A 72,089-nucleotide genomic window follows, 5' to 3' on the forward strand; every position below is an offset into this window, starting at 1 on the left:
TGAGAAGAAAAAAGTCAATATTAGAAGACCTAAAAAATCTTTCTGTAGTTTTGTTGGCCATTTTTGCCAATGGATGTAACTGGTGATTCTTGATATGCCTTCCAAAGGAATAATTGATGGTTTTGCAAAAGTGTTGGAAGCATAATGAGCCTCTCCATTATGGGAAAGGCAAAGAAGAGTGCCATTATAGGTAGTGATACGAAGGGGGTTTGCAGCTACTTCTAGGTGAATCCCTAAGGAGTTTCATCCCACCCCTAGAGAACCACTCACTCAAGTTTCATCCCATTGTTAAGAAGCATGTCCATTGGCCAAGGACAATGAATTGACCCAAGGAGTAGTGGCACATGTATAGGGAAACCCAATGCTTGAAGCTCTCATTGGCTTCTTCGTGACCCCTAGAGAATCACTCATGCTTGACTTTGGGAAGTACTTGATCATCCCATTGTTAAGAAGAATGTATGTTCACCAAGGCCAATGAATTGAACCCAAGGAAGAGTGGCACATGTATAGGGAAACTTAGTGCGTGAAGATCTCACTTCTCTAGGATGTGCTAAATGCCAAAGGCCAATAGTGGCACATGAAAGTTATATATAGGGTGGTTTCTTCAAGCTCTCACTTCTTGAGGATGTGCTAACTTGCAGTTCATGAGGATTGCTAAACCTACAATGCCACTTCTATATGAAAACCCTAACAATCACTCACACTTAGATTTTAGGAAGTACTAGTTGATTATCCCATTGCTAAGAAGCATATCCCCTTAACATGTTAAGGCTAATGAATTGAGCCAAGGAGTAGTGGCACATGAATGTCATATAGGGAAACTCTAAGCCTCACTTAAGGATGTTCTAAAGCTACTGGATTGACTATCTTAGGTAAAAACATCTAAGTGCTTGAAGCTCTCACTCCTAACTCGGTGCTTGAAGCTCTTCCTTTTCTCATCAAGTGTGTGCTTAAGGCTAGATGTAGACGCAGTTTGGTTCCTTTTCTCATCAAGTGTGTGCTTAAGGCTAGATGTAGACTTGAGAAGTGATCTAGGGTTGTCCCTAAGAATCTTATGCTAAAAAGATGGAACTTGGAACCCTAGGACTGACAACATCAGCCTAATGTAATCACGAATAGATTGTTTCGCGACTCCATTTGATGAGTAGAATAGTCTCATAGTTCGATGTGACACTTGTGCAATAAGTGCGGAGTCGTATGATCTTGTGATTGGATCACAAGGGAATGGCCAATTCTCGCAATGAGGTTGGCAGGTCCTTACGCAAGTTATCTTGGAAGAGGATGAATAATCATCCTAATATAGTATCTTTCTTGAGTAAAGATAATTGCTTGGAAGCAAAAGACCAGCCGATAAATTGGAATAATCTATGAACTTAAGGTTTGACCAAGTCGGGTTAATAGGGTACGCCCTAACCCAGGATATAGGGGATCTTGCCAAGTCGCAAGTCATCCCGGATCGAGTGCTAGACGCATTCGAAAGGAAGGATTCATTCCTTAGCAGTTGGCCAACAATAAACGACCAATGGAAATGTTTGTGCTTGTTACAGATTTAAGAGCATTGTTTTGCTTTGTTTGACCAATGAATTCAAGTTAAATGGATATCTAATGCTTAAGGTTGAAATCCTGAAGGGAGAGGCAGCTTCAATTACCCCCGACTGCCTGCTTGACCCTAACCAAGGGAGTTGTTAACCGCACCGGGAAGGTGGACCGAATCCACCGCGAGAGGTCTCTCCGTTGAGCACTACTTGGAGCAGGAGGATGCTTGGGTGCAAGGGGGGCTCTGGCCATAAATCCCTCGCCTTCCGGGCCCTACATAAGAGGCTAACGTGACTTGGGATTGGATCTCGAGGCCCGCATACTAGTCTACGGGTGGAAACTTGGATTGGTAATCCCTGTGGATTGCTGGATAGCCTTCGGGCGGATTGTGGATAAGTCTACGGGCTGGAATTTATGTATTTCTAAGATAAATATGATAACTTGTTAACAAGGAACTTGTTTGACATTGCTTTTCTATGTCAAGTGATATGATTGCGTGAAGGAACCAGTGCCTAATGGGCTAATTAAGGAAGCTGATTGATACATGTCCAACTAAATGTGTTAGGTAATTAAATAAACTAAAACAACCCGAGGAAAGTGCGGTGGATGCGGTCATAGGTCCGTCCTATGGATGGGTGGTCCCGGTTGGCCGGGAACATTTATTAAATCACGATGGACAGCAGGAACATCGTCAAAGAACACGAACAACAAAAGCATTAACATAGAGTTATGATTGATCCCGATTTACGTTGTTTTAGGGAAATGGAATGGGACTATGCCTTATGGCAGAGAGGTTGAGCTTCGCATCCCTCTCATTTCCCATTATCCTTGAACCAAGTGCAGCGTGAATCCACTTCGGACTTGGTGTTTCTGCGTAAAGTAGTTTGCTTGGATTCGACGTTAGTTGCCGTTAGGAAATGACCAATAGGAAAACCCTAATTCAGGTCGGTCCTAAGTGGGAACGGTCGGAATACTTCCGCTATGTGGCAGACGCAGAGAGTCCCAGATTGCAAACACCGTAACATTTCATGGGAGTGCGGGCCAGAGCCTTCTAGATATACTTTCCAATGAACTGCTAAGACATGTCCTGAAGATAATAGGTGGACACGTTACAATTGGTATCAGAGCGAACCAACAACGGAATTGTTTTTATGAAATCTTAATAAGATAAAGTAAAGCAAATGTTGCTATCCAAACATTTCCTTACTTTCAATGCTGTCTTGTAGAAGCATGGAAGAAGTTCTTAGTGTTCCGAGTCATATTTATGGCTGTGTTGCATTCCCCTGATTATCGACAAAGGGTTGAGATGATGAACATCCTAGAGCGAATCTATAAGTCATCGCCTTTGTACATGGAATGAAGATGGATGGGTGCCTCAGGAATCTACTATATAGCTACCCACCGGTTTGCTTATCTACAAACCAACCTAAAGAGGATCAAGTGGTTGGAAGACCTAAAAGTCGTGAAGCTGTTCATTTTTGTCAAAGCTCACGTAAACTCAACTTTACATATTCAAGGTCGGAGGGTTGAACTGAACTCATATGTATATGAGGAAGTAACTCGTGTAATCCCTGTCAATAGGATTAAAGTGTTGGGGCGCCGTGAGAAGAATGGGTTTCAAAGGAAAGGAAGGATACCCTGAACTTCCAATGACTTACCGATTCCTGAAGATCCATGACCCGAAACCATACTATTATACAGTTCCTGTAGATAAATGTAATACAACATTATTATCCCCAAACTAAATGTAACAGTTGGCTTATCATCGCAAGAAATGTTGTATTCCGAAAGGGCTATGCCCATATAAATACAAATAAGACTTTTTTTTTATCAATGTCTGATTGTGCATGAGAATTGATAAAAAGTTAAGTGGTTAGATTGCTTGGGTGATAGCGGAATTGAAGATGTAATATAAATCAATAACGATTATCGTGTAATAACATTAAGAAACCTTTATCCAGGTGCAACCCCAGGTACAGGTTCCTAGTTTATGTCCTACATCAAGTACTGTTGTAATCCAAGAGAAGAAGTTTCTTCTCAAGCAGATTAAGCCGCCCGAATTTGACAGGAGAGATAGGTCCGTCCAAGCAGATGTTGAAATTTGGATTGAATCCATGGAGGATTACTTCGAAGTAGCCGGTACTACACCCGTCAATCAGGCTATGCTTGCCAAGCTAAAGCTCACCTGTGAAGCCAGGCTTTGGTGGAAGCAATCGTGCAAGGATCAAGGGATCGCAGAAGGATCCGTTATCTGGGAGAAGCTGAAGAAAGCCGTGCATGGAAGATATCTACCACCTGCATATCGCATGTAGAAAAATGAATGAGTTCTACGAGCTAAAACAGCTGGGACTAACCCTTGATGCATACTATTCTAAATTTGTCTCACTTCTTAAGTATGCGCCACAGATGAACATGACACAGCAGGTGTCCAAATTTTCTGCTGGTTTAAATCCACCAGTAAATACCCATCTCGAATCTATGCATCCATCAGATCTTCAGGACGCACTCATTCGAGCTACCCCTATAATTCAGGAGGTGCAAGCTAGACCAAGGGGCAACAAAGCTTGGTCTTATAATGACCCGAATAGAGGAGCATTCAGGCCTCAGATGAAGAGAATTCAAGGTCAGAATCAGGGACAAAGAAAGAAATCAAGAACTAATAACGTCAACAACTTTGTTCCTACTCAAAGCAATTGCTGAAACCTCCGATGTTTCCACTGCAACGAGCTTGGTCATTTCAAGAGGCAATGTCCCAAGCTTGGAGGAGGACATCGCCAAGCACCTTTCCAAGGAACGGGCCATGGTCAAGGAGCTGCTACCTGAGGCAGAGGAAGAACCGCCTGCGTTGCCAATAGGCAAATGTGTAAAGAAGAAGAAGATCCGACCATAGAAGCAAAGTTTGAAAGGGCGATAGTCCATGCCGCTCTACACAAGAAATGCCCGAATCACCAGTTCTCGGTGATTCAGACACCGTCGGACTATCAAGGTAAAAATTTCAAGATCTTGATTGATTGTAGCAATACACATTCCTTTATCTCACCAGCTCATGAAAAAAGACTAGGAATAGCCACAGTAGAAGCACCTACCTTGCTTGTGGAATTGGCAAATGGTCGTGAGGATACTTGTACCAGGCAAACTGCTAAGGTGGAATTCTTTCTAGGAGGAAAAAAGACTTCGATCAAATTTAGAGTCATGAATTTAGGTATCCATGAGTTCCTACTCGGAATGGATTGGCTTAAGCCTAATGACGCTCACATTCATTGTGGAAAGGGCCAAATTTCCTTTTGAAACTGTGAAAGGGATTTGGTCACAACTCAAGGTGAGACTGGAGTTCCAAAAATCCAATTGGCCAAAGCATCTCGGATCATAAAAGGAGTGAGGAAAGGATTACCTGTCTACTTGATTAAGCTCAACAAGTTAGATAAGAAGCAAGAGTCTAGTGAAGGACCTTCTTGGCTAAAGGAATACGCGGACGTATTCCCTGAAGAGTTGACAGAACTCCCACCTCAAAGAGAAGTGGATCATGAGATTAAGCTAGTACCAGGAGCTGCACCAATTGCAAAAAGACCTTATAGAATGTCCATACCAGAAGCAATTGAGCTGAAGGAACAACTCAAGCAAGTGCTAGATTAGGGCTACATTCATCCTAGCAGTTCACCATGGGGAGCTCCAGTACTGTTCCAGAAAGAGAAAGGTGGAAGGCTTCGACTATGTATTGATTACAGAGGGCTGAATCAATCAACTATCAAGAACAAGTACCCTATTCCTAGAATAGATGAGCTTCTTGATCATCTTCAGAGTGCAAAGATCTTCTCCAAGATTGATCACAGGTCAGGTTACTATCAAATAAGGATCAAGGAAGAAGATATCCCAAAGACAGCCTTCAACACAAGATATTAACACTTGGAGTTCCTAGTTATATCATTTGGACTTACGAATGCACCTGCCATCTTCAATAGGTTAATGCCGGACATTTTTAGGCCATATCTTGATGACTTCGTGCTCGTCTTCTTCGACGACACTTTAGTCTATTCTAAACAGAAAGAAGATCATGAACCCCAACTTCGGATTGTCCTTGAGACAATGAGGACACATAAGTTGTATGCTAAAATGAAAAAGTGTGCATTCTTCAAACGTCAGATTGAATATCTGGGATTCATAGTATCAGCGGAAGGAATCTCAATGGACCCAGCCAAGGTAAGAGATGTGCTCGAATGGCCAATACCAACAACTGTCAAAGAAATACGCAACTTTCACTACAACAAAAAGGCTCCATAGACGCGCTTGTAGACGCAATATTTGAATTGTGTTTAAAAATATCGGGCGCGTTTATGATCGAATGGCATATGAACATAACGGATATGATCTAATATATCAATTATTCTCTTGTAATTGTCTCTGTTATTTATTTTCCATGATTGAATGGCATATGGATGCAATGGATATGATCTAATATATAAATTATATTCTCTTAATATGATCTAATACATCACTTATGGATATGATTTAATATATAAATTATATTCTCTTAATTTGTGATGATTGAATGGCATATGAATGTAAGGGATATGATCTAATAATATATCAATTATTGTCTCTTAACTATAGTTAAGTCGATTTAAAATACCGCTTGTCAGAATCATGGTTAGATTCAAATCTACATCTTATGTAGTACTATTAGTTTTCTCTGAATATTCTATCCTTGTTGGGTACCTCGACCTACATTTGACAATAGTTTGCGCGTCCTTAGTGTATTTGTGTTCGAGTACTTAAATTGAAAAATTTGAAGTACTGGTTGTATAGATACTGTGTGATCGAATGTAGAACTGGACCTAATATATATTGCTACTAGACCTACATTTGACAATAGTTTTCGCATCCTTAAGTGTATTTGTCTTCCGAGTACTTAAATTGAAAGATTTGAAGTACTGGTTGTATAGATATTGTGTGATCGAATGTAGATCTGGACCTAATATATATTGCTACTAAACATGTCCGCTAGCTTGAATCGAACTGTGTAATTGTTCGAAATAATATTACTGTTATATTGTCAGTCAGCTTGAATTGAACTGTATGATCGAATGCAGTTTAACCTAATATATATTGAATGCAAGTCTAACCTAATATATATCTTGCTACTAAATATAATGCAAGTATAACCTAATATATATTGAATGCAAGTCTAACCTAATATATATCTTGCTACTAAATATAATGCAAGTATAACCTAATATATATTAAATGCAAGTCGAATGTAATATATATATTGTTACCGTGGTTGTATATATATTGTGTGATCGAGTGTAGATTTGGACCTAATATAATATTATTGTTATATTGTCAGCTAGTTTGTTATATATCTTTGTGATTGCTACACTCAAGTATGTTGGATTACTGATTCTTAAGGCACTGCTTGTATTTGTTTGCAGAAGTGCTGGTGGACGATTCTTATTAGAGGTAGAGAGAAAGTGGGCTACCTTTGTCGCAACATGCACAACTAGGATTGTTGCCGCTACTCAATGCTCTCCCATCGATCAGTGGTGGGTGTGCCATCCGAGACGAATAAACACCCCATGTAGGGAGTACTTTGTCCGATAGAAAAAATGTATGGATGAAGAGGGGTTTGTGTGTATATAGGTTTCACCAAATAGGTGTAAATATACAAAGGTTTTTGCTAAAAGGTTTTTATCAACAGTTTCTTTAATCTGCAACTTCTATCTTTATAATATAAAGTTGTATCAATCCTGATTGTGTTTAGTAATATTGTCGAAATTTGTATGAGCGACCAACCATTGAATGTGTGCGAGATAGTCTCCCTCTCTTTCTCTCTTTCAATGTTTCCCTCTCCCTCTCCCTCTCTCATTTTCCTATTATGTTTAATGTCCCTCTCCCTCTCCCTCTCCCTCTCTCATTTCCTCTCCCTCCCTCCCTCCCCCTCTCTTTCTCTCTCCCTCCCTCTCCCTCCCCCTTCCTTTCAATCTCCTTCCATCTTCCTCTCCCTCTTCCTCTCTCATTTCCTCTCTCTCCCTCTCCAATTTTCTCCCTCTCTCATTTCATCTCCCTCCCTTTCCCTCTCCCTCTCTTTCTCTCTCATTTCCTCTCTCTCTCTCAATACACATGAATTATACCAAAAACAAGTAATAGAGAGAGAGAACTCCCTCTCCCTCTCTTTCTCTCTCATTTCCTCCCCCTCTCTCAATACACAGGAATTGTACCTCATTTCCTCTCCCTCTCTCAATACACATGAATTATACCAAAAACAAGTAAAAGAGAGAGAGAACTCCCTCTCTGTCTCTCATTTTCTCTCCCTCCCCATCCCCCTCTCCCTCTCTTTCTCTCTCCCTCCCTCTCCTTCTCCCTCCCTCTCCCATTTCCTCCCTCTCCCTCTCCCTCTCTCATGTCCTCTCCTTCCCTCTCCCTCTCCCTCTCTTTCTCTCTCATTTCGTCTCCCTCACTCAATACACACGAATTATACCAAAAACAAGTAAAAGAGAGAGAGAAAACACAAAAGCAAAGCAAGAATGGACAATGCACTCACCGTAAAGACTCAAAGAACAGTTTGGCGGCTTCTCTTCGCAATGGCGACTCCTCTTTGCCCTTTGTACAGCTCCTCCTCTTCTTCGTGAATGGCGGTGGCAGTGAGAAGCCTTCTTTCTCTTTCTTTCTCTTTTTCTCTCCCTCTCAGCAAGATGCTCGCTCTCCCTATCGCTCTCCCTTTCACTCTCTCTTTTGTGAATGTACGAAAAATGAGGCACTCGGGTTTCGGCGCGTGTTTTTTTCCTCTAGGTACCGTCGCTATTTGCATCGTATTTGCAACGCTAATAGCGACGCCGCTATTTCTCGTCGCTAATGGGCATCGCTATACTCTCATATCCTTGTAGTGATACAATGACCAATAATGAATATTTAAATTGTGCACCTATACACATACAAAATAATAATTATATATCAAGCACTTTAATAAATAAGCACGTCAAAATAAATATTGATCCCATGCCCATAAAAAATGATAATTTTTTCTAAATAACTTGAATACACGCTATCGCCCAATGGTTCCCAATGCCACCGCCGCTTGCTCTATACATCAACTGAAGCATTCACAATTGTTAGAAAATAATAAAATTAAACCGACAAAAGTGAACACCTAGCAGTCTTCAGCTACAAAATAAATAAATAGGTTGGAATTCTATCCTAACCTTAATTTAATACGAGTGTGCACTCTAAACTCATAAACTTCCATTAATTTAAATATGTATTTTGCAGAATCACCCGCTATGGAATCACCCACTTGCACATTAAATTAACGTGACGCCCGAAAAGGATAGGCATCCCCATTGAATTTTCGCACAATGAATCCACCTTGTGTACGAGCCCTGGCAAATAAATATAATTTTACGAAATCCACCCCAAAACCTCACGAAATCCACTGTGGAATATGCCTCCTGGCATCAACATCTCAACATGATGACTCTCAACATCACTCAATACTTTACCAAATCCCAAAGAAACACCATGATCCTCCTTGCAAACCAAAGAGTGCAAGGCAATAAAATCACACATAAAAAAGGGTCCAAGAATATAAGACTTGATAATAAGCACCTCATGGAGTCCCTCATCAAGTAACTCCTAGCATGCCCTCAAGTGTTTGAAGAGGCCCACCATCACAATCCACTTCGACAAACATAAATTGTTGCCCACATTCATCCATAGATGTAGTCTTCAACATAGTAGGAATTCCAATGATGTTGACTTATACTCAAATGATATTCTATTATCACACATCAGTTTCATTTGTTTTCAAATGCTCAAATGCTTGAAACATGCAAATTTTAGCGAATGAAACTTCTTCAAGGATGATGTGATCAATCGGCTCTATCGATTTGCACCTTAATCAAGCCTTACATCCAATGTAGTCTTCTCGAAAACGTAGTACACTGAACACTTTGAAAATCTACTCCACGATCAGATTGTATTTTTAAGATTTATCCAATTCGCCCTCAAATCAGAACTCAGCCTCATACTTACTCCTCAAGCTTTATTTTTTTCATTCAGTATATCTTATCAACCCCAACTTTCTATTGACCTCCAAATTGCCGAATAGCCACCTTCTACGCGATCATGAAGACCATCGTTAATATTTAAAAATTAAAAAATATTGAGCTTAAGTGATCGAGCTATGAAACAAGGTCCTTGCAAATGCTACCACCCTTGTTGGACTCTTCTAATCATTCATCTTTGAAAATTAGAAAATATTGAGATTAAGCCATCGAGCTATCAAAAAAGGTCTTTGCAAACATTGCCACCCTTGCCGAACTCTTCTAAACCAGCACTTCCATGTTGATGACCACCATAGCACTTAACCTTGATGATTTTCCTTGATAATGAACCTTCAATACTTCCCAAAATTCTATAGTTCTTAAGGTTTGAGTATACATCCATCTTGGTCACCTTCAACATATCCAAGTATGTCCTTATCTTGAAAATAATAAGGACCAAGTAATACCACCAAATTATAGAATCAATGTCAAAAGTGCTAAAATTATTCAATCAAGCTGAAAAAATCCTTCACCTCCAAAAAGTTGAAAAAAATGAGTTCCTTGTGTGTCTGACTTACAAGCTAAATGGTGCTTGCCTCATCTCATTGAGATAACATTTCAAACTTGTTTGAGGTAGATCCAGTTTTCACAAAAATGCCCAAAAATGTACTTAAGACCTCTAAAATATAAACCATAACTCTAATTATAAAGAAATTTATCAAAATATGAAATCTCAATCAATGAAAGGTAAAAAGAAAATAAAATTGACTTGTCATGTTTTCTATAGCAAACCAGTAATTATACTAAATAAAATTTTCTATAATTAACAATGTTAACTAGCATACTTGATGGATGCTCGATGGAGATATCGATGTTCAATGTTTTCTACTTTGGTTGCCTCTACACATGAGAAGCTTACTTCTACTTGTATATGACTTACTAGATAATTTATATCTAGGTTTAAAAGACCCCACACTTGTCTCTTTATTAATATTTTTCTATCTCCCTTGATTTATTCTCTATTTAATCTTTTTTTGCCCTAATCTCCTTATCTCTGTCTCTTTCTCTTCTAAAGAAAAAAATAAGCCAAGAAAGTGATCAAACTATAAGCTTTCATCTCTTTCTCGCTTTTTCTAAAGCAACCAAACCATAATATTATATGTCTTTCTCTTTCTATCTCTTGCTTACGTACAAATTTCATGATTAAGGAACTAAAATTGACAATAACAAAGTACATTGTTATTTTATTTATTTCTCTTGAGTTCACATACACATTTAAACTCTCTCACACTGCTAGTTTGTAAAGGTCTCAAATCTATCACAACAAAGCTTAAAATCTGGGTTTTTCATGTATATATATATGCAAAAAACAACAAACTTCATCTTGAATCCATGGCTTTTCTCAATGATATTGTGGAGAAGAGAAAGTGCTTAGAAATGAAGCAAATAAAGAAACACAAAAATTGAGAATTATGGAGGGGATGAGCTCTTACCATTGTGTTTTTGGTCACCTTCGCTCTAGCTCGCACTTGGTACATGTATCCTTGTAAATTATACAGAGATGGTATCCTTAATTGGAACATGTGTCAGAATATTCAACCATGTATTATTGATGCATATACCGAGACAATTATTACAGTAATTTTAACATGGGAAATACTGACTGTATCGAGTGAAGTCTTTTTTTTTGTAATTTCGTCAAAAACTCTTGTCGGTATACTTGCGATTTGATGTAGTCCAATAGTTTGCTAGAGTCTCCCAATCCTCTTCTCAATGTTTGGAGAGTCGTGATGTGCTTGCATTTCATTAATTGTAGAGATAAAAGATGTTGTCATAACCCACTCCTCGATTTGTTGGATTCTTATTATTCTTAAGGTTGGATCTCATTAACTAGAGCCTTTTTAGGAGATTATCATTGTGGTCCTTTAACTTAAGCTAGATGGATTTCCAATCTCCCTGCACTCTCTCTCTCTCTGTGACATATCGAACTTCCAACAGCGCGTGAACCCTCTTTATAGTCGTAAGGATAATTTCTTTATAAAGGCAAATTTTTCTAAATTATTCCCCTCTCCTCCAACCGACAGTCGAGTTGGAGGAAGAGGGGAATAGCATGTGTAGGTAAGCTCCTTGCTGGAGCTTGCCTAGACTATGGATCATGCGCCTCGACGCGTGGGGGAGGGAGGATCTTATCCCCTCCCCTATTTAAACCAATGGGGTGCAAGCGGAAGGAGGAACGGAGCGCTGCCGTGAATGCCTAAAGGGGGGGACGCCGTCAACTTTCAGAGAGGGAGAGAGTGACGTCTCTCTGAGGGAGAGGGAGATTGAAGACGCCCTCATGCTCGTGCTGCCGAGAGCAACTACTCACCCCGCCTAGTCCCAGCAACTACCATTCCACCTGCCAGTCGTCACGTTGCCGCTGCCATCACATAGATAAGCCCCCCCCCCCCCCCCCCCACGTGATCTCTAGAAGCGTTTAAAGCTTCTAAGGGGGGGCCCTATAAGCCCCCTTTCCCCCCTTAAGAAAGCCTTACCTTAAAAGGGCCTTCACACGACCCTTAAGCCCTTCTCCCCTCCCCCCGCCCCCTTTATTAATTCTTTCTTAGTCCATTGTTTATACCTTTGTCTTCCCCCACAAAAAAAGAAAAAAAATCCCTTTCATGTGGCCCGTAAGCTTTTTTTTCCCCATACAAAAAGTCATTTTTAAAGCCTTCATACCCTTTGTCCCCCACACGAAAATCCACTCTTAAGAATCTTCTACACCAATTTTTCCCCTTTCCGAGGTTCTTTTGGAAACCCTAGCCGAGGGTTGGTATTCTCTCCCCCCCCCTCTGGATTGAAGAAAAAGTCTTCTTTCCGTGGCCTTAAAGAAGCCTTACCTTCGAAAGACCATTTAAAACCCTCCCGAAGTTTAAGCACCCCCTTTTTTTTCGTGAAATCCCTACTTCAAGGAGGAAGCCTTCTAAAACCGCTTCCGACGGACGGTGCAAGTTATCACAAAGGAAGCTATGGTGGAATTTCAAAAGGAGTTGCAAAGCTGCATCCACGACGGAAAGGCTGCATTCACAATGCCTCCTAAGAAAGCCCAAGGTGCAACTGCAGGAGGATCGTCTCCTAGCATCCACGTGGACATCTCAACCCAAGTCCAGGTTTTTCTTCCTAATTTTTATTTTACGTCGTTATAATTCAATTGGGCGTAGATGATTTTTGAAAATAGGATGCATTTTCATCTTAAACGCTTTAGAAACAAATTAACTCACGACGGAGGAATTCAGTCATTAGTATTTCTAATAAAATGAACAAAATAAAGTGGGCAGAAAAGATTGATATGCATTTCTAGCAAGTAGTTTGATGCATTGCAATAAACTGAATTTAGATTAATGTCCACATTTACAAAACGGAATTAAGATAACGCACTCCGTTTAAGCATGGAAATATAACACACTCCGTTTAAGATCCAATCTCGAGGCCCGCATACTAGTCTACGGGCGGAAACTTGGATTGGTAATCCCTGTGGATTGTTGGATAGCCTTCAGGCTGGACTTTATGTATTTCCAAGAAAAATATGATAACTTGTTAACAAGGAACTTGTTTGGGATTGCTTTTCTATATCAAGTGATATGATTACGTGAAGGAACCAGTGCCTAACGGGCTAATTAAGGAAGCTGATTGATACATGTCCAACTAAATGTGTTAGGTAATTAAATAAACTAAAAAAACCCGAGGAAAGTGCGGTGGATGTGGCCATAGGTCCATCCTACGGATGGGTGGTCCCAGTTGGCCGGGAACTTTTCTTAAATCATGATGGACAGTAGGAAGATTGTCAAAGAACACGAACAACAAAAGCGTCGACCTAGAGTTATGATTGATCCCGACTTACGCTATTTTAGGGGAACGGAATGGGGCTATGCCTTATGGCAGAGAGGTTGAGCTTCACATTCCTCTCGTTTCCCATTCTCCTTGAACCAAGTGCAGCGTGAATCCACTTCGGACCTGGCGTTTCTGCGTAAAGTAGTTCGCTTGGATTCGACGTTAGTTGTCGTTAGGAAATGATAAATAAGAAAACCCTAATTCAGGTCGGTCCTAAGTGGGAATGGCCGAAATACTTCCGCTACATGGTAGACGCGGAGAGTCCCAGATCGCAAACCCCATAACATTCCATAGGAGTGCCGGGCAGAGCCTTCTAGATATACTTTCCGATGGACTGCTAAGACGTGTCCTGATGATAACAGGTGGACATGTTACACTCTCTACTCTCTCCACTCTCTTTGTCTCCTCGGAAAAGTTACTATATGTATATCCTCTACATCACGTGCATTTAAGGCCTATTTATAAATATCCTTATCTGTGAATTTTTCTTGAATAAAACATAATCCTTTTCTATTCAATCTGTAAATAACCCCTTTATATTACACCCTTTTGTGTGAAAAAGTATATAAAAATAGTATTTTAAAAATGTCTTATTTTGAACCCACATGATGCACACATATATTCATGAGTAACTTACCTGAGTTTGTCTCTCACTCTTTTGACTTTTTTCTCTTTCCCCTCTCTACTCTCTACTCTAGCTTTCTACTCTCTCGTTCTCTCTTTCTCCAAATCACTTTATAATTGATTTACTAGTTTTATAACTAATTAATTTTATAATGTTTATTTCATAATTAATCACTATTTTAAACCAAATTATAAATCAATTTTTAAACTATTGAGGTATCAATTTTCAAGCACATGCTTGTACCTAGCACATGTTGAATGAAGATTGACCATATTGGCTAATTGCAACACAATCACCCTTATTCCAATGATATTACTAAATTATATGCCCTACACATGCATCCCTCTACCCACCCACACATCCACCGAGCCCATAAGGACACACAAAAAAGAGAATTATCTACAATATACAATGCACTTAGGTGAGTCAATCTATCTTAAATGACACAAAGAAGAGGAAAACTAAAACAAAAAATGCAATAGGGTTTATGGACTTACCTTTAAGCTAGATTGTATCATCAAAATGAAGAAAGGAAACCCATGGTTGTAAGTACTTTCTACTAGTGTTGGAATATGTTTTGTCATTTTGGTTAGGCAATATTTTAAATGGGATTAGTATAAGCACTTGTATTTACATGTGGAAATATTGGCGATTATAATGTGCACACATTTTTCAAAGCTCATATTGGTGCTTATAGCCACATCCCTTTTTTGTTTTTGGAAATGCTTGAGAAACTAGTGTTAAATTTCTCCTCATCTCTTATAGTGTTCATTGTCACTAAAAACATTGAATGATATGCAAAACTTGGTCTCATAAGTGATACTTGTAGTTACACTCTTGTTCATTGCTTAAATGATGTTGCAATTTTGAATTTTAAATTCATAACAAAATCTACGTCAAACATCATGCGAACAACTCCCACACATTTTTTCCCAAATTTCAGATGTTGCAATGTGCTCTACAACCTTGTGGTGGACAACTAGATTATTATTGCTAAGCATTCGTATCTTAAATACTTTTGTTTAATTGTTTCGAGACAATGGGAACACTTTTTTAAATAGCTTTGTCCTAGTGTGCATATGAAAGATATCGGGTGTTTATGTGAGAGCATTGCAAGACTAGGAAGTAGCACCCTAACAACTACTTTCCATGTTTGGTTGAGTAATGGATGGAGTTTTCACTAATCATTAGCGATGAAGACTTGCATATGTTTGTGGCCTTTTAAACAAGAGTGCAAGATAGTTGTGTCAAATATTTAGCTAGAATATTTAAATACGTATTCTAAGCCCCTTGACTAGGATAGAGGCAAACATAGGACTTGACTAACTATGATATTCATGACTCTTTCTTATTGCCCTAAGAAGTTCTGCCCTGCGTGGTTCTTCACCCGTTTAGATTGTATTTACTCGAGTGTAGAAGACCATCTTTTAGTAACATTGTCGGATGGGATTGAGCCAATATGGAAGGTGGTGTCAATGACTCTTCTCTATTCACCTCAGAGATTGTCTGGTGTTCTCAAATTTCCACCTGACTACGCTATATTTATTCGTTGAAAGAAGCTCATCTTTTAGTAAGATTGGCTGATGGGATCGGGCCAATATGGAAAGTGCCAATATGGAACGTGCATGGAAGGAGAGTGGCATGCTTATCCAGAGGGAACATCGCCCTCGAGGATACTGGGAGACGCGGCGGCAGCGCCGAGTGGAAACGAGAATATCACGCGCGGTCACGTCGAGGCCAGGGCAGGGGCCGCTCGCCTATAAGTATGGTAGAGGCCTCAGGCATTTTGCCAGCTTACCGGCTAGTGCGAGGCCTCCCGTACAATAGCTCCTGTTTGCTTGTGTGTAGTTTGGTGGTGATAATCAATATGGCGGCTCGTGTGTTTTTGTTGGGAGCACTGTTGGTGCTGTTGGTGATAGTGAGTGAAGTGTCGGCGACGTCCCGCGGTCGAGAGGAGGAGCGACGTCGGGAGGAAGAGAGGGAGAGGGAGGAGAGGAGAGGAGAAGGGTCGAGGGAGGAGTGGCACGCGAGGCTGCGGGCGTGCGACAATTTCTTCAGGCAGCAAAGGCGAGAGGTGGAGGAAAGAGAGTCGTCGCCGTATTACAATTCCTATTTGTCATGGAGGTCGGTTGAGGGGAGGGGGGTGACGCAGCAGCAGCCGTCCCGGGCGTGCTGCGAGGCCGTGGAGCGCATCCCCTCGCAGGACCGCTGCTACGCCCTCCAGCAGGCTTACGGAGGCGGCGAGCGCCGCCGTCATTATGAAGAGGAGGGCGTCTGGGCGCAGCGACGAGAAGAGGAGTCGGAGCAGCAGCAGAGAACCATGACCGCCCAGATGTCCTCTCGCCTCCTTCAGCAGTGCAACCTTCGCCCTCGCGAATGCCGTGCAAGGTCGTCCCGAGGTATGTTGTCTAAATGATGCATTGCCCGTCATTTTATTTTATATATCAGTCTATTATAATCTATATCTATTTTAGATGCATTGCCCGTCATTTTATATATGAACCTAGTGGATTCCGTAATTTTAATATATATGAAACCTAACATGATCTAAACCTATTTCATCTGTGCCAAAAGTTCGTTTATAATTGTCTATTGTCTCTCTTATAATTGTCTGCGTTATTTGCGATGGTCGAATGTGGCATATGAACATAATGGATATGATCTAATTGACATGCGTTATTTGCAAATATCGAATGGCATATGAACATAATGGATATGATCTAATATATCAATTATTCTCTTGTAATTGTCTCTGCTATTTATTTGCCATGATTGAATGGCATATGGATGCAATGGATATGATCTAATATATAAATTATATTCTCTTAATATAATCTAATACATCACTTATGGATATGATTTAATATATAAACTATATTCTCTTAATTTGTGATGATTGAATGGCATATGAATGTAAGGGATATGATCTAATAATATATCAATTATTGTCTCTTAACTATAGTTAAGTCGATTTAAAATACCGCTTGTCAGAATCATGGTTAGATTCAAATCTACATCTTATGTAGTACTATTAGTTTTCTCTGAATATTCTATCCTTGTTGGGTACCTCGACCTACATTTGACAATAGTTTGCACGTCCTTAGTGTATTTGTGTTCGAGTACTTAAATTGAAAGATTTGAAGTACTGGTTGTATAGATACTGTGTGATCGAATGTAGAACTGGACCTAATATATATTGCTACTAGACCTACATTTGACAATAGTTTGCGCGTCCTTAAGTGTATTTGTCTTCCGAGTACTTAAATTGAAAGATTTGAAGTACTGGTTGTATAGATATTGTGTGATCGAATGTAGATCTGGACCTAATATATATTGCTACTAAACATGTCCGCTAGCTTGAATCGTACTGTGTAATTGTTCGAAATAATATTACTATTATATTGTCAGCCAGCTTGAATTGAACTGTATGATCGAATGCAGTTTAACCTAATATATATTGAATGCAAGTCTAACCTAATATATATCTTGCTACTAAATATAATGCAAGTATAACCTAATATATATTGAATGCAAGTCGAATGTAATATATATATTGCTACCGTGGTTGTATATATATTGTGTGATCGAGTGTAGATCTGGACCTAATATAATATTATTGTTATATTGTCAGCTAGTTTGTTATATATCTTTGCGATTGCTACACTCAAATATGTTGGATTACTGATTCTTAAGGCACTGCTTGTATTTGTTTGCAGAAGTGCTGATGGACGATTCTTATTGGAGGTAGAGAGAAAGTGGGCTACCTTTGTCGCAACATGCACAACTAGGATTGTTGTCGCTACTCAATGCTCTCCCATCGATCGGTGGGTGTGCCATCCGAGACGAATAAACACCCCATGTAGGGGGTACTTTGTCCGATAGAAAAAATGTATGGATGAAGAGGGGTTTGTGTGTATATAGGTTTCACCAAATAGGTGTAAATATACAAAGGTTTTTGCTAAAAGGTTTTTATCAACAGTTTCTTTAATCTGCAACTTCTATCTTTATAATATAAAGTTATATCAATCCTGTTTGTGTTTAGTAATATTGTCGAAATTTGTATGAGCGACCAACCATCGAATGTGTGCGAGATAGTTGCATATGCAACTAACCTGCATATGACTTACCATCGAATTTTCATGGGATGATTGATGTTGCATGCATGAAGATAACCACATGGTTGGCTCTCCTAACTATAGTTCAATGCATGAAAGTAACGAGGACGAGCTCTAATTGCAATGACCAAGATTTTGTTACATCCAAGACTCATTACATTAAGCCAACTCGAGTTGCATGACCCTATGTGCTTTTTAAGGGTGTCTTGAAGGGTTGATATTGTAGGTGATTTGTGCAAATCTTTTAAGGTGCTATGATAGTCTAAAATCATTTGCACTTGGTCATTTTTGGATTGACAATGGTTGTGTCATTGTGTTTGTTGTATTATTCAAAGCCTATATGCATTTTGTGTGTGATTATGACCAACTCAACAAATTTTCATAATCGTGTTGTGAGTTAGAAATTTTCTTAACTGCGTGAGGATGTTGACTCAACAAATTCAAAACCCCATGATTGAGACTGTTGTATACCATCATGACAAAGGATACTACCCATCACAAACCCCCAAAAATGCTTGAATAAACTAAGCTTTCGGTGCAACATGGACCTGATTGCTTGCCACCTAGAAATTAATTGATTGATTCAAGAGTGATCGTTTGATTTGTGGAGTGTTTTAAATTGTTGGGATCTATGGATTGAGACCTATCGAACCCTCCACCTATGTTTTAATCGAGAGTGGAGGGGTTCGATCACTTGATTTACTCTAGTTGAGGGAGTTGAAATATTTAGAGAACTTAAGGGGGTGTGTGAATCTTCTGAAGCATAGAAGACAAGAGTTGATCTTTCCATTAGTTAGAAGAAAAAATTCAATATTAGGTCTTGAAGACCTAAAAGATCTTTCTGTAGTTTTGTTGGCCATTTTTGCCAATGGATGTAACTGGTGATTCTTGATATGCCTTCCAAAGGAATAATTGGTGGTTTTGCAAAAGTGTGACCTAAAAAATCTTTCTGTAGTTTTGTTGGCCATTTTTGCCAATGGATGTAACTGGTGATTCTTGATATGCCTTCCAAAGGAATAATTGGTGGTTTTGCAAAAGTGTTGGAAGCATAATGAGCCTCTCCATTATGGGAAAGGCAAAGAAGAGTGCCATTATAGGTAGTGATACGAAGCGGGTTTGCAGCTACTTCGAGGTGAATCCCTAAGGAGTTTCATCCCACCCCTAGAGAACCACTCACGCTTAAGTTTCATCCCATTGTTAAGAAGCATGTCCATTGGCCAAGGACAATGAATTGACCCAAGGAGTAGTGGCACATGTATAGGGAAACCCAATGCTTGAAGCTCTCATTGGCTTCTTCGTGACCCCTAGAGAATCACTCATGCTTGACTTTGGGAAGTACGTGATCATCCCATTGTTAAGAATGTATGTTCACCAAGGCCAATGAATTGAACCCAAGGAAGAGTGGCACATGTATAGGGAAACTTAGTGTGTGAAGATCTCACTTCTCTAGGATGTGCTAAATGCCAAAGGCCAATAGTGGCACATGAAAGTTATATATAGGGTGGTTTCTTCAAGCTCTCACTTATTGAGGATGTGCTAACTTGCAATTCATGAGGATTGCTAAACCTACAATGCCACTTTTATATGAAAACCCTAACAATCACTCACACTCAGATTTTAGGAAGTACTAGTTGATTATCCCATTGCTAAGAAGCATATCCCCTTAACATGTTAAGGCCAATGAATTGAGCCAAGGAGTAGTGGCACATGAATGTCATATAGGGAAACTCAAAGCCTCACTTAAGGATGTTCTAAAGCTACTGAATTGACTATCTTAGGTAAAACATCTAAGTGCTTGAAGCTCTCACTCCTAACTCGGTGCTTGAAGCTCTTCCTTTTCTCATCAAGTGTGTGCTTAAGGCTAGATGTAGACGAAGTTTGGTTCAATTTTGGTGATTTGATAACACCTCATTGTAATGTGTGCCAAATATGATTGTCAAGTCTTTCTCTTGAACTGTCGAAGTTGTTATGGTGAAGTCACATCTAGGGGGAAGTGGGTGGAGTGGAATATCACACTAGATGTAGATGGACTTTGATAAACAATGCATTCTAATGTGTGCCAAGGATGATTGTTAGTCAACAACTCTCTAGAGTTGTAAAAGTTGTTACGGTAAAGTCACATTTAGAAGTGGGTGGAGTGGAACCATTCAACTCCATTGGTACTCACAAGATCCTATTTAGGGTTGGGTCACACCAACATGAGTGGGTGGGAAGGTAGACTTGTAGTTCGATCACACACCAGCAGCAGAGGTTTAGGGAAAGGATAATCAAAATAAATATTTAATGTCTTATGTGTGAGCATGTTAAAGCTTTGTCAAAATATATAATGTCTTTTGTGTGAGCCATGTTTGATCCTGCTAAAACAATCTTAGAAACTCCTTTTGAAGAGTTGCGTGTAGGGGTTTTTGAGGATTTATGATGCCCCTACTCAATCCACCCCTTGTAGTGCAACCATGCACTTATAGGGTGAGAGGGGCGATCTTTCTCCCACTAGTGCCAAGCAAGCACAACCCGGCCCATATTGTAGGGATAGTAGGGGATAGCGAAAATTTCGATCTCCACTAGGCCCCCCCCTAGGTGGACCCCTCGGCGGTGGGCACTCCCTCATTTTCCTTGTTTTCGTGGATCAATTCAATGGTGGGCATTGGTGCACACAAATCTCAAATGACCTCTCCCTCCACTTGAAACATGTACTTTCACTATCTTATGGTGCTCCTAACTCATGCCCCTTGCCCTTGGTTCAAGCTATATAATTTGCAAGGTTCGAAGAGCATGAAATATTTTTCCATGTGTTTTTCATACGAGTATGAATGCAACAACTTTGTACAATATTATATTGTTTGCAATTCCAATCATATGAATATGAATGCAACTTATTGTACTATACAATATATTATCATACGTGTTTGCCATGACAACTATGATTTGAACCAAATACTAATCGAAGAATAATAGAAAGTTTTGAGATTGCAATAATGCTAAACAATAACATCCCCATCAGAAGAGGACTTCTTTTATCACAAAAGATTTAGCCTTACAAAAGATCTTCCACTACAAAAGTGTGGACACATAGAGCTTTACATATTTTCTTTACTAATGGACAATAAAGAACTTTACAAACTTCTTTGTTGTTACAAATAGTGTACTATCATCAGCAAAAAGTGTAATTTATGTCATCAACAAAAAAGTGTATTCTCAATTGAGAAACCACCGTTTTTGTTTCAAAATTCTTTCAGCTAAATCTGTATTCTCTAATCAACTTCACCACATTACTTCTGTGTCCCTAAACCTACTAAATATTTTTCATGTGCTAATATACTCCGTGTATATATTGTTCATATGCTGATATACCTACATCATAAGGAAACTGTGCTAATTTACTTTGCGAAGCATGTTTGTGCTCCATACGTTGTCATGCTGCTATGCGGACATCGTGTGAAAAAATCTAGAGTACATTTTCATCCAGCTTTCTTATTGATCTAGAGAGTCAATGTCATATTAGTCATTAAAATAAAGTTAGTGTCCATAGTATGGATGGTTCAAAAATACTAGATTTTTGGATAAGTTTAGCCTATTTTTTTGATATTTTGTAAATTATTTCTTGTAAATATCCTAAAAAGATGTAAAAAACTTCTAGAATAGGGTGGCATGCAAAAAGCAAATTGCTTTTCAACTAGTTTTGGAGATTTCATACAAAAATAAGGATTGGAAAAATTGCACAAGTCACGATTGCAGTTTATAGGTAGCAAAAAGGTTAAACCAATTGCTTTGCCACTTCCACGAGGAAGTGAGGGTCTATATGAAAATGTGTCAAGGCAACCAAGTTTACGGGATCCTAAAGATATAGGTCATTAATTTACATATGAAACATTATAGGAATTAAAAGTTGGTGTAGAAGGGTTTCTTTTGCCTACTGAAAGAGACTTTTTTATGCAAATGTTGGCTAGGCATGGAAAAGCATTTGCAATTCAGCCAACTGAAATAGGTTGTGTGGATCCAAATGTTGTCTCTCCTCTGGTAATATTTACTGTGCCACATTTACCATGGAACTTGAGGCATATTCCAGTGCTTAAAGATTACTTGCCAAAGCTAATGGATTAGCTAAATCAAAAGATTTGCATGAAGATCTTGGAGCCCTCTTCAGCCTCGTACTCAAATCGTTGGTTTACTATGCCCAAAAAGAATGGGGCTTTGAGATTTATTCAAGACATGCAGCCGGTCCATAAAGTGACCATAAGAAATGTGGTGTGTAGGTCCTGTGGTTGATGAATTTGCAAAGGCTTTTGTAGGTAGAGGGATCTATTGTTTGGGTGATCTTTACTCAAGGTATGATTAGTTTTAGCTTGCAAAATTGAGAGCACGGATATCACAACCATGAAGAATCTCTTGGGGTTAGTACGGATGTGTACTCTCTCATAGGGTGAAACAAACTCAGTAGCACACATGACAAATTCATTGAATAGGGTAGTCATGAATTTTACACCACAATTGACAATGCCCTTCTTGGATGATATTCCAATCAAAGGGTGTGCAATGGATGAAAATAATGAAGAGATGGATGCTCATGGGTATCGACAGTTTGTTGTAGACCATATTGTGAATTGCAAAAGGATTTTGACGCGTCTACAAGAGGTGATTTAACTCTTTTTGGACAAAATTTGTCTTTTGAGTTGAAGAGGTTTTGATTGTTGGGCATATGTGTGGGCCCTATGGGCAAAGACCATCACTAGCAAAAATAGATGGGATTGACAGAATGCAAGATGTATGCACGAATGTATCAAAGGTGAGTAGATTATTGGGTGCATGTGTGTTCTATTTGATATGGATTTCTCACTTTGCACATGTAGCTGATGATCTATATCAACTCTTGAGGAAAGGTCAGAGATTTCATGGGGACAGGAAGCAATGAAGAAATTGAGGCACATCTTGAAATCTGCTCCTACATTGAAAAAGGTTGATTATTCACACGGAAAACCTATCATTATTACTATTAATATGAACCCAATCGGGATTGGATGGGCAATTGGGCAAGATGATGAAGAAGGGAAAACATATGCAATTCGCTTTGGTGCTAAAGTATTGACTGAATGTCAGAGAAGGTATCCACAGGTAAAAAGAGAATTATGGGGAATCGTGATAGCCCTTAAATGTGATAAGGAGTATTTTATGGGTGCTTATGTAGTCATTGAGACTAATTGTTTGCCGTTACTAGGTATGATTACTAGTTGTGCTACCCCAAACATTGCTATGCTCCGGTGCATTGCATACATCAAATCTTTAAACCCTGAATTTCAGCATATTGCAAGAATAGATAACCCAATGGAAGGCATGTTATTTGGGCGCACTATGAGAATGAAGATAGGATGATGGATGAGGAGGAAGAAGATGACTTTCTTGTAGCTGAAAATGATGTTGCAAGAGTGAATTTAGAAATGCAAGGAGTTGGTATAGCACTAACAGAAGCTTGGATAACAAATAGAAGACACTTTAGATGTTATGTATCTTGTATAGCATTGTTTTTGGAAGTCAAATATGCAGGAGAGTGGTTGAGAATTGGTCAATACCTCAGTACACATTAACAAAGAGAGATGAATGGTCGGATGAGGAGTTTAAGACAATCAAGAGGAAAGCCTATGGGTTTTTCTTAAAAGATGGATACTTGTGGAAACATGCTAAGAAGAAATAGGGTATGCCATTGCGAGTTTTGGGTGATAGAGCTTCACAAGTAAATGTTATGCAAGAATTTCATGAAAGCTTATGTGTTAGCCATAGAGGTGTTTGGGATACTTTTGCAAGATCAAAGAAATATATTGGTGGCATGGCATGTATAAGGATGTTTCTCACTTTTTGGAAACATGTACGACATTTAAAATGTATTCATCTATGAGACATTGGGATGAATTGCAGCCCACATATCCTCTGTCTCTTCATTTTAAGTGGGTAGTGGATTTAGTCATGATACCTATAGGTCTTTGGCAAATGAGATATCTTGTACTTGCATGAGAAGACAAGTAATCAAGTGGAAGGGAGAGCTCTATGTACTAAGACAACAAATGTAGTTTATAGTTTTCTCTTGAAAGAGATCTTTTGTCGGTATGGCTGTGTGGGAAAAATTATAGAAGATAGGGGTGAATTAGATGCAGATGAAGCCCATGATTTCTTTGCACGGCTCAGGATAAATCTTTCTTTAACTTCAACTTATAACCCTGAAGGAAATGACAAAAGTGAAAGAGGTCATCCACCTATTGTGAAGGCATTGGCAAAAGCATATGGAGAGAAGGTAAAAGAGTGGCCATGATTGCTCCCTTATGCTTTGTGGGTCGACAAAATAACTCATAGTGCTCTTAAAAAATATATGCATGCTGAACTGATGTATGGTAAAAAATCTATCATGCCAATAGAGGAGATGATAGTCACATGGAGTGTGCTACTTAGGAAGAGGAGTTGAATCGAGTGGAGTTGTTGGCCTAACATGTTAGCGAGTTGGAAAAAAAGTCAGAAGACATAGAGGTAGTAGTTACAAATTTAAGAGATGCAAGGATACATAATAAGAAACGGTTTGACAAAAGACATAGATTGGGGCCAAGAACCATACAAGATGGGGATTGGGTACTGGTTCATGATAGTAGTTTAGACAACTATCATAGTGCCATGTGTAAAGTCTCCAAAAGATGGTTTGGACCGTATGTGGTAAGACATGTGTTTGATAATGCTACTTATGCATTAAATGAGCTGGATGGGACACTCATAAAACTTCCAAAAGTAGGGAAAAGAATCAAATTATTCAAGAGGCGGGAATCTGCTACCTCTGAGTTACCACAATTCGAAGAAAATAGTGGCCATGATATAGGGGCTAGCCAAGAAGATATGAAAGATGAAGAAGCAAAGGATATGGTTGTAGAGGATGAGGAGGACTTAGAATCTGGTGACAACTAGGACCCTGGCACATACCTGAGGATGTGCAGATTCAAAGGGGTTGAAATTCGTGCCCCTATGCAGACACAATATGAAAAACTCTAAAGTATATTGTCATCTAGCTTTCTTATTGATCTAGAGAGTCAATGCCATACTAGTCATTCGTGTTAGTGTCCATAGTATGGACGGTTCAAAAATACTAGATTTTTGGACAAGTTTAGCCTATTTTTTAAATATTCTGGATATTATTTTTTGTAAATATCCTAGAAAGATGTAGAAAACTTCTAGAATAGGGTGGCATGCAAAAAGCAAGTTGCTTTCTCAACCAGTTTTGGAGATTTCATACAAAAAGAAGGATTAGAAAAATCATGCGCATTGTGATCACAATTTACAAGCAGCAAACAACACTCTGAACTGGGAGAAGAAGAAGGAGTGATCGGGAAGAATTCTGATCAGATGTCCTAGAACTTGGCTCAATGAATCCCATTTCAAGAAGTTCCTTGATTTGCTTGGCTACTTCCCTTCATACAGAGTGTATTAGGGCTCTTAGATCCTGTCCAAGCATCCATAGAGATAGAATAATTAGTGGCAGCAAGCGACTCATCACAAGTTCCACCTAGGTCAGACGGAACACTTCCACCTAGATCAAAAATAAAAGAGTCGGCTGGATCATAAAAATACTCCTGCCAACTTCCTCCTTAAGATCTTCATTTTCAACATTAAGTACCATTGCATTAGCTTCATCTATGTCATCTTCAAAATCCTCAAAAACCAACATACTCTGAAGCTTGGGTTTGACATTTTTGTATACACACTTTGAAGCATGATCAGGTGTATACTTTTCTCCACACTTGAAACATAAGCCTTTGTTATTCCTTTCTTTATAAAGATCCATAGGAATAGATTTAGGATTTGTATTGGCTGAGATGGACTTAGGCTTGTTGTCCCCCTGTTTGAAATCAACTCTTGGACTGTTTGTTGTCTTGAAATTACTTTGAGGCCTAGAAGCGTTGTATGGAGGATAAGTTGGTACCCATAAGCTTACATTTGGCACATGATTACTGCCATAAGTATTACCAACTTGCCCCTGCTTTAAAACAATCCTTGGCTGTCCAAAACCAGGCTGAAATGAAGATTCTTTTCTATACCTTCTTCCATAGTGCTCCGCAAGCTCAATAGCCTTAAAGAGTGAAGTAGGATTTTGTGCCATAACATCAGTTGATAAAGATGGCTCCAAGCCATACATAAACTTGTGAAGCTTAGTCTCATCACTGATGCTTTCCACATACATGGTCAGGTTGAGGAATTGGTTAGTGTACCCTCTTAAACTTAGGCCCCTTTGTTCCAAACCATACCATCTCCATGCTAATTTCTCTTTCTCAAGAGGAGAAACAAAAACTTCAGCCACCATAAGTGCCTTGAAAGCTTCTCAATTCTCTACAAGTATGTTTTCTTTCTTAATATACCTCCACCAAGTATGGGAAAATCCCTCCGAATGCAAGGAAGCAAAGTGAAATTTCATGTCATCAATTTTAGAGAATATGTCAAAGTAGGACTCCATCTTAGAGGTCCAATCCTCTAAATCAGATGGTGAAGATGACTGACCATTACATTTGGCTAAAACAATTTTGTCCTTAAACTCCCTTTCATGAAAGGGTTGCTGTCCCAAAATTGGCTGATCAGGATTACCAAGTACAGAACCTCCACATTGAGATGGAAATCTTCAAACAGGTGGTTGAGAATTACTATGCAATCTTCCTATTGGTAGAGCACCCCTAGAATTTTGAGTATGCAGTCCAAAAGCTTGAGTATTGGCTCCATTCAAACTACCAAAATAGTCATCATGCCTTTGTGAAGCCTCTCCTACTTCATACTGACTATTTGGAATGTCTCTTCTTCCAATAATCCCATATCCATGACCATTTTGGTTAGATGGTTGAAATGGGATTGAAGGGCTACTATTTGAACAAGCCTTCTCATTAGCTTCTCTTGATCCCATTTGCAACTGCATGAATTGAGAAATTTGTGCCATAAGTTGTTCATTAGATTCCACCAACTTATTAATAGAAGCCTTGGTTTAAGTAGTTGAATCCACCAACTTATCAATGGAAGACTTTGTTTAGTAGATAGAATCATCTGCTCCATTCTTGACAAAATGGCCTCATGTCGTTTTCTATGTCTTTGTTCATGGGCACACAAAGTATTATTGAGTATACTGACTTCTCCTTGTCGTTGAAGCTCTTCAGGGCTCTCTTAAAGTGTATTATCCAGCATGGAATCCCTGATTTGCTAAGCATAATCTTCATGGACTTATTTTTGCCTTTATGTCCTGCCATAATAGTGCAGTCCTGCAGTACCCCCTGTCAGAAAAATGGCTATAACTTTTGCTAGGGAACTCTGATTTCAGGACTTTTAAGTTTAAATTGAAGCTAAGAATGCCCTCTTCGAGATGAGCTATAGCACGCTATAACAGATTTAGGACAGAAAATTCTGTACCTGGATTTCTGAGTCTGAACTGTCCAGTCCTGCATCCTGTCTAGACCTGTAAGTGCCATGTTTTGACCCTCTAGTGCAAGATAGTGACCCCAAATGGTTACCAAACCTTGTAAAAGGGTGTATTGGACCTGTGTGTACCTTGTAATACATGTACCTGTACTTCAGTAATGAAGGGTATACCTGTAACCACCTGTAAGTATCCTGTAAGTGCCCTGTAAATTCCCTGTTTTATCCTGTTTTGAACTTGTAGGTACTTGAGCCTTTGGAAAGTCTTCAATCTTCAATTCTCCACTCGTTGTACCTTTGTGAGGGATAAAATGGCATGACAGGCTCCCTACACAGGCTCTGAATCACTGGGAGGTGGGCAAAGTTCCCCCCGGGTCTGTTGGTTGCACCCCTTCGGGATCTTTGATAGTGAGGGAGGGTCACCTCTCTTTTGTCCCACTATCTCCCCCGGCATCCACCTTTTTCCTCGGTGGGAATATCAACATGGCAGAGGCTAGTATTCTAATCAATCAGTATGAGATGCATTTCTGAAATATTCATTCAGGCTTTCATGAAATGCAATTGAATGAAATTTTGAAATTTGGATAGGAGAAGGGTCTTACCAATGCAAGTAAGTGACTCACTGATTGCTAGTACTTACCCTTTTACAATATTTGAGCTTGTGTAAAAGAAATTCAGCTAATCAATTGGATTAGAGTAAAAAAGTTCGTCAATCCATAGATTCAATCAATGGGATTCAATTGCTATGCTGAAATTTCAGATTGAAGCCTCTAATTCACTGATTGGAACTAGTATGCATAAAGCAAGCATTGCATTTATGAATGGATTGATTCAAGAAAAGGTTGGCTGAAAATTTGATGCACATTATTCAATTCTTTAATCTCTCAATCAAATGGATTAAGCTCAGCAATTGGATTAATGAGAGAGATTAAGAATTGAAAGAGAGTACATTTGACATGGCTGATGATGACTTGATCAATCTTTATATGCTTGATAGAGCCTCCAGTTGTCCAATGTTGGTAAAAAAATCCCCAATGCTTGTTTATTTAGTACTTAGGAATAATCTTGAAGCTTCAAATGCTTGAAATTGAAGCATTAGACCCGTTTCCCCCAAATTTCTGCTCCATAGAAGCTCTTCAGCTTCAATCTTTAACCATTCCGTGCTTAATCCTTGCAATTTGTTAAAGAATCCTTGCTGAGATGATCCCACGGGCTAAAAGGATGAAGAATCTTCAAGAAATTATTGAAAATTGGAAGGTCAGGCTGAAGCTTTCATGGTTGCTATGGACTGTTCACCTAGGGTTTAGGAAGAAGCTGAAGAACCTTGAATAGGGCTGAGAATCTCCATCTTGCTGAAGTTTAATGCTTGCAAAAGACCAGGAAGAGTGCCAGGGCTAAAGGGAAGAGCAGGCTGGAATCAGCCCGAAAATTGTGCCGCTATTTTGGGGGCGGCTCCTGGCTACTTGGCTGAGCCAAGGTTGAGCAACCTTGTGCTCATTCTGAAGCTTATAACACAATATTAGTGAGTTTGGGAATCTCCAAATTTCCATTTTTTGAATACTAAAAGGGTGGCACCCGGATAACATGCCCATAAGTTTCTCAAAACCATATGATGTGACCTATCACTGAAAAGCGCTTGAAAAATGGAATCTATTGAGCTATAGAGCTCTTGATTTGTAATTATAGTGTTCAAGTTATGACAAATCCAAAAATTTGACCACGTGTCCCAAACTTATGGGAAATTCCCATATTCCCCAATATGGTGTTTTATGATAAGGGGAAGCTACTCCAGGTGATTCTTGGCCAAGAAGATCAGGGGTTTGAGAGGAATGAACTGATCTTGGTGCTGAACTTCCATGAAACCTGCAGGAAACTCCAGGAAAGGGGAAAGAGAACTCCCTCTTTTTAAAGTAACCACAGTTTGTTCCAAAACTAAGCTCGGTTAACCATCATTTACCCTAATTACCTCCAATTTTGCATAAAATTTGATGACGTCCTGTCATTTAAGCCATTCTCCGCCATATCTGACCTTGGATATCTCCAGATGTAGTCTCTTACTAACTGTAGATGATCTGCAACACTCCACTAGTCACTGTCTTGTACCATTTTTGCCAGAAATTGATTTTGATAGAGGAAAATAGGACTGAAAATAGAAGAAAAGAATGGATCAAAGACCAATGCTTTGATACCACTTTTCATAGAGAACGAATACCCTCTTCGAGATGAGCTATAGCACGCTATAACAGGTTTAGGATAGAAGATTCTGTAGTTGGATTTTTGAGTCTGAACTGTCCAGTCCTGTACCCTGTCTAGACCTATAAGTGCCCTGTTTTGACCCTGTAGTGCAAGATAGTAACCCCAAATGGCTACCAAACCCTGTAAAAGGGTGTATAGGACCTGTGCGTACCCTGTAATACCTGCACCTATACTTCAGTAATGAAGGGTGTACCTGTAACCACCTGTAAGTACCCTGTAAGTGTCCTGTAAATTTCCTATTTTACCTTGTTTTGAACCTGTAGGTACTTGAGCCTTTGGAAAGTCTTCAATCTTCAATTCTCCACTCGTTGTACCTGTGTGAGGGATAAAATGGGATGACAGGCTCCCTACACAGGCTCTGAATCACTGGGAGGTGGGCAAAGTTCCCCCCGAGTCAGTTGGTTGCACCCCTTCGGGATCTTTGATAGTGAGGGAGGGTCACCTCTCTTTTGTCCCACTATCTCCCCTGGCATCCACCTTTTTCCTTCGTAGGAATATCAACATGGCAAAGGCTAGTATTCTAATCAATCAGCATGAGATGCATTTCTGAAATATTCATTCAGCCTTTCATGAAATACAATTGAATGAAATTTTGAAAGTTTGGATAGGAGAAGGGTCTTACCAATGCAATTAAGTGACTTAGTGATTGCTAGTACTTACCCTTTTACAATATTTCAGGTTGGGTAAAATAAATTCACCCAATCAATTGGATTAGAGTAAAAAGGTTCATCAATCAATAGATTCAAACAATGGGATTCAATTGTTATGCTGAAATTTCAGATTGAGGCCTCTAATTGACTAATTGGAACTAGTATACATAAAGCAAGCATTGCATTCATGAATGGATTGATTCAAGCAAAGGTTGGTTGAAAATTTGATGCATATTATTCAATTCTTTAATCTCATCAAATGGATTAAGCTTAGCAATTTGATTAATGAGAGAGATTAAGAATTGAAGGAGAGTACCTTTGACATGGCTGATGATGACTTGATCAATCTTTATATGCTTGATAGAGCCTCCGGTTGTCCAATGTTGGTAAAACAATCCCCAATGCTTCTTTATTTAGTACTTAGGAATAATCTTGAAGCTTCAAATGCTTGAAATTGAAGCATTAGACCTGTTTCCCCCAAATTTCTTCTCCATAGAAGCTCTCCAGCTTCAATCTTTAACCATTCCGTGCTTAATCCTTGCAATTTGTTGAAGAATCCTTGCTGAGATGATCCCACGGGCTAAAAGGATGAAGAATCTTCAAGAAATTATTGAAAATTGGAAGGTCAGGCTGAAGCTTTCATGGCTGCCATGGACTGTTCACCTAGGGTTTAGGAAGAAGCTGAAGAACCTTGAATAGGGCTGAGAATCTCCATCTTGCTGAAGTTTAATGCTTGCAAAAGGCCAGGAAGAGTGCCAGGGCTGAAGGGAAGAGCAAGCTGGAATCAGCCTGAAAATTGCGCCGCTATTTTGGGGGCAGCTCCTAGCTACCTGGCTGAGCCAAGGTTGAGCAACCTTGTGCTCATTCTGAAGCTTAATATGATAAGGGGAAGCTACTCCAAGTGATTCTTGGCCAAGAAGATCAGGGGTTTGAGAGGAATGAACTGATCTTGGTGCTGAACTTCCATGAAACCTGTAGGAAACTCCAGGAAAGGGGAAAGAGAGCTCCGTGTTTTCAAAGTAACCACAGTTTGTTCCCAAACTAAGCCCGGTTAACCATCCTTTACCCTAATTACCTCCAATTTTGCATAAAATTTGATGACATCCTATCATTTAAGCCATTCTCCGTCATATCTGACCTTGGATATCTCCAGATGTAGTCTCTTACTAACTGTAGATGATCTGCAGCACTCCACTAGTCACTGTCTTGTACCATTTTTGTCTGAAATTGATTTTGATAGAGGAAAATAGGACTGAAAATAGAAGAAAAGAATGGATTAAAGACCAATGCTCTAATACCACTTTTCAGAGAGAGAAATAGGGAGAGAGAAAGAGGAAAGAGAAGATTGCAGAAGAGAGAGAAAGACTACAGTAAGAGAGAGAAGGAGAGTGACGAGGAGAGAGAAATACTGGATTTAGAGAGAGAAAGACATGAAAGAAGGGGAAGCCAAAGAAGCTGTGAGAAAGATGGGAGAGAAAGACTGAAATTGTATTAATATGTCAAAAAGATGTGAAAAATTACATCTCCTCTCCTTTTATACCAATGTCAGTGTGACGTGGCATAATATCAATGTTATTTACACTAATTTGTTATTTCCGGCTTCTTACATCATGGGCCAAGGAAATCGCATCCTCGAGAGTCATTGGCTTGAACATGTTCACTTCCGCATAGAAGTGACCAAGCAAACCAAACATAAACTTGCACTTATGGGTTACCTCAGGTACATCTTCGAGCATTTGAAGTTGCAATAAAGCATTCTAAAAACACTCGGTATATTGTGAAATAGACTCACGATCTCTTTGTTTGCAAAAGATCCCACTGTTTGATTGCTTCTTCATGGAATTGGGGTGGAATAAAATTCTGTAAAATTTTCTTTTGTAAGGTCTCCCAAGTAGGACAACAATCAATGCTTTTGCGGACAACATTCCACCATAGGGATGCTCTGTCCACTAAATGATTAGTGACACACTTAATTTTGTCTTTTTTGGCATAGTATTCTTCATGGAAATAATCATCAAACTCACTGATAAAAGCAAGTACAATTTTTCCATTGCATGACCCATTGAAAGTACGAAATTTAAAATTTCTTTTACTTATCTTGGTTTCTTTTCGAATAGATTGTGCTTCAAGTGTCGTATTGATTGTTTGTCGTATAATATCTTCAGATTGTGGTTCATCTTGATCAGCAGTAGATCATTGAAGACTGGCGAATTGAGCTTGCAAAGTTTGATGCGCTCTTCGTTCCTCTTGAAGCTGCATTATAATTAGGTCCAATTTTTGTTCCATTGTTGGTTCTGATAGATCACCTTTGGCCATAAAATCTTCCATATTTTGATCGGTCATCCTGCAAAATTTCAAAAAACCTTACACACTCGAAATCCTGTTAGGGAGATGAGCGTAGCTCAAGGTCGAGTTTATAGGGCTTGCTTTTTTTTTAGTGGCTTTTTAGCAATATTTCTTCTTCACGGTTAAAAGTTGATGTCAGCCTTCTTCCAAGCGGATATTCTTCCGTATAATCTGCGTGTGATTCTCTGCTTGCTGAAATTTGTCTTTGTCACATCGCAGGTGTGAACATGGACTTGCAGGGAGGTTGAAAACCAGTTCGGGATAAGACAAGTGTGAATGGCCGCTATGGAAGAGATTGAAGCTTTGTAATTTTAAACCTTAGTATGCTTTAAAAAAACTTAAGCTTAATAAAAGCTTAGTAGCTTTTTTGTTTTTTGAAATCTAGGACATCGAGAGCTATTTGAGGCCATTGTCAAACTGTAGTATGTCCTTCCGCCATGCTGTTGTCAATTTTCAAAGCTTAAGCTCTTATAAGCTCTTAAGGTTATCCTTAATGAGATTGAAACTTTCTAATCTCTGAGATAAAAAATAACTTTCAAAGAGACTTTTCCGGCGGTCCTTCGCTTCTTGAGAGTGGTCCCTCGTGATTCTAGTGTGTAGTAGGGGGTTCTTCACCACCAAGAATGCGCTGGTATTGACAAATTGTCGCAAGACTGACTGTAGAGCTTGTTCGTTCCATGAGCTTTGCCTTTACATAAAATGGTAAGTGATTGGAAGCCCTCGATCTCAGCTTTGCTCTGATACGACTAATGCGCAAATCACATGGCGTATGCGTACATAGCGAGCGCTACATGGTTCCCAAGAACAAAGAACTCTACTTTTGCTCAAAATCCAGGAGAATAGACTTACACGACATGAAGCAAGAAGAGTAATTGGGTACAATCTCTTCCCATGCCTTATGTGAGCACTCCATAAAGCATATATTTAATATATTATTCATCTCCAAGCTCACAAATAGCCCAAATTTACAATTAGCATGCTTAAGCTTTTGTGTTTGCTTTTGTCCAAATCAACAATAAAGCAGTTGGGTGCCCCAAGAGTTGGGCTGTGCCCAAATATACTACAAGATATAGGTCTTATATCGACGCTAAAAGCGACAAAAATGTAAATAACAAAATTTAACCTCGTCATCCCAAAAAGCATCGTTATTGGCGACACCATAGAATAGTCGGTATTAGTATCGTTATCAACGTCACTATTTCGTAAATAACGATGCTGATAACGACGCTCTACAATACTAATAACGACGCAAATAACGATGCGTGCAGGTAAATTTGCGACATTAATAGCGACGATAACAAGGAAAAAATATTTTTGTGGCAGAACAGCTATAGCATTGTGTGCTTTATTTGGGTCATAGAAAATAGTTTATGCACTATGTACAATGCTCGTGTAAACAAAAACAAAGTGTACTTAAATCATAACACTGATACGTACAGAAATAAATACATGATTGCATAATAAAAGCAACTCGTACAATCATGACAAGATATCACTACTACATAGAAAATGTCTACACAGATCAAGCGACCAAAAAAGAAGGGTGCGTGAGCTCCAGGGATCTAAGGGCGAGCTACATATCCTCGCCATCCGAAAGCTCGTTCCACCGCAAAAAGGAGCATCGAACGGACTTTGCAAAAAAAGAAACAACTACACATCAGTCCACCATAAAATAATGCATTCTAATTAAACATGGTAACTACGGACAAGAAAGATGAGTGACTTACAGGGCCGCCGCGTCTATACAATCGATCGATCAATGCACTGAGACCGTGCCTCTCTGCATATTGAGTCTCAAGGCCAGTCGGATCGCGATTTGTAATGGAGTGCTGCAACGAAAATAAAATACTAACTGTTAGAAACATGATTGTCAGTACAAAGGATATTGCAAAAACAAAAGCAAGAAAAACAAAAGAAAAACTTACAAAGTCCTCCAGATATGTTCTATGGCTGCCATTCCCAAGATGATGGACCACTCCGGCCTCTAGTCGTGCCCTCGCCGCCTCGCATTGCTGACTCCAACGTCTTGGAGAATCTGTAGCCTCCTCCCTCAGTCGACACTAGTTGTCCACGTCTAGCCACTCGGGCTTTGCAGCCCCACTCTTGAGTGCCTTGCGTGCATCCGATCATCTGTGCGACATATATGCACGCATGCAGTTCATCATCTAGCCCGTAGAAAATCTATCTGCTGCGTTGGCTGGAACTGGAAACTCCTCATGCAAGGATGCTACTATATAATCCTTGCTCCCCTTCGATATGTTTTTTCAATGATCTAAGATGTTGTGACGAAAAACTTGTTGGCACAACTCTCTCATGCAAGCCATCACACTTCTCCCCTCATCATTCATGATGATGGCTCCTGACCTATCATCGACAAGATAGACATATCTCTTTGGGGTATGCCTAAGATGGATCCTCTCCCACCTGCGTCCACGCTCCTAGGCATATCCAGGAGACCGCTGTATATCTAGTATACAGACCGCGGTAGTATCTATCGGTGAAGCATCCATAGGGGTGCCACCTGCTGCAGACGGCCTAGCGGAGTAACTGGAGTAGATGTTCCCACAAGTGTGACAAATCCTGGAGGTGAAACAACTCCAGCAGAACAAAGAGATGGAGACATCGCGTCCATGCCTCCACAGCAACCATCTAAGCCATGCTCCCTGGAACCGCCACGAGAGCGAGGAGTTACACCTGTATCCCGTGCCGACCGCGGACTCATTGCCTCCGTATCTCTACAACATCCCCCGACCGTGAAGTACTCCCTCCTTCTGTCCTAAGTCTAGAGAGTTGACCTCGTCAGCTCGAAGCTGAAGCATTTGATCGTGCGAAAGTAGATCTAATAGAGCGGCCTAACGATGTCCGAGATAGCTCCTAGTCCGCCATGTCTCTAAATCTCGCCATCTGATCTAGAGACATGCGTGTGAAGATATCTTGCAACTCGTCATCGCTCATTTCTCGACTCATTCTAAAAAGGTCACCTGTACAGACAAAAAATGATATTAGCATAATCAATTTAAATCATACAAAGCTCGGTAATATAAATCCTAACAAAATGATCTCACTTAAAATGCATATCTTATGTACCCTTATAAGCGATTAGTTAATGAATTGAGTAAGTGGATGCTCCAAGTATGAAGTATCTTATGGTCCCATGTCAATCTCCTGACACAACTCCACATACACTGGAAGGTCGATAGATATGTCACCACAAAAGGATGAGTCCACCTCGTTCTCAAAGAATTCTTGTACTCCTGTATTTCCATCATTGTGAGCCGATGCTGGCTCCTCTACATGCTCCAAGCTTTCGGTGGCCTCCACCCCTTGCAATATCGACCCCTCTATTTGCATATTGTCCTCATCTATGCTCGGAACATCGCTTTGATCATATACTCTCGCACTTCAGGGAGCTGAAGGTATAACATACCACCATCCAGGTTGTCAGGGGTTTGGATAGAAGATTACCTGTTCACAAACACGTACGTCAAGAGAGATTAAACTATTATGACATAACAGCTGGCCAAAGAAAAGGGAGACGATGTATTTGGTGCGATAGTACAGAGCACCAACACTGCAGAGATTGTGATACTTTTCAAGAAGCGCATAAGAAGAACGTAGTGTTTTGGGGACAAGATGGGAAGATATGGCTGACAAAGACTGGTGGTCCTCTTGACACGAACTTTGGTAAGGGAGGCATGAAGAAGCTCGTTGATGATATGGCTACGCGATTAGCTTATGTGAGTGTTAGAGGAGATGCTTCAGCTTATGGAGTACATCTTGAGCAGAAATCAGATGGATACTCAGTATGTACATTGTGGTACTTTCATATTAGTCTTTTATCATGTTGTAGACTTATTCCTTTGTGTGGAAGAAGAGAAAGAAGAAGAAGATAATGTCAACCCTATCTCTCTATGTGCTTAAGTTTCCATTGTTGTGTGTGTATGCGCTCTTGGTTTATTCACCTCTCTTTTCTCTTATCTATTTTCATGGTATGAGAGCTATGCCTTGGTTATATGGAGACTAATTGAAGGCTAAGGTGAAAGCATTGGAGCACAAAAGTAAGCAAACAAGCAAGAGTAAGAAGCTCTTTCAACTTGGTTGATTTGCCTTGGGCCGGCAACACAAAGGTGTCACTCAAATCCATCCATTTTTTTTTGGAATCTATTTCAAGAAATCTAGATGGACCTCATCGAACTGTTGCTCCAGCTCCTTCAAGTACCACTTTGAACCACTACACATCAAATAGTATCATGGAGAAGCTACGGTAATCCACCGTAACAATACTTTGCAAGTTTCCAAAATACTCCATCTCATCTATAACCGTGTTTGGATCCATTTCTCGTCGTCGGCTTTCCTACTCGAATCTTGTCATGATACTAGAGTCCATTGTGGAGTGCATTTTGTCAATACGCTCCATGCGAAAATGTCGTTTGCGCAACCACGCTGCACTATAAATTTTGTACTGTACATTGGAATAGTCAAATTAGTTTTCGCATATAAAATATAGATACGACAAATCCCAAACACATCATCATCTTTGGAATAAATCCCCTCGAGAATTTCCACTCCTCAATTGAGACCTCCACCCCTTCGCGTGACGCTGCGATCAAAGCTCCATGCAACCATCGCGTTGACATGAACCACAACATCTCTTCCATGCCCTCGGGATATCGAATCGGTCGATGGTGTGTACTACATCAAAATTCAGATCACGCTTCCTCTCGATCTTGCCTAGCGATCTGGCACCTGGCAAGCCACGTCTCCATAGAGGCATGGTGCAATATACAAAAGCGATTCACCTTCTCCTCCATTGCAGCATCCATTCTTTTTTCTACCCCATTTCCAACCACCATATTTTCGGTGAGTCTATCATTGTCCTTCAGCGACCATAGCATTTTGTTATCTGGATCCACCGTTGGTAGCCATTGTGAAATATGCACTAGCACCTCAGACACCAACCAACCTTTAGCCATGCTACCTTCTGGCCAAGCTCGTTGTCACACAAAACCTTTCAGGGTTTTCATGAAACGCTCCAAGAAGAACATCCATCGCGTATGGACAGGTCCAGAAATCTCCACTTCATATACAAGATGCACAAGAAGGTGGATTTGTATCGTGAGCATGCTGGTAGGCAGGTATTTCTCAAAAAGACAGACCGTCTCCATTGCTCCACACCTTGCAGATTCAATAGAGGACGTCTTAATCTCCTTCTGTGAGATCCATTGCACCAAAGTCGACAACCTGCAAATGGTCCCGCGTATTTCTAGAGTAAGGCATCCTGCGATTGCGATTGGTAGTACAAACTGCCACAAATGAGAAAGCATTATGAACAATGGCTACACTCCAAATAGCAAAATATGCATGCGAATTACAATCCATTCGTAGTATAAACTTGACATATATTATGCCAGTCATGGGATTTTAGCCCTGATAATTGGTCGTCTTTAGAAAATGCAGACCTGAGAGAATGCATCATACCCGTCGGAGTGCGGATAGACTTGACTACTTGCTTCACAATGCGCTCTTCTTTAGTGGACAAAACCCAAGGAGTGTGAGGTAGTTGCACGCGACCATTAGCACTCGACTGCAGCCAAAGCACCTCCATCTTGCCTACCTCCTTCAAATCCATTCGTGCTCCTATAGTGTCTCTCTTTCCTGTGATGTGGTCCCATAGCAAGCTACCCATATTTTTGAAAATATGCATGGGATCCAACAAGTGGTTGATGTGTAAGTGGGTGCAATATGGTAACTCGTAGAAAACTGAGAACCGTCGCATTCCGTTTGGATGTGACTCCATGTGGACCATTTTCAGCTCGTACCAGCTTGCGACATTCATAGGTGTTGGAGGTCGTCTAAGAAAACCTTCTCTGAGTTCATGACCCTCTGGCAAGAAAGCGGCGTGTCCTTGATATACCATCTTCTTCATGGTTCATGACCTTCGGGAGTCTAACTGTGGTCCACACAATGGACATGCATGATAACCTGAGGTAACCAGACCTGTTCCAACACCTCTATCCAGTGAATAGAAACTTGAACGAGATAAAATATAGATATTACCAATGAGAACGAGAGCCTATTTACCTGAGTACTCTGTGAATCCCGAAAAATCATGCATTGTCTACATGAGAATGGCTCGAATATTGGCAGACCGTCGATCATCGTACTTGCTTCTATCTTGCACGGTGACCCCCTTCTCCCACAAAATCTTAAGCTCATCGACTAATGGATAAAGATACACGTCCATATTTTTGACTTTGTAGTGGCCGAGGATGAGTCCTTTCTTCGTACAAAGATACATGTCCTTTCTTCGTAGAAAGCCATGGAGGGATATTGTAGTTGACAAGGACTATAGGCCACACACTGTAAAAGTTGAGCGCAAACCGAATGGGTTCACGCCATCCATTGCAAGACCAAGCCGAAGATTCCTTGGCTCTTGGGTAAAGCTTGGGAATGTAGAGTCAATGTGGCTCCATGCGTGTGAATCCGTTGATATTCGTTGAACTCCATCTGTGGACCTATTCTGCGCATGCCACGTTGTCAAGCTCGCCATGCCAGACGTACGAAACATGTGGTTGATGTGGGTGATAAGTGAACAGTGTCCAAGAACTTTTTGAGGGATGGTTTGCCCTTGCAAGTCCTGTCGATACCTATGAGCACCACACTTTGGACATGTCTCCATAGTCTCGTATTCTCCTCGAAACAGTATGCAATCGTTGATACATACATGGATGCTGTTGTAGTTCATTCCAAGCTTTCGTAAAACATGTCATGCATCATCAGGAGACTCAGGCATGGTATTTGCAGGTGGTAATATATGATATTTCAATAACCTGAAAAAAATCATGAAACACCTTGAAAAAACACAAATATTTTCAATGATAGTGCCGAAAAGAAATCAACGAAGTGTACGTACAAGGTATCTGAACAACTCGGTCACACTCGCATCACTCCACCCGTATTTTGCTTGCACACTTAGAAGTGCAAGCATTGTCTTCAGGCGAGATACTTGGCACCCATCATATAATGGTATGGATGCTTTCTCTCTGAACAGATGAGAAGTCTCGACATCCATGGGAATCAATGCATCGATCATTGCCTCCATCTTAGGCTCCAAGATTGTAGATAGGTCTGGAAGGCTGTCTGTCTCCTCTGGTATTGATAGTATAGATTGGGTAGTACCTTCCAAGTGGTGGATTGGCTTAGGCACTCCATCCATCGCACGCCCACAAACTCTTCTAATTAGCCGCAAAGGCTGCACTCCTTCTTGGAACGAGACGTCACCTCCCTGGATATAAAATTTTCCAGCCACACCCAATCTTCTTGTATATGGTATTCAATTAGCTTGGGAGTACAATGCATGATTGATATTAACTTTTCTTATTATTTGCTAAAAATCCAAGATCGCTTGATCAATGATCTCAGATTGTAACTTGCCGAAGCGTCGTACGTGTTCTATAGAAAATCGACATTTTCGTCTAATTGCCAGCTTGTATTGAGAGCAAGGACATGGGACATGCTGATTAAGATATGCCTTGCGATCTTGAACAACAAGACCTTCATTGTTTTTCATTTTGTCTATGTTATGACAAACAATTTGTTTTTGTTATCATTCTTTTTTTCTTTCTTAAATTGTTTGAGAAGGGATTTCTTCTCTTGTAACTTAGCAAAAATTAACGTATGTAAAGTCTCCACCCACCCACCCACAGATTAACATATATATGTCGGAGTGTTTTCCGTCTCGTGGTGTTGCACCAGACCTCGACACCACTCTCTCTTTGTTTTTTATCCATTCATCATCTCCTCTCCTTCCATCTCTCTCTCTTTTTCTCTTTCTTTATTATGTTGTATGTTTGTTCCCTCTCTCTCATTTTCTTTAACAATCACAACTACAACTATGATGAAGACCACGACCATGAATACGACTATGACTACAAACATGACCACGACCACGACCACGACCACGACAACCATGACCACGACTATGACTATGACTACGACTACGACTATAACTATGACTACGACTACGACCACGACTGTGACTACGACTATGACCACGACCACGACCATGACCATGACCACAACTACGACTACGACTACAACTATGACGACCATGACCACGACTACGACCACGACCATGATCACGACCACGACCACGACCACAACTATAACTATGATGAAGACCATGACCACGAATACGATTACGACTACAACCACAACCATGACCAGGACCACGACCACGACGTCCATGACCACGACTATGACTACAACTACGACTACGACCATGACTATGACTACGACTATGACCACGACCATGACCATGACTATAACTACGACTATGACTACGACTACCATGACCACGACGACCACGACCATGACCACGACCACGATTATGACTACGACTAGTACTACGACCTCCACATCTACCACTACCACTACCACTACCACTACCTTGACTATGACCACTATAATAAACAAGAAAAGAAGAAGAAGAAGAAAAAAAAAAACAAAAACAACAACTACTACTACTACTATAACAATAAACAATAAAAGAAGAAAAAACTATTACTACTACAAAAAAAAAAACTAAACAACAATAAACAAGAGAAGAAAAAAAACTACTATTACAACTACTGCAACAAACAACAGCAATTAATTTCCTTTTCTCTCATCCTCTCCCTCTCTCATTTCCACTCCCTCTCTCACCCTCACCCTCTCTTTCTCTCTTTCCCTATTAGGTTTAATGTTTTTTCTCTATTTTTCTCTCCTCTCCCTCTCTCCTTTTTTCTCTCTCCTCTCCCTCTCTCATTTTCTTTTCTCTCTTTCTCTCCCTCTCTCATTTCCTCTCCCTCCCTCACGCTCTCCCTCTATTTCTCTCTTTCCCTATTATGTTTAGTGTTTTTTCTCTCTCCTCTCCCTCTCTCATTTCATTTTCTCTCTTTCTCTTCCTCTCTCATTTCCTCTCCCTATCTCACCCTCTCCCTCTATTTTTCTCTTTCCCTATTATGTTTAACATCTTTTCTCTCTTTTTCTCTCTCCTCTCCTTCTCTCCTTTTTTCTCTCTCCTCTCCCTCTCTCATTTCCTTTTGCTCTCTTCCTCTCCCTCTCTCATTTCTTCTCCCTCCCTCACCCTCTCCCTCTCTTTCTCTCTTTCCCTATTATGTTTAATGTTTTTCTCTCTTTTTCTCTCTCCTCTCCCTCTCTCATTTCTTTTTCTCTCTTCCTCTCCCTCTCTCATTTCCTCTCCCTCCCTCACCCTCACCCTCACCCTCTCTTTCTCTCTTTCCTTATTATGTTTAACATCTTTTCTCTCTCCTCTCCTTCTCTCATTTCCTTTCGCTGTCTTCCTCTCCCTCTCTTATTTCTTCTCCCTCCCTCAACATCTCCTTCTCTTTCTCTCTTTCCCTGTTATGTTTAATGTTTTTTCTCTCTTTTCCTCTCCCTCCCCCTCTCTTCTCTCTCCCTCCCTCTCCCTCTCCCTCTCCCTCTCTTTCTCTCTTTCAATGTTTCCCTCTCCCTCTCCCTCTCCCTCTCCCTATCTCATTTTCCTATTATGTTTAATGTCCCTCTCCCTCTCCCTGTCCCTCTCTCATTTCCCTATTATCTTTAATGTCTCCCTCTCCCTCTCTAATTTCCTCTCCCTCCCTCCCTCCCCCTTTGTTTCTCTCTCCCTCCCTCTCCCTCCCCCTTCCTTTCAATCTCCTTCCATCTTCCTCTCCCTCTTCCTCTCTCATTTCCTCTCTCTCCCTCTCCCATTTTCTCCCTCTCCCATTTTCTCCCTCTCTCATTTCCTCTCACTCCCTTTCCCTCTCCCTCTCTTTCTCTCTCATTTCCTCTCTCTCTCTCAATACACATGAATTATACCAAAAACAAGTAAAAGAGAGAGACAAAACTCCATCTCCCTCTCTTTCTCTCTCATTTCCTCCCCCTCTCTCAATACACAGGAATTATACCTCATTTCCTCTCCCTCTCTCAATACACATGAATTATACCAAAAACAAGTAAAAGAGAGAGAGAAAACTTCATCTCTGTCTCTCATTTTCTCTCCCTCCCCCTCCCCCTCCCCCTCTCCCTCTCTTTCTCTCTCCCTCCCTCTCCTTCTCCCTCCCTCTCCCATTTCCTCCCTCTCCCTCTCCCTCTCCCTCTCCCTCTCTCATTTCCTCTCCCTCACTCAATACACACGAATTATACCAAAAACAAGTAAAAGAGAGAGAGAAAACACAAAAGCAAAGCAAGAATGAATGTAAAGTATTGAGTGATGTTGAGAGTCATCATGTTGAGATGTTGATGCCAGGAGGCATATTCCACAGTGGATTTCGTGAGGTTTTGCGGTGGATTTGGTAAAATTATATTTATTTGCCAGGGCTCATACAAAAGGTGGATTCATTGTGCGAAAATTCAATGGGGATGCCTATCCTTTTCGGGCATCACGTTAATTTAATGTGCAAGTGGGTAATTCCATAGCAGGTGATTCTGCAAAATACATATTTAAATTAATGGAAGTTTATGAGTTTAGAGTGCATACTCGTATTAAATTAAGGTTAGGACAAAATTCCAACCTATTTATTTATTTTGTAGCTGAAGACTGCTAGGTGTTCACTTTTGTCGGTTTAATTTTATTATTTTCTAACAATTGTGAATGCTTCAGTTGATGTATAGAGCAGGCAGCGGTGGCATTGGGAACCATTGGGCGATAGCGTGTATTCAAGTTATTTAGAAAAAATTATCATTTTTTATGGGCGCGCGTCTTATGGGTGGCATCAATATTTATTTTGGCATGCTTATTTATTAAAGTGCTTGATATATATTTATTATTTTGTATGCATATAGGTGCACAATTTAAATATTCATTATTGGTCATTGTATCACTACAAGGATATGAGAGTATAGCGATGCCCATTAGTGACGAGAAATAGCAGTGTCGCTATTAGCGTTGCAAATGCGATGCAAATAGCAACGGTACCTAGAGGAAAAAAACACGCGCCAAAACCCAAGCGCCTCATTTTTCGCACATTCACAAAAGAGAGAGTGAAAGGGAGAGCGAGCATCTTGCTGAGAGGGAGAGAAAAAGAGAAAGAAAGAGAGAGAAGGCTTCTCACCGCCACCGCTGCTGCTGCCGCCGTTTGCAAAGAAGAGGAGGAGGTGTACAAAGGGCAAAGAGGAGTCGCCGTCGCGAAGAGAAGCCGCCAAACCCTTCTTCGAGCCTTTACGGTGAGTGCCAAAGAAACACCATGATCCTCCTTGCAAACCAAAGAGTCTTACTCACATCCCTAAAGTTTTGAATACAATATGTGCAAGGCAATAAAATCACACATAAAAAAGGGTCCAAGAATATAAGACTTGATAATAAGCACCTCATGGAGTCCCTCATCAAGTAACTCCTAGCATGCCCTCAAGTGTTTGAAGAGGCCCACCATCACAATCCACTTCGACAAACATAAATTGTTGCCCACATTCATCCATAGCTGTAGTCTTCAACATAGTAGCAATTCCAATGATGTTGACTTATACTCAAATGATATTCTATTATCACACATCAGTTTCATTTGTTTTCAAATGCTCAAATGCTTGAAACATGCAAATTTTAGCGGATGAAACTTCTTCAAGGATGATGTGATCAATCGGCTCTATCGATTTGCACCTTAATCAAGCCTTACATCCAATGTAGTCTTCTCGAAAACGTAGCTACACTGAACACTTTGAAAATCTACTCCACGATCAGATTGTATTTTTAAGATTTATCCAATTCGCCCTCAAATCAGAGCTCAACCTCATACTTACTCCTCAAGCTTTATTTTTTTCATTCAGTATATCTTATCAACCCCAACTTTCTATTGACCTCCAAATTGCCGAATAACCACCTTCTGCGCGATCATGAAGACCATAATTCATATTTAAAAATTTAAAAATATTGAGCTTAAGTGATCGAGCTATGAAACAAGGTCCTTGTAAATGCTACCACCCTTGTTGGACTCTTCTAATCATTCATATTTGAAAATTAGAAAATATTGAGATTAAGCCATCGAGCTATCAAAAAAGGTCTTTGCAAACATTGCCACCCTTGTCGAACTCTTCTAAACCAACACTTCCATGTTGACGACCACCATAGTACTTAACCTTGATGATTTTCCTTGATAATGAACCTTCAATACTTCCCAAAATTTGACGTTATGTCCTTCAAAAAAATGGCAGCCTTTATTGATATCTCCTCCAACATCAAAAGCCAGCTCTGCTTAGTTATATCGATCATTCTTGAACGTCCTTTGGTAGCCCTCCTTGCGATTTTTCCTTTGACCAAATATTCAATTAGCCCCTCAAAAATTGACAACCTTTTAGCTTTCAAACATTTTTAAAAGCTTAAAAACCTCAATGAGTTTCTCTTATTATTTTTCAGCTTTTTCTATATATTGCTTTCTATAGTTCTTAAGGTTTGAGTATACATCCATCTTGATCACCTTCAACATATCCAAGTATGTCCTTATCTTGAAAATAATAAGGACCAAGTAATACCACCAAATTATAGAATCAATGTCAAAAGTGCTAAAATTCTTCAATCGAGCTGAAAAAATCCTTCACCTCCAAAAAGTTGAAAAAAATGAGTTCTTGTGTGTCTTACTTACAAGATAAATGGTGCTTGCATCATCTCATTGAGATAACATTTCAAACTGGTTTGAGGTAGATCTAGTTTTCACAAAAATGCCCGAAAATGTACTTAAGACCTCTAAAATATAAACCGTAACTCTAATTATAAAGAAATTTATCAAAATATGAAATCTCAATCAATGCAAGGTAAAAAGAAAATAAAATTGACTTGTCATGTTTTCTATAGCAAACCAACAATTATACTAAATAAAATTTTCTATAATTAACAATGTTAACTAGCATACTTGATGGATGCTCGATGGAGATATCGATGTTCAATGTTTTCTACGTTGGTTGCCTCTACACATGAGAAGCTTACCTCTACTTGTATATGACTTACTAGATAATTTATATCTAGGTTTAAAAGACCCCACACTTGTCTCTTTATTAATATTTTTCTATCTCCCTTGATTTCTTCTCTATTTAATCTTTTTTTGCCCTAATCTCCTTATCTCTCTCTCTTTCTCTTCTAAAGAAAAAAATAAGCCAAGAAAGTGATCAAACTATAAGCTTTCATCTCTTTCTCTCTTTTTCTAAAGCAACCAAACGATAATATTATATGTCTTTCTCTTTCTATCTCTTGCTTAGGTACAAATTTCATGATTAAGGAACTAAAATTGACAATAACAAAGTACATTGTTATTTTATTTATTTCTCTTGAGTTCACATACACATTTAAACTCTCTCACAGTGCTAGTTTGTAAAGGTCTCAAATCTATCACAACAAAGCTTAAAATCTGGGTTTTTCATGTATATATATGCAAAAACAACAAACTTCATCTTGAATCCATGGCTTTTCTCAATGATATTGTGGAGAAGAGAAAGTGCTTAGAAATGAAGCAAATAAAGAAACCCAAAATTTGAGAATTATGGAGGGGATGAGCTCTTACCATTGTGTTTTTGGTCACCTTCGCTCTAGCTCGCTCTTGGTATATGTATCCTTGTAAATTATACAGAGATGGTATCCTCAATTGGAATATGTGTCAGAATATTGAACCATGTATTATTGATGCATATATCGAGACAATTATTACAGTAATTTTAACATGGGAAATACTGACTGTATCAAGCGTAGTCTTTTTTTTTGCAATTTCGTCAGAAACTCTTGTCGGTATACTTGCAATTTGATGTAGTCCAATAGTTTGCTAGAGTCTCCCAATCCTCTTCTCAATGTTTGGAGAGTCGTGATGTGCTTGCATTTTATTACTTGTAGAGATAAAAGATGTTGGCATAACCCACTCCTCAATTTGTTGGATTCTTATTATTCTTAAGGTTGGATCTCATTAACTAGAGCCTTTTGAGGAGATTGTCATTGTGGTCCTTTAACTTAAGCTAGATGGATTTCCAATCTCCCTCCACTCTCTCTCTTTGTGACATATCGAACTTCCAATAGCCCGTGAACCCTCTTTATAGTCATAAGGATAATTTCTTTATAAAGGCAAATTTTTCTAAATTATTCCCCTCTCCTCCAACCGACTGTCGAGCTGGAGGAAGAGGGGAATAGCATGTGTAGGCAATCTCCTTGCTGGAGCTTGCCTAGACTATGGATCATGCACCTCGATGCGTTGGGGAGGGAGGATCTTATCCCCTCCCCTATTTAAACCAATGGGGAGCAAGCGGAAGGAGGAACGGAGCACTGCCGTGAATGCCTAAAGGGGGGGACGCCATCAACTTTCAGAGAGGGAGAGAGTGCGGTCTCTGTGAGGGAGAGGGAGATTGAAGAGTCCTTAAGTGTATTTGTCTTCCGAGTACTTAAATTGAAAGATTTGAAGTACTGGTTGTATAGATATTGTGTGATCGAATGTAGATCTCGACCTAATATATATTGCTACTAAACATGTCCGCTAGCTTGAATCGAACTGTGTAATTGTTCGAAATAATATTACTGTTATATTGTCAGTCAGCTTGAATTGAACTGTATGATCGAATGCAGTTTAACCTAATATATATTGAATGCAAGTCTAACCTAATATATATTGAATGCAAGTCTAACCTAATATATATCTTGCTACTAGATATAATGCAAGTATAACCTAATATATATTGAAGGCAAGTCGAATGTAATATATATATTGTTACCGTGGTTGTATATATATTGTGTGATCGAGTGTAGATCTGGACCTAATATAATATTATTGTTATATTGTCAGCTAGTTGGTTATATATCTTTGCGATATATCTTTGCGATTGCTACACTCAAGTATGTTGGATTACTGATTCTTAAGGCACTTCTTGTATTTGTTTGCAGAAGTGCTGATGGACGATTCTTATTAGAGGTAGAGAGAAAGTGGGCTACCTTTGTCGCAACATGCACAACTAGGATTGTTGCCGCTACTCAATGCTCTCCCATCGATCAGTGGTGGGTGTGCCATCCGAGACGAATAAACACCCCACGTAGGGAGTACTTTGTCCGATAGAAAAAATGTATGGATGAAGAGGGGTTTGTGTGTATATAGGTTTCACCAAATAGGCGTAAATATACAAAGGTTTTTGCTAGAAGGTTTTTATCAACAGTTTCTTTAATCTGCAACTTCTATCTTTATAATATAAAGTTGTATCAATCCTGTTTGTGTTTAGTAATATTGTCGAAATTTGTATGAGCGACCAACCATCGAATGTGTGCGAGATAGTCTCCCTCTCTTTCTCTCTTTCAATGTTTCCCTCTCCCTCTCCCTCTCCCTCTCTCATTTTCCTATTATGTTTGATGTCCCTCTCCCTCTCTCATTTCCCTATTATGTTTAATGTCTCCATCTCCCTCTCCCTCTCTCATTTCCTCTCCCTCCCTCCCTCCCCCTCTCTTTCTCTCTCCCTCCCTCTCCCTCCCCCTTTCTTTCAATCTCCTTCCATCTTCCTCTCCCTCTTCCTCTCTCATTTCCTCTCTCTCCCTCTCCAATTTTCTCCCTCTCTCATTTCATCTCCCTCCCTTTCCCTCTCCCTCTCTTTCTCTCTCATTTCCTCTCTCTCTCTCAATACACATGAATTATACCAAAACAAGTAATAGAGAGAGAGAACTCCCTCTCCCTCTCTTTCTCTCTCATTTCCTCCCCCTCTCTCAATACACATGAATTATACCTCATTTCCTCTCCCTCTCTCAATACACATGAATTATACCAAAAACAAGTAAAAGAGAGAGAGAACTCCCTCTCTGTCTCTCATTTTCTCTCCCTCCCCCTCCCCCTCTCCCTCTCTTTCTCTCTCCCTCCCTCTCCTTCTCCCTCCCTCTCCCATTTCCTCCCTCTCCCTCTCCCTCTCTCATTTCCTCTCCTTCCCTCTCCCTCTCCCTCTCTTTCTCTCTCATTTCATCTCCCTCACTCAATACACACGAATTATACCAAAAACAAGTAAAAGAGAGAGAGAAAACACAAAAGCAAAGCAAGAATGGACAATGCACTCACCGTAAAGGCTCGAAGAATAGTTTGGCGGCTTCTCTTCGCAACGACGACTCCTCTTTGCCCTTTGTACAGCTCCTCTTCTTCGTGAATGGCGGTGGCAGCGGCGGTGGCAGTGAGAAGCCTTCTTTCTCTTTCTTTCTCTTTTTCTCTCCCTCTCAGCAAGATGCTCGCTCTCCCTTTCACTCTCTCTTTTGTGAATGTGCGAAAAATGAGGCGCTCGGGTTTCGGCGCGTGTTTTTTTCCTCTAGGTACCGTCGCTATTTGCATCGTATTTGCAACGCTAATAGCGACGCTGCTATTTCTCGTCGCTAATGGGCATCGCTATACTCTCATATCCTTGTAGTGATACAATGACCAATAATGAATATTTAAATTGTGCACCTATACGCATACAAAATAATAAATATATATCAAGCACTTTAATAAATAAGCACGCCAAAATAAATATTGATGCCACGCCCATAAAAAATGATAATTTTTTCTAAATAACTTGAATACACGCTATCGCCCAATGGTTCCCAGTGCCACTGCCGCCTGCTCTATACATCAGCTGAAGCATTCACAATTGTTAGAAAATAATAAAATTAAACCGACAAAAGTGAACACCTAGCAGTCTTCAGCTACAAAATAAATAAATAGGTTGGAATTCTATCCTAACCTTAATTTAATACGAGTGTGCACTCTAAACTCATAAACTTCCATTAATTTAAATATGTATTTTGCAGAATCACCCGCTATGGAATCACCCACTTGCACATTAAATTAACGTGACGCCCGAAAAGGATAGGCATCCCCATTGAATTTTCGCACAATGAATCCACCTTGTGTACGAGCCCTGGCAAATAAATATAATTTTACGAAATCCACCGCAAAACCTCACAAAATCCAGTGTGGAATATGCCTCCTAGCATCAACATCTCAACATGATGACTCTCAACATCACTCAATACTTTACCAAATCCCAAAGAAACACCATGATCCTCCTTGCAAACCAAAGAGTGCGAGGCAATAAAATCACACATAAAAAAGGGTCCAAGAATATAAGACTTGATAATAAGCACCTCATGGAGTCCCTCATCAAGTAACTCCTAGCATGCCCTCAAGTGTTTGAAGAGGCCCACCATCACAATCCACTTCGACAAACATAAATTGTTGCCCACATTCATCCATAGATGTAGTCTTCAACATAGTAGGAATTCCAATGATGTTGACTTATACTCAAATGATATTCTATTATCACACATCAGTCTCATTTGTTTTCAAATGCTCAAATGCTTGAAACATGCAAATTTTAGCGGATGAAACTTCTTCAAGGATGATGTGATCAATCGGCTCTATCGATTTGCACCTTAATCAAGCCTTACATCCAATGTAGTCTTCTCGAAAACGTAGCTACACTCAACACTTTGAAAATCTACTCCACGATCAGATTGTATTTTTAAGATTTATCCAATTCGCCCTCAAATCAGAGCTCAGCCTCATACTTACTCCTCAAGCTTTATTTTTTTCATTCAGTATATCTTATCAACCCCAACTTTCTATTGACCTCCAAATTGCCGAATAACCACCTTCTGCGCGATCATGAAGACCATAATTCATATTTAAAAATTAAAAAATATTGAGCTTAAGTGATCGAGCTATGAAACAAGGTCCTTGCAAATGCTACCACCCTTGTTGGACTCTTCTAATCATTCATCTTTGAAAATTAGAAAATATTGAGATTAAGCCATCGAGCTATCAAAAAAGGTCTTTGCAAACATTGCCACCCTTGCTGAACTCTTCTAAACCAGCACTTCCATGTTGACGACCACCATAGTACTTAACCTTGATGATTTTCCTTGATAATGAACCTTCAATACTTCCCAAAATTTGATGTTATGTCCTTCAAAATAATGGTAGCCTTTATTGATATCTCCTCCAACAGCAAAAGCCAGGTCTGCTTAGTTATATCGATCGTTCTTGAACGTCCTTTGGTAGCCCTCCTTGCGATTTTTCCTTTGACCAAATATTCAATCAGCCCCTCAAAAATTGACAACCTTTTAGCTTTCAAACATTTTTAAAAGCTTAAAAACCTCAATGAGTTTCTTTATTATTTTTCCGCTTTTTCTATATATTGCTTTCTATAGTTCTTAACGTTTGAGTATACATCCATCTTGGTCACCTTCAACATATCCAAGTATGTCCTTATCTTGAAAATAATAAGGACCAAGTAATACCACCAAATTATAGAATCAATGTCAAAAGTGCTAAAATTCTTAAATCAAGCTGAAAAAATCCTTCACCTCCAAAAAGTTAAAAAAAATGAGTTTCTTGTGTGTCTGACTTACAAGCTAAATGGTGCTTGCATCATCTCATTGAGATAACATTTCAAACTTGTTTGAGGTAGATCCAATTTTCACAAAAATGCCCAAAAATGTACTTAAGACCTCTAAAATATAAACCATAACTCTAATTATAAAGAAATTTATCAAAATATGAAATCTCAATCAATGCAAGGTAAAAAGAAAATAAAATTGACTTGTCATGTTTTCTATAGCAAACCAGTAATTATACTAAATAAAATTTTCTATAATTAACAATGTTAACTAGCATACTTGATGGATGCTCGATGGAGATATCGATGTTCAATGTTTTCTACTTTGGTTGCCTCTACACATGAGAAGCTTACTTCTACTTGTATATGACTTACTAGATAATTTATATCTAGGTTTAAAAGACCCCACACTTGTCTCTTTATTAATATTTTTCTATCTCCCTTGATTTATTCTCTATTTAATCTTTTTTTCCCTAATCTCCTTATCTCTCTCTCTTTCTCTTCTAAAGAAAAAAATAAGCCAAGAAAGTGATCAAACTATAAGCTTTCATCTCTTTCTCTCTTTTTCTAAAGCAATCAAACCATAATATTATATGTCTTTCTCTTTCTATCTCTTGCTTACGTACAAATTTCATGATTAAGGAACTAAAATTGACAATAACAAAGTACATTGTTATTTTATTTATTTCTCTTGAGTTCACATACACATTTAAACTCTCTTACACTGCTAGTTTGTAAAGGTCTCAAATCTATCACAACAAAGCTTAAAATCTGGGTTTTTCATGTATATATATGCAAAAACAACAAACTTCATCTTGAATCCATGGCTTTTCTCAATGATATTGTGGAGAAGAGAAAGTGCTTAGAAATGAAGCAAATAAAGAAACCCAAAAATTGAGAATTATGGAGGGGATGAGCTCTTACCATTGTGTTTTTGGTCACCTTCGCTCTAGCTCGCACTTGGTACATGTATCCTTGTAAATTATACAAAGATGGTATCTTTAATTGGAATATGTGTCAAAATATTCAACCATGTATTATTGATGCATATACCGAGACAATTATTACAGTAATTTTAACATGGGAAATACTGACTGTATCGAGTGAAGTCTTTTTTTTTGCAATTTTGTCAGAAACTCTTGTCGGTATACTTGCGATTTGATGTAGTCCAATAGTTTGCTAGAGTCTCCCAATCCTCTTCTCAATGTTTGGAGAGTCGTGATGTGCTTGCATTTCATTAATTGTAGAGATAAAAGATGTTGTCATAACCCACTCCTCGATTTGTTGGATTCTTATTATTCTTAAGGTTGGATCTCATTAACTAGAGCCTTTTTAGGAGATTGTCATTGTGGTCCTTTAACTTAAGCTAGATGGATTTCCAATCTCCCTGCACTCTCTCTCTCTCTGTGACATATCGAACTTCCAACAGCGCATGAACCCTCTTTATAGTCGTAAGGATAATTTCTTTATAAAGGCAAATTTTTCTAAATTATTCCCCTCTCCTCCAACCGACAGTCGAGTTGGAGGAAGAGGGGAATATCATGTGTAGGCAAGCTCCTTGTTGGAGCTTGCCTAGACTATGGATCATGCGCCTCGACGCGTGGGGGAGGGAGGATCTTATCCCCTCCCCTATTTAAACCAATGGGGTGCAAGCGGAAGGAGGAACGGAGCGTTGCCGTGAATGCCTAAAGGGGGGGACGCCGTCAACTTTCAGAGAGGGAGAGAGTGAGGTCTCTGTGAGGGAGAGGGAGATTGAAGACGCCCTCATGCTGGTGCTGCCGAGAGTAACTACTCACGCCGCCTAGTCCCAGCTACTACCGTTCCACTTGCCAGTCGTCACATCGCCGCTGCCATCACATAGATAAGCCCCCCTCCCCCACGTGATCTCTAGAAGCTTCTAAAGCTTCTAAGGGGGGGCCCTATAAGCCCCCTTTCCCCCCTTAAGAAAGCCTTACCTTAAAAGGGCCTTCACATGACCCTTAAGCCCTTCTTCCCTCCCCCCCCCCCCCCTTTATTAATTCTTTCTTAGTCCATTGTTTATACCTTTGTCTTCCCCCACACAAAAAGAAAAAAAAGCCCTTTCATGTGGCCTGTAAGCTTTTTTTTCCCCATACAAAAAGTCATTTTTAAAGCCTTCATACCCTTTGTCCCCCACACGAAAATCCACTCTTAAGGATCTTCTACATCCATTTTTCCCCTTTCCGAGGTTCTTTTGGAAACCCTAGCCGAGGGTTAGTATTCCCTCCCCCCCCTCTGGATTGAAGAAAAAGTCTTCTTTCCGTGGCCTTAAAGAAGCCTTACCTTCGAAAGACCATTTAAAACCCTCCCGAAGTTTAAGCACCCCCTTTTTTTTCGTGAAATCCCTACTTCAAGGAGGAAGCCTTCTAAAACCGCTTCCGATGGACGGTGCAAGTTATCACAAAGGAAGCTATGGTGGAATTTCAAAAGGAGTTGCAAAGTTGCATCCACGACGGAAAGGCTGCATTCACAATGCCTCCTAAGAAAGCCCAAGGTGCAACCGCAGGAGGATCGTCTCCTAGCATCCACGTGGACATCTCACCCCAAGTCTAGGTTTTTCTTCCTAATTTTTATTTTACGTCGTTATAATTCAATTGGGCGTAGATGATTTTTGAAAATAGGATGCATTTTCATCTTAAACGCTTTACAAACAAATTAACTCACGACGGAGGAATTCAGTTATTAGTATTTCTAATAAAATGAACAAAATAAAGTAGGCAGAAAAGATTGATATGCATTTCTAGCAAGTAGTTTGATGCATTGCAATAAACTGAACTTAGATTAATGTCCACATTTACAAAACGGAATTAAGATAACGCACTCCGTTTAAGCATGGAAATATAACGCACTCCGTTTAAGATCCAATCTCGATGCACGCATACTAGTCTACGGGCGGAAACTTGGATTGGTAATCCCTGTGGATTGTTGGATAGCCTTCAGGTGGATTGTGGATAAGCCTACAGGCTGGACTTTATGTATTTCCAAGAAAAATATGATAACTTGTTAACAAGGAACTTGTTTGGGATTGCTTTTCTATATCAAGTGATATGATTACGTGAAGGAACCAGTGCCTAACGGGCTAATTAAGGAAGCTGATTGATACATGTCCAACTAAATGTGTTAGGTAATTAAATAAACTAAAAAAACCCGAGGAAAGTGCGGTGGATGTGGCCATAGGTCCATCCTATGGATGGGTGGTCCCAGTTGGCCGGGAACTTTTCTTAAATCACGATGGACAGTAGGAAGATTGTCAAAGAACACGAACAACAAAAGCGTTGACCTAGAGTTATGATTGATCCCGATTTACGCTATTTTAGGGGAACGGAATGGGACTATGCCTTATGGCAGAGAGGTTGAGCTTCACATTCCTCTCGTTTCCCATTCTCGTTGAACCAAGTGCAGCGTGAATCCATTTCGGACCTGGCGTTTCTGCGTAAAGTAGTTCGCTTGGATTCGATGTTAGTTGTCGTTAGGAAATGACCAATAGGAAAACCCTAATTCAGGTCGGTCCTAAGTGGGAATGGCCGGAATACTTCTGCTACGTGGTAGACGCGGAGAGTCCCAGATCGCAAACCCCATAACATTCCATAGGAGTGCCGGGCAGAGCCTTCTAGATATACTTTCCGATGGACTGCTAAGACGTGTCCTGAAGATAACAGGTGGACACGTTACACTCTCCACTCTCTTTGTCTCCTCGGGAAAGTTACTATATGTATATCCTCTACATCACGTGCATTTAAGGCCTATTTATAAATATCCTTATCTGTGAATTTTTCTTGAATAAAACATAATCATTTTCTATTCAATCTGTAAATAACCCCTTTATATTACACCCTTTTGTGTGAAAAAAATATATAAAAATAGTATTTTAAAAATGTCTTATTTTGAACCCACATGATGCACACATATATTCATGAGTAACTTACCTGAGTTTGTCTCTCACTCTTTTGACTTTTTTCTCTTTCCCCTCTCTACTCTCTACTCTAGCTTTCTACTCTCTCGTTCTCTCTTTCTCCAAATCACTTTATAATTGATTTACTAGTTTTATAACTAATTAATTTTATAATTTTTATTTCATAATTAATCACTATTTTAAACCAAATTATAAATCAATTGCTAAAATATTGAGGTATCAATTTTCAAGCACATGCTTGTACCTAGCACATGTTGAATGAAGATTGACCATATTGGCTAATTGCAACACAATCACCCTTATTCCAATGATATTACTAAATTATATGCCCTACACATGCATCCCTCTACCCACCCACACATCCACCGAGCCCATAAGGACACACAAAAAAGAGAATTATCTACAATATACAATGCACTTAGGTGAGTCAATCTATCTTAAATGACACAAAGAAGAGGAAAACTAAAACAAAAAATGCAATAGGGTTTATGGACTTACCTTTAAGCTAGATTGTATCATCAAAATGAAGAAAGGAAACCCATGGTTGTAAGTACTTTCTACTAGTGTTGGAATATGTTTTGTCATTTTGGTTAGGCAATATTTTAAATGGGATTAGTATAAGCACTTGTATTTACATGTGGAAATATTGGCGATTATAATGTGCACACATTTTTCAAAGCTCATATTGGTGCTTATAGCCACATCCCTTTTTTGTTTTTGGAAATGCTTGAGAAACTAGTGTTAAATTTCTCCTCATCTCTTATAGTGTTCATTGTCACTAAAAACATTGAATGATATGCAAAACTTGGTCTCATAAGTGATACTTGTAGTTACACTCTTGTTCATTGCTTAAATGATGTTGCAATTTTGAATTTTAAATTCATAACAAAATCTACATCAAACATCATGCGAACAACTCCCACACATTTTTTCCCAAATTTCAGATGTTGCAATGTGCTCTACAACCTTGTGGTGGACAACTAGATTATTATTGCTAAGCATTCGTATCTTAAATACTTTTGTTTAATTGTTTCGAGACAATGGGAACACTTTTTTAAATAGCTTTGTCCTAGTGTGCATATGAAAGATATCGGGTGTTTATGTGAGAGCATTGCAAGACTAGGAAGTAGCACCCTAACAACTACTTTCCATGTTTGGTTGAGTAATGGATGGAGTTTTCACTAATCATTAGCGATGAAGACTTGCATATGTTTGTGGCCTTTTAAACAAGAGTGCAAGATAGTTGTGTCAAATATTTAGCTAGAATATTTAAATACGTATTCTAAGCCCCTTGACTAGGATAGAGGCAAACATAGGACTTGACTAACTATGATATTCATGACTCTTTCTTATCGCCCTAAGAAGTTCTGCCCTGCCTGGTTCTTCACCCGTTTAGATTGTATTTACTCGAGTATAGAAGACCATCTTTTAGTAACATTGTCGGATGGGATTGAACCAATATGGAAGGTGGTGTCAATGACTCTTCTCTATTCACCTCAGAGATTGTCTGGTGTTCTCAAATTTCCACCTGACTACGCTATATTTATTCGTTGAAAGAAGCTCATCTTTTAGTAAGATTGGCTGATGGGATCGGGCCAATATGGAAAGTGCCAACGTGGAACGTGCATGGAAGGAGAGTGGCATGCTTATCCAGAGGGAACATCGCCCTCGAGGATACTGGGAGACGCGGCGGCAGCGCCGAGTGGAAACGAGAATATCACGCGCGGTCACGTCGAGGCCAGGGCAGGGGCCGCTCGCCTATAAGTATGGTAGAGGCCTCAGGCATTTTGCCAGCTTACCGGCTAGTGCGAGGCCTCCCGTACAATAGCTCCTGTTTGCTTGTGTGTAGTTTGGTGGTGATAATCAATATGGCGGCTCGTGTGTTTTTGTTGGGAGCACTGTTGGTGCTGTTGGTGATAGTGAGTGAAGTGTCGGCGACGTCCCGCGGTCGAGAGGAGGAGCGACGTCGGGAGGAAGAGAGGGAGAGGGAGGAGAGGAGAGGAGAAGGGTCGAGGGAGGAGTGGCACGCGAGGCTGCGGGCGTGCGACAATTTCTTCAGGCAGCAACGGCGAGAGGTGGAGGAAAGAGAGTCGTCGCCGTATTACAATTCCTATTTGTCATGGAGGTCGGTTGAGGGGAGGGGGGTGACGCAGCAGCAGCCGTCCCGGGCGTGCTGCGAGGCCGTGGAGCGCATCCCCTCGCAGGACCGCTGCTACGCCCTCCAGCAGGCTTACGGAGGCGGCGAGCGCCGCCGTCGTTATGAAGAGGAGGGCGTCTGGGCGCAGCGACGAGAAGAGGAGTCGGAGCAGCAGCAGAGAACCATGACCGCCCAGATGTCCTCTCGCCTCCTTCAGCAGTGCAACCTTCGCCCTCGCGAATGCCGTGCAAGGTCGTCCCGAGGTATGTTGTCTAAATGATGCATTGCCCGTCATTTTATTTTATATATCAGTCTATTATAATCTATATCTATTTTAGATGCATTGCCCGTCATTTTATATATGAACCTAGTGGATTCCGTGATTTTAATATATATGAAACCTAACATAATCTAAACCTATTTCGTCTGTGCCAAAAGTTCGTTTATAATTGTCTATTGTCTCTCTTATAATTGTCTGCGTTACTGCTATTTATTTGCCATGATTGAATGGCATATGGATGCAATGGATATGATCTAATATATAAATTATATTCTCTTAATATGATTTAATACATCACTTATGGATATGATTTAATATATAAATTATATTCTCTTAATTTGTGATGATTGAATGGCATATGAATGTAAGGGATATGATCTAATAATATATCAATTATTGTCTCTTAACTATAGTTAAGTCGATTTAAAATACCGCTTGTCAGAATCATGGTTAGATTCAAATCTACATCTTATGTAGTACTATTAGTTTTCTCTGAATATTCTATCCTTGTTGGGTACCTCGACCTACATTTGACAATAGTTTGCGCGTCCTTAGTGTATTTGTGTTCGAGTACTTAAATTGAAAGATTTGAAGTACTGGTTGTATAGATACTGTGTGATCGAATGTAGAACTGGACCTAATATATATTGCTACTAGACCTACATTTGACAATAGTTTGTGCGTCCTTAATTGTATTTGTCTTCCGAGTACTTAAATTGAAAGATTTGAAGTATTGGTTGTATAGATATTGTGTGATCGAATGTAGATCTCGACCTAATATATATTGCTACTAAACATGTCCGCTAGCTTGAATCGAACTGTGTAATTGTTTGAAATAATATTACTGTTATATTGTCAGCCAGCTTGAATTGAACTGTATGATCGAATGCAGTTTAACCTAATATATATTGAATGCAAGTCTAACCTAATATATATCTTGCTACTAAATATAATGCAAGTATAACCTAATATATATTGAATGCAAGTCGAATGTAATATATATATTGCTACCGTGGTTGTATATATATTTTGTGATCGAGTGTAGATCTGGACCTAATATAATATTATTGTTATATTGTCAGCTAGTTTGTTATATATCTTTGCGATTGCTACACTCAAATATGTTGGATTACTGATTCTTAAGGCACTGCTTGTATTTGTTTGCAGAAGTGCTGATGGACGATTCTTATTGGAGGTAGAGAGAAAGTGGGCTACCTTTGTCGCAACATGCACAACTAGGATTGTTGCCACTACTCAATGCTCTCCCATCGATCGGTGGGTGTGCCATCCGAGACGAATAAACACCCCATGTAGGGGGTACTTTGTCCGATAGAAAAAATGTATGGATGAAGAGGGGTTTGTGTGTATATAGGTTTCACCAAATAGGTGTAAATATACAAAGGTTTTTGCTAAAAGGTTTTTATCAACAGTTTCTTTAATCTGCAACTTTTATCTTTATAATATAAAGTTATATCAATCCTGTTTGTGTTTAGTAATATTGTCGAAATTTGTATGAGCGACCAACCATCGAATGTGTGCGAGATAGTTGCATATGCAACTAACCTGCATATGACTTACCATCGAATTTTCATGGGATGACTGATGTTGCATGCATGAAGATAACCACATGGTTGGCTCTCCTAACTATAGTTCAATGCATGAAAGTAACGAGGACGAGCTCTAATTGCAATGACCAGCATTTTGTTACATCCAAGACTCATTACATTAAGCCAACTCGAGTTGCATGACCCTATGTGCTTTTTAAGGGTGTCTTGAAGGGTTGATATTATAGGTGATTTGTGCAAATCTTTTAAGGTGCTATGACAGTCTAAAATCATTTGCACTTGGTCATTTTTGGATTGACAATGGTTGTGTCATTGTGTTTGCTGTATTATTCAAAGCCCATATGCATTTTGTGTGTGATTATGACCAACTCAACAAATTTTCATAATCGTGTTGTGAGTTAGAAATTTTCATAACTGCGTGGTTGAGGCTGTTGACTCAGAAAATTCAAAACCCCATGATTGAGAGTGTTGTATACCATCATGACGAACGATACTACCCATCACAAACCCCCAAAAATGCTTGAATAAACTAGCTTTCGGTGCAACATGGACCTGATTGCTTGCCACCTAGAAATTAATTGATTGATTCCAGAGTGATCGTTTGATTTGTGGACTGTTTTAAATTGTTGGCATCTATGGACTGAGACCTATCGAACCCTCCACGTATGTTTTAATCGAGAGTGGAGGGGTTTGATCACTTGATTTACTCTAGTTGAGGGAGTTGAAATATTTAGAGAACTTAAGGGGGTGTGTGAATCTTCTGAAGCATAGAAGACAAGAGTTGATCTTTCCATTAGTGAGAAGAAAAAAGTCAATATTAGAAGACCTAAAAAATCTTTCTGTAGTTTTGTTGGCCATTTTTGCCAATGGATGTAACTGGTGATTCTTGATATGCCTTCCAAAGGAATAATTGGTGGTTTTGCAAAAGTGTTGGAAGCATAATGAGCCTCTCCATTATGGGAAAGGCAAAGAAGAGTGCCATTATAGGTAGTGATACGAAGGGGGTTTGCAGCTACTTCTAGGTGAATCCCTAAGGAGTTTCATCCCACCCCTAGAGAACCACTCACTCAAGTTTCATCCCATTGTTAAGAAGCATGTCCATTGGCCAAGGACAATGAATTGACCCAAGGAGTAGTGGCACATGTATAGGGAAACCCAATGCTTGAAGCTCTCATTGGCTTCTTCGTGACCCCTAGAGAATCACTCATGCTTGACTTTGGGAAGTACTTGATCATCCCATTGTTAAGAAGAATGTATGTTCACCAAGGCCAATGAATTGAACCCAAGGAAGAGTGGCACATGTATAGGGAAACTTAGTGCGTGAAGATCTCACTTCTCTAGGATGTGCTAAATGCCAAAGGCCAATAGTGGCACATGAAAGTTATATATAGGGTGGTTTCTTCAAGCTCTCACTTCTTGAGGATGTGCTAACTTGCAGTTCATGAGGATTGCTAAACCTACAATGCCACTTCTATATGAAAACCCTAACAATCACTCACACTTAGATTTTAGGAAGTACTAGTTGATTATCCCATTGCTAAGAAGCATATCCCCTTAACATGTTAAGGCTAATGAATTGAGCCGAGTAGTGGCACATGAATGTCATATAGGGAAACTCTAAGCCTCACTTAAGGATGTTCTAAAGCTACTGGATTGACTATCTTAGGTAAAAACATCTAAGTGCTTGAAGCTCTCACTCCTAACTCGGTGCTTGAAGCTCTTCCTTTTCTCATCAAGTGTGTGCTTAAGGCTAGATGTAGACGCAGTTTGGTTCCTTTTCTCATCAAGTGTGTGCTTAAGGCTAGATGTAGACTTGAGAAGTGATCTAGGGTTGTCCCTAAGAATCTTATGCTAAAAAGATGGAACTTGGAACCCTAGGACTGACAACATCAGCCTAATGTAATCACGAATAGATTGTTTCGCGACTCCATTTGATGAGTAGAATAGTCTCATAGTTCGATGTGACACTTGTGCAATAAGTGCGGAGTCGTATGATCTTGTGATTGGATCACAAGGGAATGGCCAATTCTCGCAATGAGGTTGGCAGGTCCTTACGCAAGTTATCTTGGAAGAGGATGAATAATCATCCTAATATAGTATCTTTCTTGAGTAAAGATAATTGCTTGGAAGCAAAAGACCAGCCGATAAATTGGAATAATCTATGAACTTAAGGTTTGACCAAGTCGGGTTAATAGGGTATGCCCTAACCCAGGATATAGGGGATCTTGCCAAGTCGCAAGTCATCCCGGATCGAGTGCTAGACGCATTCGAAAGGAAGGATTCATTCCTTAGCAGTTGGCCAACAATAAACGACCAATGGAAATGTTTGTGCTTGTTACAGATTTAAGAGCATTGTTTTGCTTTGTTTGACCAATGAATTCAAGTTAAATGGATATCTAATGCTTAAGGTTGAAATCCTGAAGGGAGAGGCACCTTCAATTACCCCCGACTGCCTGCTTGACCCTAACCAAGGGAGTTGTTAACCGCACCGGGAAGGTGGAACGAATCCACCGCGAGAGGTCTCTCCGTTGAGCACTACTTGGAGCAGGAGGATGCTTGGGTGCAAGGGGGGCTCTGGCCATAAATCCCTCGCCTTCCGGGCCCTACATAAGAGGCTAACGTGACTTGGGATTGGATCTCGAGGCCCGCATACTAGTCTACGGGTGGAAACTTGGATTGGTAATCCCTGTGGATTGCTGGATAGCCTTCGGGCGGATTGTGGATAAGTCTACGGGCTCGAATTTATGTATTTCCAAGATAAATATGATAACTTGTTAACAAGGAACTTGTTTGACATTGCTTTTCTATGTCAAGTGATATGATTGCGTGAAGGAACCAGTGCCTAATGGGCTAATTAAGGAAGCTGATTGATACATGTCCAACTAAATGTGTTAGGTAATTAAATAAACTAAAACAACCCGAGGAAAGTGCGGTGGATGCGGTCATAGGTCCGTCCTATGGATGGGTGGTCCCGGTTGGCCGGGAACATTTATTAAATCACGATGGACAGCAGGAACATCGTCAAAGAACACGAACAACAAAAGCATTAACATAGAGTTATGATTGATCCCGATTTACGTTGTTTTAGGGAAATGGAATGGGACTATGCCTTATGGCAGAGAGGTTGAGCTTCGCATCCCTCTCATTTCCCATTATCCTTGAACCAAGTGCAGCGTGAATCCACTTCGGACTTGGTGTTTCTGCGTAAAGTAGTTTGCTTGGATTCGACGTTAGTTGCCGTTAGGAAATGACCAATAGGAAAACCCTAATTCAGGTCGGTCCTAAGTGGGAACGGTCGGAATACTTCCGCTATGTGGCAGACGCAGAGAGTCCCAGATTGCAAACACCGTAACATTTCATGGGAGTGCGGGCCAGAGCCTTCTAGATATACTTTCCAATGAACTGCTAAGACATGTCCTGAAGATAATAGGTGGACACGTTACAATTGGTATCAGAGCGAACCAACAACGGAATTGTTTTTATGAAATCTTAATAAGATAAAGTAAAGCAAATGTTGCTATCCAAACATTTCCTTACTTTCAATGCTGTCTTGTAGAAGCATGGAAGAAGTTCTTAGTGTTCCGAGTCATATTTATGGCTGTGTTGCATTCCCCTGATTATCGACAAAGGGTTGAGATGATGAACATCCTAGAGCGAATCTATAAGTCATCGCCTTTGTACATGGAATGAAGATGGATGGGTGCCTCAGGAATCTACTATATAGCTACCCACCGGTTTGCTTATCTACAAACCAACCTAAAGAGGATCAAGTGGTTGGAAGACCTAAAAGTCGTGAAGCTGTTCATTTTTGTCAAAGCTCACGTAAACTCAACTTTACATATTCAAGGTCGGAGGGTTGAACTGAACTCATATGTATATGAGGAAGTAACTCGTGTAATCCCTGTCAACAGGATTAAAGTGTTGGGGCGCCGTGAGAAGAATGGGTTTCAAAGGAAAGGAAGGATACCCTGAACTTCCAATGACTTACCGATTCCTGAAGATCCATGACCCGAAACCATACTATTATACAGTTCCTGTAGATAAATGTAATACAACATTATTATCCCCAAACTAAATGTAACAGTTGGCTTATCATCGCAAGAAATGTTGTATTCCGAAAGGGCTATGCCCATATAAATACAAATAAGACTTTTTTTTTATCAATGTCTGATTGTGCATGAGAATTGATAAAAAGTTAAGTGGTTAGATTGCTTGGGTGATAGCGGAATTGAAGATGTAATATAAATCAATAACGATTATCGTGTAATAACATTAAGAAACCTTTATCCAGGTGCAACCCCAGGTACAGGTTCCTAGTTTATGTCCTACATCAAGTACTGTTGTAATCCAAGAGAAGAAGTTTCTTCTCAAGCAGATTAAGCCGCCCGAATTTGACAGGAGAGATAGGTCCGTCCAAGCAGATGTTGAAATTTGGATTGAATCCATGGAGGATTACTTCGAAGTAGCCGGTACTACACTCGCCAATCAGGCTATGCTTGCCAAGCTAAAGCTCACCTGTGAAGCCAGGCTTTGGTGGAAGCAATCGTGCAAGGATCAAGGGATCGCAGAAGGATCCGTTATCTGGGAGAAGCTGAAGAAAGTCGTGCACGGAAGATATCTACCACCTGCATATCGCATGTAGAAAAATGAATGAGTTCTACGAGCTAAAACAGCTGGGACTAACCCTTGATGCATACTATTCTAAATTTGTCTCACTTCTTAAGTATGTGCCACAGATGAACATGACACAGCAGGTGTCCAAATTTTCTGCTGGTTTAAATCCACCAGTAAATACCCATCTCGAATCTATGCATCCATCAGATCTTCAGGATGCACTCATTCGAGCTACCCCTATAATTCAGGAGGTGCAAGCTAGACCAAGGGGCAACAAAGCTTGGTCTTATAATGACCCGAATAGAGGAGCATTCAGGCCTCAGATGAAGAGAATTCAAGGTCAGAATCAGGGACAAAGAAAGAAAGCAAGAACTAATAACGTCAACAACTTTGTTCCTACTCAAAGCAATTGCTGAAACCTCCGATGTTTCCACTGCAACGAGCTTGGTCATTTCAAGAGGCAATGTCCCAAGCTTGGAGGAGGACATCGCCAAGCACCTTTCCAAGGAACGGGCCATGGTCAAGGAGCTGCTACCTGAGGCAGAGGAAGAACCGCCTGCGTTGCCAATAGGCAAATGTGTAAAGAAGAAGAAGATCCGACCATAGAAGCAAAGTTTGAAAGGGCGATAGTCCATGCCGCTCTACACAAGAAATGCCCGAATCACCAGTTCTCGGTGATTCAGACACCGTCGGACTATCAAGGTAAAAATTTCAAGATCTTGATTGATTGTAGCAATACACATTCCTTTATCTCACCAGCTCATGAAAAAAGACTAGGAATAGCCACAGTAGAAGCACCTACCTTGCTTGTGGAATTGGCAAATGGTCGTGAGGATACTTGTACCAGGCAAACTGCTAAGGTGGAATTCTTTCTAGGAGGAAAAAAGACTTCGATCAAATTTAGAGTCATGAATTTAGGTATCCATGAGTGCCTACTCGGAATGGATTGGCTTAAGCCTAATGACGCTCACATTCATTGTGGAAAGGGCCAAATTTCCTTTTGAAACTCTGAAAGGGATTTGGTCACAACTCAAGGTGAGACTGGAGTTCCAAAAATCCAATTGGCCAAAGCATCTCGGATCATAAAAGGAGTGAGGAAAGGATTACATGTCTACTTGATTAAGCTCAACAAGTTAGATAAGAAGCAAGAGTCTAGTGAAGGACCTTCTTGGCTAAAGGAATACGCGGACGTATTCCCTGAAGAGTTGACAGAACTCCCACCTCAAAGAGAAGTGGATCATGAGATTAAGCTAGTACCAGGAGCTGCACCAATTGCAAAAAGACCTTATAGAATGTCCATACCAGAAGCAATTGAGCTGAAGGAACAACTCAAGCAAGTGCTAGATTAGGGCTACATTCGTCCTAGCAGTTCACCATGGGGAGCTCCAGTACTGTTCCAGAAAGAGAAAGGTGGAAGGCTTCGACTATGTATTGATTACAGAGGGCTGAATCAATCAACTATCAAGAACAAGTACCCTATTCCTAGAATAGATGAGCTTCTTGATCATCTTCAGAGTGCAAAGATCTTCTCCAAGATTGATCACAGGTCAGGTTACTATCAAATAAGGATCAAGGAAGAAGATATCCCAAAGACAGCCTTCAACACAAGATATTAACACTTGGAGTTCCTAGTTATATCATTTGGACTTACGAATGCACCTGCCATCTTCAATAGGTTAATGCCGGACATTTTTAGGCCATATCTTGATGACTTCGTGCTCATCTTCTTCGACGACACTTTAGTCTATTCTAAACAGAAAGAAGATCATGAACCCCAACTTCGGATTGTCCTTGAGACAATGAGGACACATAAGTTGTATGCTAAAATGAAAAAGTGTGCATTCTTCAAACGTCAGATTGAATATCTGGGATTCATAGTATCAGCGGAAGAAATCTCAATGGACCCAGCCAAGGTAAGAGATGTGCTCGAATGGCCAATACCAACAACTGTCAAAGAAATACGCAACTTTCACTACAACAAAAAGGCTCCATAGACGCGCTTGTAGACGCAATATTTGAATTGTGTTTAAAAATATCGGGCGCGTTTATGATCGAATGGCATATGAACATAACGGATATGATCTAATATATCAATTATTCTCTTGTAATTGTCTCTGTTATTTATTTTCCATGATTGAATGGCATATGGATGCAATGGATATGATCTAATATATAAATTATATTCTCTTAATATGATCTAATACATCACTTATGGATATGATTTAATATATAAATTATATTCTCTTAATTTGTGATGATTGAATGGCATATGAATGTAAGGGATATGATCTAATAATATATCAATTATTGTCTCTTAACTATAGTTAAGTCGATTTAAAATACCGCTTGTCAGAATCATGGTTAGATTCAAATCTACATCTTATGTAGTACTATTAGTTTTCTCTGAATATTCTATCCTTGTTGGGTACCTCGACCTACATTTGACAATAGTTTGCGCGTCCTTAGTGTATTTGTGTTCGAGTACTTAAATTGAAAAATTTGAAGTACTGGTTGTATAGATACTGTGTGATCGAATGTAGAACTGGACCTAATATATATTGCTACTAGACCTACATTTGACAATAGTTTTCGCATCCTTAAGTGTATTTGTCTTCCGAGTACTTAAATTGAAAGATTTGAAGTACTGGTTGTATAGATATTGTGTGATCGAATGTAGATCTGGACCTAATATATATTGCTACTAAACATGTCCGCTAGCTTGAATCGAACTGTGTAATTGTTCGAAATAATATTACTGTTATATTGTCAGTCAGCTTGAATTGAACTGTATGATCGAATGCAGTTTAACCTAATATATATTGAATGCAAGTCTAACCTAATATATATCTTGCTACTAAATATAATGCAAGTATAACCTAATATATATTGAATGCAAGTCGAATGTAATATATATATTGTTACCGTGGTTGTATATATATTGTGTGATCGAGTGTAGATCTGGACCTAATATAATATTATTGTTATATTGTCAGCTAGTTTGTTATATATCTTTGCGATTGCTACACTCAAGTATGTTGGATTACTGATTCTTAAGGCACTGCTTGTATTTGTTTGCAGAAGTGCTGGTGGACGATTCTTATTAGAGGTAGAGAGAAAGTGGGCTACCTTTGTCGCAACATGCACAACTAGGATTGTTGCCGCTACTCAATGCTCTCCCATCGATCAGTGGTGGGTGTGCCATCCGAGACGAATAAACACCCCATGTAGGGAGTACTTTGTCCGATAGAAAAAATGTATGGATGAAGAGGGGTTTGTGTGTATATAGGTTTCACCAAATAGGTGTAAATATACAAAGGTTTTTGCTAAAAGGTTTTTATCAACAGTTTCTTTAATCTGCAACTTCTATCTTTATAATATAAAGTTGTATCAATCCTGATTGTGTTTAGTAATATTGTCGAAATTTGTATGAGCGACCAACCATTGAATGTGTGCGAGATAGTCTCCCTCTCTTTCTCTCTTTCAATGTTTCCCTCTCCCTCTCCCTCTCCCTCTCTCATTTTCCTATTATGTTTAATGTCCCTCTCCCTCTCCCTCTCCCTCTCTCATTTCCCTATTATGTTTAATGTCTCCATCTCCCTCTCCCTCTCTCATTTCCTCTCCCTCCCTCCCTCCCCCTCTCTTTCTCTCTCCCTCCCTCTCCCTCCCCCTTCCTTTCAATCTCCTTCCATCTTCCTCTCCCTCTTCCTCTCTCATTTCCTCTCTCTCCCTCTCCAATTTTCTCCCTCTCTCATTTCATCTCCCTCCCTTTCCCTCTCCCTCTCTTTCTCTCTCATTTCCTCTCTCTCTCTCAATACACATGAATTATACCAAAAACAAGTAATAGAGAGAGAGAACTCCCTCTCCCTCTCTTTCTCTCTCATTTCCTCCCCCTCTCTCAATACACAGGAATTGTACCTCATTTCCTCTCCCTCTCTCAATACACATGAATTATACCAAAAACAAGTAAAAGAGAGAGAGAACTCCCTCTCTGTCTCTCATTTTCTCTCCCTCCCCCTCCCCCTCTCTTTCTCTCTCCCTCCCTCTCCTTCTCCCTCCCTCTCCCATTTCCTCCCTCTCCCTCTCCCTCTCTCATGTCCTCTCCTTCCCTCTCCCTCTCCCTCTCTTTCTCTCTCATTTCGTCTCCCTCACTCAATACACACGAATTATACCAAAAACAAGTAAAAGAGAGAGAGAAAACACAAAAGCAAAGCAAGAATGGACAATGCACTCACCGTAAAGACTCAAAGAACAGTTTGCCGGCTTCTCTTCGCAATGGCGACTCCTCTTTGCCCTTTGTACAGCTCCTCTTCTTCGTGAATGGCGGTGGCAGTGAGAAGCCTTCTTTCTCTTTCTTTCTCTTTTTCTCTCCCTCTCAGCAAGATGCTCGCTCTCCCTATCGCTCTCCCTTTCACTCTCTCTTTTGTGAATGTACGAAAAATGAGGCGCTCGGGTTTCGGCGCGTGTTTTTTTCCTCTAGGTACCGTCGCTATTTGCATCGTATTTGCAACGCTAATAGCGACGCCGCTATTTCTCGTCGCTAATGGGCATCGCTATACTCTCATATCCTTGTAGTGATACAATGACCAATAATGAATATTTAAATTGTGCACCTATACACATACAAAATAATAATTATATATCAAGCACTTTAATAAATAAGCACGTCAAAATAAATATTGATGCCATGCCCATAAAAAATGATAATTTTTTCTAAATAACTTGAATACACGCTATCGCCCAATGGTTCCCAATGCCACCGCCGCTTGCTCTATACATCAACTGAAGCATTCACAATTGTTAGAAAATAATAAAATTAAACCGACAAAAGTGAACACCTAGCAGTCTTCAGCTACAAAATAAATAAATAGGTTGGAATTCTATCCTAACCTTAATTTAATACGAGTGTGCACTCTAAACTCATAAACTTCCATTAATTTAAATATGTATTTTGCAGAATCACCCGCTATGGAATCACCCACTTGCACATTAAATTAACGTGACGCCCGAAAAGGATAGGCATCCCCATTGAATTTTCGCACAATGAATCCACCTTGTGTACGAGCCCTGGCAAATAAATATAATTTTACGAAATCCACCCCAAAACCTCACGAAATCCACTGTGGAATATGCCTCCTGGCATCAACATCTCAACATGATGACTCTCAACATCACTCAATACTTTACCAAATCCCAAAGAAACACCATGATCCTCCTTGCAAACCAAAGAGTGCAAGGCAATAAAATCACACATAAAAAAGGGTCCAAGAATATAAGACTTGATAATAAGCACCTCATGGAGTCCCTCATCAAGTAACTCCTAGCATGCCCTCAAGTGTTTGAAGAGGCCCACCATCACAATCCACTTCGACAAACATAAATTGTTGCCCACATTCATCCATAGATGTAGTCTTCAACATAGTAGGAATTCCAATGATGTTGACTTATACTCAAATGATATTCTATTATCACACATCAGTTTCATTTGTTTTCAAATGCTCAAATGCTTGAAACATGCAAATTTTAGCGAATGAAACTTCTTCAAGGATGATGTGATCAATCGGCTCTATCGATTTGCACCTTAATCAAGCCTTACATCCAATGTAGTCTTCTCGAAAACGTAGTACACTGAACACTTTGAAAATCTACTCCACGATCAGATTGTATTTTTAAGATTTATCCAATTCGCCCTCAAATCAGAGCTCAGCCTCATACTTACTCCTCAAGCTTTATTTTTTTCATTCAGTATATCTTATCAACCCCAACTTTCTATTGACCTCCAAATTGCCGAATAGCCACCTTCTACGCGATCATGAAGACCATCGTTAATATTTAAAAATTAAAAAATATTGAGCTTAAGTGATCGAGCTATGAAACAAGGTCCTTGCAAATGCTACCACCCTTGTTGGACTCTTCTAATCATTCATCTTTGAAAATTAGAAAATATTGAGATTAAGCCATCGAGCTATCAAAAAAGGTCTTTGCAAACATTGCCACCCTTGCCGAACTCTTCTAAACCAGCACTTCCATGTTGATGACCACCATAGCACTTAACCTTGATGATTTTCCTTGATAATGAACCTTCAATACTTCCCAAAATTCTATAGTTCTTAAGGTTTGAGTATACATCCATCTTGGTCACCTTCAACATATCCAAGTATGTCCTTATCTTGAAAATAATAAGGACCAAGTAATACCACCAAATTATAGAATCAATGTCAAAAGTGCTAAAATTATTCAATCAAGCTGAAAAAATCCTTCACCTCCAAAAAGTTGAAAAAAATGAGTTCCTTGTGTGTCTGACTTACAAGCTAAATGGTGCTTGCATCATCTCATTGAGATAACATTTCAAACTTGTTTGAGGTAGATCCAGTTTTCACAAAAATGCCCAAAAATGTACTTAAGACCTCTAAAATATAAACCATAACTCTAATTATAAAGAAATTTATCAAAATATGAAATCTCAATCAATGCAAGGTAAAAAGAAAATAAAATTGACTTGTCATGTTTTCTATAGCAAACCAGTAATTATACTAAATAAAATTTTCTATAATTAACAATGTTAACTAGCATACTTGATGGATGCTCGATGGAGATATCGATGTTCAATGTTTTCTACTTTGGTTGCCTCTACACATGAGAAGCTTACTTCTACTTGTATATGACTTACTAGATAATTTATATCTAGGTTTAAAAGACCCCACACTTGTCTCTTTATTAATATTTTTCTATCTCCCTTGATTTATTCTCTATTTAATCTTTTTTTGCCCTAATCTCCTTATCTCTCTCTCTTTCTCTTCTAAAGAAAAAAATAAGCCAAGAAAGTGATCAAACTATAAGCTTTCATCTCTTTCTCGCTTTTTCTAAAGCAACCAAACCATAATATTATATGTCTTTCTCTTTCTATCTCTTGCTTACGTACAAATTTCATGATTAAGGAACTAAAATTGACAATAATAAAGTACATTGTTATTTTATTTATTTCTCTTGAGTTCACATACACATTTAAACTCTCTCACACTGCTAGTTTGTAAAGGTCTCAAATCTATCACAACAAAGCTTAAAATCTGGGTTTTTCATGTATATATATATGCAAAAAACAACAAACTTCATCTTGAATCCATGGCTTTTCTCAATGATATTGTGGAGAAGAGAAAGTGCTTAGAAATGAAGCAAATAAAGAAACACAAAAATTGAGAATTATGGAGGGGATGAGCTCTTACCATTGTGTTTTTGGTCACCTTCGCTCTAGCTCGCACTTGGTACATGTATCCTTGTAAATTATACAGAGATGGTATCCTTAATTGGAACATGTGTCAGAATATTCAACCATGTATTATTGATGCATATACCGAGACAATTATTACAGTAATTTTAACATGGGAAATACTGACTGTATCGAGTGAAGTCTTTTTTTTTGCAATTTCGTCAAAAACTCTTGTCGGTATACTTGCGATTTGATGTAGTCCAATAGTTTGCTAGAGTCTCCCAATCCTCTTCTCAATGTTTGGAGAGTCGTGATGTGCTTGCATTTCATTAATTGTAGAGATAAAAGATGTTGTCATAACCCACTCCTCGATTTGTTGGATTCTTATTATTCTTAAGGTTGGATCTCATTAACTAGAGCCTTTTTAGGAGATTATCATTGTGGTCCTTTAACTTAAGCTAGATGGATTTCCAATCTCCCTGCACTCTCTCTCTCTCTGTGACATATCGAACTTCCAACAGCGCGTGAACCCTCTTTATAGTCGTAAGGATAATTTCTTTATAAAGGCAAATTTTTCTAAATTATTCCCCTCTCCTCCAACCGACAGTCGAGTTGGAGGAAGAGGGGAATAGCATGTGTAGGTAAGCTCCTTGCTGGAGCTTGCCTAGACTATGGATCATGCGCCTCGACGCGTGGGGGAGGGAGGATCTTATCCCCTCCCCTATTTAAACCAATGGGGTGCAAGCGGAAGGAGGAACGGAGCGCTGCCGTGAATGCCTAAAGGGGGGGACGCCGTCAACTTTCAGAGAGGGAGAGAGTGAGGTCTCTCTGAGGGAGAGGGAGATTGAAGACGCCCTCATGCTCGTGCTGCCGAGAGCAACTACTCACCCCGCCTAGTCCCAGCAACTACCATTCCACCTGCCAGTCGTCACGTTGCCGCTGCCATCACATAGATAAGCCCCCCCCCCCCCCCCCCCCCACGTGATCTCTAGAAGCTTTTAAAGCTTCTAAGGGGGGGCCCTATAAGCCCCCTTTCCCCCCTTAAGAAAGCCTTACCTTAAAAGGGCCTTCACACGACCCTTAAGCCCTTCTCCCCTCCCCCCCCCCCCTTTATTAATTCTTTCTTAGTCCATTTTTTATACCTTTGTCTTCCCCCACAAAAAAA

The 72,089-nt window shown here is 39.7% G+C and overlaps 2 protein-coding genes across 4 annotated transcripts; both read left to right on the plus strand.

The window, feature by feature from the left end:
• The first annotated feature begins 15,860 nt into the window (after positions 1-15,860).
• Positions 15,861-47,818, plus strand: LOC148036275 (uncharacterized). Of its 2 annotated transcripts, none has more exons than XM_087679119.1 (2): positions 15,861-16,463; positions 47,736-47,818. In XM_087679119.1, the coding sequence occupies exons 1-2, from the start codon at positions 15,932-15,934 to the stop codon at positions 47,759-47,761; spliced, it is 558 nt and encodes a 185-aa protein (XP_087535245.1). In that variant the 5' UTR covers positions 15,861-15,931; the 3' UTR covers positions 47,762-47,818. The 2 variants fall into 2 exon arrangements, with proteins under 2 accessions (XP_087535245.1, XP_087535244.1); XM_087679118.1 differs by lacking the exon at positions 47,736-47,818 and adding an exon at positions 17,781-18,090.
• A 9,101-nt stretch (positions 47,819-56,919) lies between these two features.
• On the plus strand, positions 56,920-66,888 carry LOC148036276 (uncharacterized). 2 transcript variants are annotated; one of them, XM_087679122.1, is made up of 2 exons: positions 56,920-57,524; positions 66,799-66,888. In XM_087679122.1, exons 1-2 carry the CDS (start codon positions 56,993-56,995, stop codon positions 66,822-66,824), a joined length of 558 nt encoding a protein of 185 aa, XP_087535248.1. In that variant the 5' UTR covers positions 56,920-56,992; the 3' UTR covers positions 66,825-66,888. The 2 variants fall into 2 exon arrangements, with proteins under 2 accessions (XP_087535248.1, XP_087535247.1); XM_087679121.1 differs by lacking the exon at positions 66,799-66,888 and adding an exon at positions 58,709-58,980.
• The last annotated feature ends 5,201 nt before the right edge of the window (positions 66,889-72,089 follow it).

Source organism: Lygodium microphyllum, chromosome 5 (assembly GCF_053477565.2).
Source record: "Lygodium microphyllum isolate KBCC chromosome 5, Lygodium_microphyllum_v1.1.10, whole genome shotgun sequence".
NCBI classification, from domain to species: domain Eukaryota; kingdom Viridiplantae; phylum Streptophyta; class Polypodiopsida; order Schizaeales; family Lygodiaceae; genus Lygodium; species Lygodium microphyllum.

What these genes read in the sequence shown, in the direction of transcription:
- LOC148036276 (XM_087679121.1), top strand. Translation starts at nt 56,993, where the DNA reads ATGGCGGCTCGTGTGTTTTTGTTGGGAGCACTGTTGGTGCTGTTGGTG. An exon ending in CCGTGCAAGGTCGTCCCGAG is followed by an intron (nt 57,525 to 58,708) that starts GTATGTTGTCTA and finishes ATTTGTTTGCAG; the next exon opens with AAGTGCTGATGGACGATTCT.
- LOC148036275 (XM_087679118.1), top strand. Translation starts at nt 15,932, where the DNA reads ATGGCGGCTCGTGTGTTTTTGTTGGGAGCACTGTTGGTGCTGTTGGTG. An exon ending in CCGTGCAAGGTCGTCCCGAG is followed by an intron (nt 16,464 to 17,780) that starts GTATGTTGTCTA and finishes ATTTGTTTGCAG; the next exon opens with AAGTGCTGATGGACGATTCT.